At 34.4% G+C, this 60948-nt stretch overlaps 5 protein-coding genes across 7 annotated transcripts; 4 read left to right on the forward strand and 1 right to left on the reverse strand.

Annotated features, from left to right (window-relative positions):
- The first annotated feature begins 10497 nt into the window (after nucleotides 1-10497).
- LOC114282099 (uncharacterized) lies at nucleotides 10498-12158 on the forward strand. Its single transcript, XM_082923259.1, has 2 exons — nucleotides 10498-10927; nucleotides 12121-12158. Exons 1-2 carry the CDS (start codon nucleotides 10498-10500, stop codon nucleotides 12156-12158), a joined length of 468 nt encoding a protein of 155 aa, XP_082779385.1.
- A 1381-nt stretch (nucleotides 12159-13539) lies between these two features.
- Nucleotides 13540-28203, reverse strand: LOC114304429 (uncharacterized). Its single transcript, XM_082924822.1, is given in 5 exon segments — nucleotides 13540-14097; nucleotides 14193-14258; nucleotides 27453-27829; nucleotides 27832-27985; nucleotides 28090-28203. Coding segments are annotated over 5 exon segments (771 nt in total). The 3' UTR covers nucleotides 13540-14037.
- Nucleotides 28204-30304: 2101 nt separating this feature from the next.
- Nucleotides 30305-36468, forward strand: LOC114282112 (D111/G-patch domain-containing protein). 3 transcript variants are annotated; one of them, XR_014366450.1, is made up of 5 exons: nucleotides 30305-30537; nucleotides 30642-31175; nucleotides 31932-32096; nucleotides 33409-33474; nucleotides 33570-34127. XR_014366450.1 is itself a non-coding variant. In XM_082924826.1 (4 exons), exons 1-4 carry the CDS (start codon nucleotides 30406-30408, stop codon nucleotides 33627-33629), a joined length of 792 nt encoding a protein of 263 aa, XP_082780952.1. In that variant the 5' UTR covers nucleotides 30305-30405; the 3' UTR covers nucleotides 33630-34127. The 3 variants fall into 3 exon arrangements, 2 of the variants coding, with proteins under 2 accessions (XP_082780952.1, XP_082780951.1); XM_082924826.1 differs by lacking the exon at nucleotides 31932-32096; XM_082924825.1 differs by lacking the exons at nucleotides 31932-32096; nucleotides 33409-33474; nucleotides 33570-34127 and adding an exon at nucleotides 36329-36468.
- A 1257-nt stretch (nucleotides 36469-37725) lies between these two features.
- On the forward strand, nucleotides 37726-38853 carry LOC145824617 (putative 26S proteasome regulatory subunit p27). The gene is made up of 3 exons (XM_082924827.1): nucleotides 37726-37991; nucleotides 38336-38386; nucleotides 38524-38853. The coding sequence occupies exons 1-3, from the start codon at nucleotides 37726-37728 to the stop codon at nucleotides 38543-38545; spliced, it is 339 nt and encodes a 112-aa protein (XP_082780953.1). The 3' UTR covers nucleotides 38546-38853.
- Nucleotides 38854-57243: 18390 nt separating this feature from the next.
- LOC114311467 (agamous-like MADS-box protein AGL11) lies at nucleotides 57244-58131 on the forward strand. Its single transcript, XM_028257624.2, has one exon. The coding sequence runs from the start codon at nucleotides 57244-57246 to the stop codon at nucleotides 58129-58131; it is 888 nt and encodes a 295-aa protein (XP_028113425.2).
- The last annotated feature ends 2817 nt before the right edge of the window (nucleotides 58132-60948 follow it).

The following is a 60948-nucleotide window of genomic DNA, read 5'->3' on the forward strand; positions in this document are numbered from 1 at the left end:
ACAGAACAAATTTATCAGAAACAAAAACCAATTTAAAACCATTCTTGCTTAACAATGATCCAGACACCAAATTCTTTCGAATTTCTGGAACATGCAAAACATTGTTAAGCGTCAACTCCTTGCCCGAAGTCATTTTAAGCACAATCTTCCCTTGTCCTTCAACTTTTGCAGTAGAGGAGTTTCCCATGAAAAGCTGCTCTTCATCCTTAACTTGTTGATAGGTAGTAAACATTTTCTTATCTGCACACACATGTCGTGTTGCCCCGGTGTCTACCCACCATTCCTTGGAATTTGACCCCATCAGATTTACCTCAGACACAACTGCTGCCAGGTTCATCTCAGTCACTCCATCAGACAAAGTCTCCAATTCAGTTATGTGTGCCTGTTCATACTTTGTCTTTTTGGAATGACCTTGTTGATCTTTGCGATTCCGACAGTCTTTGGCCCGATGTCCTACCTTGTTGCACACAAAGCACTTTCCTTTGAACTTTATAGATCCAATCTTAAAACTCTGACCAACAGTTTGTTTAGAGTTTTGCTTAGGACGCTGTCTCTTTTTCTCTTTTTGTCCATGCTCCAATATGTTAGCCTTGGCTTTGAAAACAAATCCCGGATTTCTTTTCTTTTCTGCCTCGCGGTTATCTTCCTCAATCCGTAACCGAACAATCAAGTCCTCTAACTTCATTTCCTTACGTTTGTGCTTCAGATAGTTCTTGAACTCTTTCCAAGACGGTGGTAGTTTCTCAATAATTGCTGCCACTTGGAAAGATTCGCTCAAACTCATACCCTCTGCATGAATTTCATGTATAATCAGTTGAAGCTCTTGGACTTGACTAATTACGGTCTTCGAGTCCACCATCATGTATTCAAGAAACCGGCCAACTACATATTTCTTTATTCCCGCATCTTCCGTTTTGTACTTCTTGTCCAAGGATTCCCACAATTCTCTAGCCGATTGTAATGGACTATACACGTTATACAATGTGTTGTCCAATCCATTCAAAATATAGTTTCGGCACAAAAAATCAGAATGCTTCCACGCCTCAACTGCAGCAATTGCTTGCCGATCAGTTTCGTCCTCGCTCAAGGCGGGTGCATTCTCTTTGACAAATCTTGCCAAATTCAGAGTTGTAAGATAAAACAGCATTTTTTGCTGCCATCTCTTAAACTCTGTCCCATTAAATTTTTCCGGCTTTTCATTGTGGTTAACCGGGACAGTGGTGGGAAGTGAAGTAACCATAGGAGTAGGAATGATGACAGATGCAGATGTCGGGTTTGTATTCCCAGCACTGTTTACAGTCTCAGTTGCCATTTAAACTTTAACTTTAACTTTCTGATCAAAATAAAATAACAAAAACAAATCTTTTCACAATAAATAAAATATAATTTCTCAATAACTAACTCAAATTAGAGATTAAATTACAAAATCCAAAAAATCAATAGCCAAAAAAAAAAAAGACAAAATAATAGTGATACATGCAGAACACACCACAAATTATAAATATAAAAATAAACTTCTTATGTTTTGTTACACTTAACAAACAAACAGATTCAAGCAATATAGTAATATATGAGATCCTGAAGCACCATAGACCAAAAGTTTAAACACACACTAAAGTGTTTTAATTGGTCAAACCATAAACAAAGTGCACCAAATCAAACAAACAAATAAAGGTGGTCCACTGCAACGTTCCACCAAAGCATTTTTTTTTTTTTTTTAAAACGTTAGGAAAGAAACTGACTCAAACAAACAAGACTAATAAATATGTATATATAACAGACTCCTCAACGTTAACAGAAAATTCAACCCAGAATATATAATTTGTGCAATACTCTAGATCATACAGAAATTACAGCATCAAGTTTTGTATTAAAACAAAACAGAAAAACAGTTTAAAACCACACTGTTTAGAACCAGCAGATTAAAATTCTGTATAGATAAAAAAAAAAAATAATAATAATAAACACATTAACTTTATATTAAACAGCATGGAAAACTATTGCAATAAACAGAACAAACCCAGAATATATAAATATATATATATATATATAAAACAGAAACAGAATTTGCTCTATTAAACACTATGATCACAAAACTGTATAAAATCAGAAAATTAATTTAACCGAAACAGTAAATAGAAGTGAGATATAATTCTGTCTTAAAATTGTTGGAGAATAATTTCGGTAAATTAATTACATGCGAATTTACATGCGAATGAATAAAACAAATAAAAAAAAACTTACAACTTTATAGCAGATTAAACAATGGTATGAAAATGTGATTGAGGCCAGTGTATGGACACTGTGTCTTTAAGACAGAATTACGCCCTCTCCACTGGTGCACGAGATCAATGGGCGTCCTGTCTCCAGGATACAACAATCACCACACACAGAATTTGCACTAACTCTATGTGTACAACGAACCAAAATATGTGCTTTATACTCTCTCAAACTTAAACTCTAAAAATGGAATATGCAAGATGAATAGAGAAGGTAAAGGAAGATCTGGAAAAAATGTTTTCTTTCTTGGATATAAAAAGGATGGAGGACTGCCTTAATATAGGCAATGGAAACCTGTTATGGAAAGACATGTCTGTTCAATTTGAAAATATGCCCATTGTTGTCCGTTGCAATCCATTGCAATTTGAATATAAAATTCAAACTTTCCAGCAACAAACTAACATTAATTCAAACAATTTGGGCCCAAGAAAATAAGTAATGGGCTTGACCCAAACCCAACTTATCTAGGACCTTAAATATATTCTCCAAATTGTTCATAATTTTCCTGTGTAGAAAATGATGCAACACCATTTTGAGAATTTTCACAAACATGTCTAATGTTCATAAACCTTACTTAGAAGTCAATTTTCCATTCACCTATAAATGGTTTTGACTCACTAATTATATAATCTTGTTCACCATATAGAACGAATACATTGCTACTCGAACCCTCAATAAATGACTTGTGGGTCCTATATAATAATTAGCATAAAGTTTCCGAAACATCAGAATTTAAACCATTTTTCCAACAAGTTTTTCATAAGGTACAATATGTTTTGGTTGGAAATTTTTGTATCAATATCAATTGAATCGATTGAAATATTATATTTCAATAATTTTTATATTCTATTTTTTTTTTTTTAGTATTAGAAGATAAATCACAAATATTAAATGTTTTACAATAAAAATCGGTAGGAGAGATATTTCTAGAACATTTACATTCTTTTTTTTTTTAAGGACAAAGCATTTACATTCATCTCTCTTCATTTATTCACAAGGTAGGACTTTATAGATTTTTATAAAATCTTTTAAATTTTCTATGAACCAATCATTTACCCTAAACTAAAAAAGAAACAAAGGGGTGATTTTGGAACCCAAATAAAAGTTGCGTTTTGCAGCATAAAAAACGCAGCCTCAGACAGCTAAAAACGCCTGAACATTATTTGGGAAGTTAGCAAAACACAATGCGTGAAATTACATGAACTACCCTCCATGTTTACAGCTGAGGGCTAGGGAAAATCACCATTTGGGGACATTTTGATTATTTTATTGTGATGTGATATCATAGATAAATATTAACCCCAAAAGTAAAAAAATAATTTTTTACCAACTTCCTAAATCACTTTCCAAAAAAATCAAAAAGTTTAGTTAAAAGCCAAAAATTAACTTTTTACTGTATTCCTAAAATACCGCAAATTAAACCATAATATGCAGTGAATTTCCTTCTCATTCTTAATTTTAAAAGAATTTTTTTATCAATTACCCACAGATAATGAAAATATAATTTGTCACTTTCAAAATACTAAGATGAAGTAGAACTACAAATAACATTAATTTTCAACAGAAATGAACTTTCAAATCATCAAATATTTAGGGAAAAAAATTGATTTGCTTTCTCAAGTAATCTCCAATTGCTTTGTCAACTTTAATGTTAGAAAATGGAAAACATTTATTGCCATGTTGACACCGTAAAGGAAAATCCAAAAATATAATTGTTCAACAAAATAGTTTCTGTGAAGAATAAATAAAAATAAATCGTTAATTTGTTAATTCCCTTTTCATATAAAACAAGTTTTTAGTCAAAATGCTTTTTGTATGTTTTGTTTCAATCATGAATTCATGAACAAAAAAGGAAAAATAAAAGGGAAAATAAGCAAAAAATAAAAGGAAATAGCTAAATTCTTTTCTTTTCTGGGGTAACTAATCAATGAAATGGTTAATTTCATTTTTAATCCTCAAAATATGAGATTTGTATCATGTTGGTTTTCGATGTATAAAAAAAAATTTCAATTCGGTTTCTCAACCAAACTCCGTCAATAGACACTACTAAAATTAAGAGTAAACGTGTAATTTAAGTGACTGAATTGACCCTTATCACATAATTTAGAAAATAAAAGTATAATTTTTAAAGTGAATTTTCACATTTATTCTTAACTTTAACCACATCTATTGATGAAATTAGATTGAGGGATCGAATTGAAGCACTTTTTATATATTATGCACCAAATTGATACAATTTAAAAACTAGAAACCAAAATAATACAAATAACATACTTTAGGGACTAAAAGATATAATTAACTATAACTAAAAAAATAGAGAAACTAATATTAAAAATATATAAATTAAGGGGAAAATGCATAATAATCCCAATCAATATGTTAACTCTTCAATACTTAAATGATAGTGTGATAAAATTATTATATAAAAAGCTTATTTATAGGTATTCCAATAAACTTAACAAAAACAATTAGAATTTTTGGCTGAGCAATTGTGTAGTATTATTTAGTGGTGTGAATGTGACGCCCCAAAATTTTACACTAAGGGCGGTAGCAAGGGAAAGCCACTATTGAGCCCTATGGACAATACAGTAAGATCCCATATCGCTAGAGAAGTCAAATTAGCCTCCCTTCTAAGTCCAGCTTTCTTAGGCAGTAAACTACTTTTTTGACAGATCTTACATGGCATTGATGCAAGGTCTCAAGAGCAACGTAGAAAACTAAGTTGATGAAATAAACATATTATGCATACAATAATAGGAGAATAATTACATATAACCCTAATTATAAGAGTAAATCCCATCAATATTACATTCCAACAAAAGATGAGGTTTCTGAGGGACTGTACAAAACAACAAAAAAGAGTTTAGCTAGTCTAAGATAGCCAGAAGTCTTCAAAGGTCTTTGGTTCTTTTTCTCTTGGCGCAGTATCTTCTTCAGTACCTGGCATGATACGCCATGAGCTTCGAATGCCCAATAAACGCACACACACCCCATCTCTTTTTCCCAGTCCAATACACAATCACAAATATGACAACAAGTAATAAAGCATGATATTCAACTAAACAAGCAAAAGGGTTACAAAGTTAGGTGTTAGTAAACTACAAATCCCCCAAAGAGACTTCATCCTCCCAACCACAAGAATCATATGCGGATTATTGGGTATGCCCCCTCTTTTGCTGCTTTGTTGCAGACCTTACCTCGGATGCCTACCAACGGTTATGTACCCCGTAGCGCCAACCGCAGGGCCTCAAAAGAGACGGTAAAATAAGGCCTTTCCCATTCCCTCCTTACACCAAACCACCTAGGGTCCGAATACAACCACTCCGTTCAAGGGTCCCAAACAACTACTTGCGCAAGACTGTAATTTTTAAAAGGGAACACGGCCCGCCAAATAATTCAATTGGGACATAAATTTATCTCATAATAATACTCATGTGATCGAAACCCCATTAGCCACCGCATTAAGTTTCCGTTTAGATTAATGTTTTAAGTTGGTTAGTACAAGCAAGTAACAAGAATAAACTTGCATAAGTGTAAGCATCATTGAAGGGCTAAAATATAAGATATACAACCATGGCATGTGTGATATCATATTAAGACACATTCATATATATTAACAACCGTATTCATGAACACAATAGCATGAAATACCAATGCCAAATAGAAATTTCAGATTTAGTACCCGTTAAAGATTAAAATCGAAAGGATTGTTTCAGACTTTTTCCAAACTTGACCTTCCTATGGTTCGAAGATAATTTAATCTAATTTCCAGAACATATTTTGGAAATGGGATAGCTTTTATAGATTTTTAGTTATTTAAGAAACACTCCAGCACTGTCCAGACTCGTCGACCGTTACGAAAATTGGATTTCCTTACAAGATGCTCACTCTTTTTCAATGAAACCAATTTTCCTTGAAAACTAAATTCTTAAGGAAGATTTTGGAATAAAAATAAGGTCCAGAAGATTTTTCTACATTTTTCTAGATTTTTTGAAAGTTGGATGTAAAAATAGATTTTCAATGCACAATACTCAAAATAAAAAGATTTGTGAGAAAAGAGATCCATTAAGGGAAATTTTTCATTTCTTTTGTGTGATGAAAATATGCTAAATAATATATATTAAACTTAGAAATCTATCTTGAAGATGTGCCCTTGGAAAGTTTCAGAGATTGGTATGAAAAAGATAGTTTTGTACCGATTAAGGGAAACTACAAGAAGAGTAAAATCATGGCTCAATTCTTTTCATTTTTAGTAAAAGAAAATCACTAAAACACATCTAAAAAAAATGTTTAGATCCCTTAAGAGCATGTATTTGAAAAAGGAGAATAAAAGAGAGGGTTGTGTTGTGGCTTACTTGCTAGGCTAGGCCAAGTTGAACAAGATTGCTCTCCTCTTCCTTCCTCTTTCTCTCAAAACTTTTCTCTTGCTCTCCTTTCCCTCCTCTAGGCCGAATGTAGGTGTGTGTGTGTTGCTTGTGTATGCTATGCTAAGAGGGTGGTTGTATATATAGGCAAATTTGGTGTGAAAAGACACAAAGGCCCACGAGTTGGAATCAGATTGAGAAGTTTGGATTTACTTGGAGTCTAAAGGAATATGGAGTGATTAGGGGGCTTAATTATGTGACTTAGAAAAGATTTAGTTAGCCTCTAGTTGGAATAGAACTAGGTTGGGAACACAATCCCTTGATTTAGGGGTACTTGGTACTTTTGCTTCTAGAATACCATGATTACAAGCCTTGAAAATTGATCCTTCACACTCCCCTAGGTTGGCCGGCCATGGGGAAGGGAAATGAAGAATATTCTATTCAAAATATGTGTACTATGGAGATATTCCCAATATATATATAGATCCACAAATTGATTTGGTGGTACTATAGTATAAAAATTGCATGTACTAGTTTGGGGCAAATCTTGAAATTAATAAAAGAAGTGAGGGCTTGGAATTAAACTCATGTATTGGAACCTTATTTATGTAGAACTAAATTGAATTAGGCTAAGGAACCTAATTCGGCTAGGATATTCCTGTTCCGATAAAAAAAAAAAATACTAACCGGTAAGATTCGAAATAATTTTAAGAAACTAAGGGGCTTTAAGGAAATAATTCAAATGTAAGGGTTTTTAAAGAAAATACATTTTTCAGGGGCTTCACAACCTATCCCCCTTAAAACAAGTTCGTCCCCGAAATTTAACTATATACTGCCTTCGAAAAGTTCGGGGTAGTTTGCCTTCACCCAATCCGGGCGTTCCCAAGTAGATTCTTCAATTCCCTGATGACGCCAAAGCACTTTTACTAAGTGAACCGTCTTGCCTCTAAGGTTCTTCTCCCGACTATCTTGTATCGCTACCGGTCCTTCTTCAAAGGTAACATCTTCGTCAAGACTGATTTCTTCCCAATTAAGGACATGTGACAGGTTGGCGATATATTTCCTCAACATAGATACATGGAAGACGTTGTGTATCCTTACTAACTGCGGGGGTAGGGCTAGTCTGTATGCCAGTTCGCCCACCCTTTCCAATAACTCAAAAGGCCTAATATATCGTGGTAATAGCTTCCCCTTTCTTCCAAATCATGTGATCCCATACCTAGGTTGTACCTTTAGAAACACGTGGTTGCCTACTTCAAACATCAGTGGCCTCCTCCTCCTATCCGCATAATTCTTTTGATGGTCTTGAGCGGTTTTTAACCGTTATTGGATAAGTTTGACTTTCTCAGTAGTTTCTAGAACAAGTTCGGGTCCTATCAGATTTGCGTCACCCACTTTAGTCCAACAAATCAGTGATCTATAAGGTCATCCATATAATGCTTCAAAAGGCGCCATACCGATGCTAGCTTGAAAACTGTTGTTGTAGGAGAATTCAATTAGGAGTAGGTGTCGTTCCCAACTTCCTTGAAAATCCATTACACAAGCTCGCAACATATCTTCGAGTGTTTGGATGGTGCGTTCTGACTTCCCATCTGTCTGTGGATGAAAGGCGGTACTGAAACATAACTCAGTACCTAGGGCTTCCTGCAGACTTCCGCAAAAACGAGAGGTGAACCATGGATCACGATCGGATACGATGAATACCAGAATTCCATGTAATCGAATAATTTCTCCAATATAGAGTTTACTTAGAGATTCTAAGGTGTCGGTTACCTTGTATGGTAAGAAATGTGCTAACTTGGTAAGGCAGTCCACTATTACCCATATGGCATCACGCTCTTTTGGTGTCTTAGGCAATCCAGTCACAAAGTCCATTGTCACGTGCTCCCATTTCCATTCAACAATAGGCAGAGGTTGTAACATACCTCCTGGTTTCTGATGCTTTGCCTTCACTTGTTGGCACATTAGATATCTTGCTACGAATCTTGCCACGTCCATTTTCATTCCCCTCCACCAATACTGCCTTTTTAGATCTTGATACATCTTGTTTCCCCCCAGATGTACCGCAAATATAGAGTGACAACATTCCTTAAGTACTTTCTCCCTCAGTAACTCGTCATTTGGCACAAATAATTTACCTTGATACCTCACGCTCCCATCGGAGTGAATCCCCCAAGCTAGCATAGATTTTCCTGACTCCAGGCGTCCTTTAATGTAGATTACTTCTTGGTCGTGCCTCTGGGCCTCCATAACTTCACTTATTAACTTCGGCATCACTTTTTGGGTTCCGAGGTAAGCCTTTGTATCTTGAGATTCTACTTGGATTCTAAATTCATTGAATGTCTTAACCATATCCCATTCCTTAACGAAAATTTTGGCTATCAATCCTCTGCTCTTGCGACTTAGAGCGTCTGCTACTACATTGGCTTTATCGGGATGATATGAGAGAGTGAACTGGAAATCCTCAAGATACTCTATCCATCGTCTCTATCTCAAGTTAAGGTCCTTTTGTGTAAATAGATACTTCAAACTCTTGTGATCTGTGAAAATCTTAAATTGTTCCTCACATAGGTAATGTCGCCATTGCTTTAGGGCAACAACTACGGCCACTAATTCCAAGTCATGTGTTGGGTAGTTACGCTCATGTGGTTTCAACTGCCTGGATCCATACGCGACCACCTTTCCATTTTGCATGAGCACACAACCTAACCCTTCCTTAGACGCATCACAATACACAGTGTACCCCACTTCTCGTTCCTGGATGGTCAAAATTGGTGCACTAGTTAATCTCTTCTTTAGCTCTTGGAAGGATTTTTCGCAAGCTTTGTCCCAACTCATACTTTACTCCTTTTTACATCAAACAAGTCATTGGTCTAGCTAGTTTGGGGAAATCTTGGATGAACCTTCGGTAGTAACCAGCCAATCCTAAGAAACTGCGGATTTCTGATACGATTTTCGGTTGTCTCTAATCTAAGATTGCTTCCACCTTGGTTAGATCCACCGTAATCCCATTCTCAGACACTACATGCCCTAAGAAATTCACTTCATTCAACCAGAACTCACATTTGCTTGCCTTGGCATATAACTGATTGTCCCTAAGAACTTGAAGGACAATCCTTAAATGTTGCTCATGCTCTTCTTCAGACCTTGAATATACTAGGATGTCATCAATGAACACTACTACAAACTGGTCAAGATATGGTGTAAATTGACTTGATAAATTATTAATTAAAACAGGTTTCTAATACCATTAAAAACTGTTAATTGACTTGATAATTTATTACAACTGTCTATATACAAATGAACTGTGTATAAACAAAGATATGTATATATTAGGGTTTTGGAACCCTAGCTTTGGTCAAAAAGTGGGTTTCATTTGACATATTTCAATGTATAATATATTTTTTTTTCTGGGGTTTCAAGAGGGAATTTGAAGTTTAAATTCTTTGGAAATAGCGGTTTGATGTGATTTTAAGGGTTTCACTGAGTTCTAGAAATAGTGAAAAGTGTAATATGTGCTGATTTTGAGGGTTGAAATCTTTTGTTGGGGAGCTCTGAGATTGAGGTGGATGAATGGTGGTGAGTTTTGGGTTCTTTTGTGTGTGCTTCTGGGTTAGTGGTTGTTTAATTTGGTAATTTGAGATCCAAAAAGCTCAAAATCTATATTGGTAGCTCTAAGAAGAAGATGGGTTTTGAATTATTGTTAGGGTTTCGTTATGTTTATTGAACATTTGAATGAATTAAACCTGAAGTCTGGTGGATGTGGAAGATTTGGGGAACTTTGACAGAGATTTGTGTAGAACTGAAGGGGTTTCTTTAGATGTCAGGAGCTCTGAGAGTAAGATCATCGAACATGGCTGATTCGGAGGCCAGACCGATCTTTGGACCTGCGGGTAACAAGGTACAGAGGTTGGGAAGTGCACAAAAACCCATGATGAAGACACTGAGAAATGAAGAGAATTCGCTGGAGGAGGTTTTGACATTAGCAGAAGAGAGTAATGGTCTTCCATCACATTCAGTTAGTATTCTGTCGGCACTTAGTAGGCAAGAGCATTTACTGCATTCTAATTTATCACTCAATGCTTCGTGTTTGTCTGATGCATTTTCGGATTCGTTTCATAGTCATGCATCAACTGGTAGGATATATAGGAGAAATAGTATGCCTGTCCGTAGGAAGCAATTGGCCATGAAGTTAAAAATTAGTGTATCTGATGCCATTTCAGAGGCTCTACCTGGCAGCTTACAACCCAAGAAAAGGTGTGCATGGGTGACACCAAATACTGGTAAGTTCTTTTTGGTTTGATTCGTTGAAAGTATGTGTACTGCATTTTATGTTTGATTTCTCATGACGAAATTATCAATACTAGTAATTTTCTGGTTAGGCATATTCTGACACATGAAAGAAGCTGCTCTTAGTTGGCTAGCAACATGGCTTAGTTTCATGTTGCTATTTAATATATTAAAATGAAGGTACTTGGCCAATCTGTTGAATTATGGTGTAGGACTTCATCGAATTTGTTTTTGAGAATTAAGCCACATTGGGCAACACTTTGCATAATATGTGCCATGGTGTTATTAAGATCTTCATGGAACGTATGTTTTGTTTAATGTAGGCTTGGTTTGGGTCAACATGAGCCTAGAACCGTAACTAATATTGAATCTAATCTTTTGTGATATGTGATGAGTATGTCTCTGACATTCTATGTTGTTAGTCTTGTCTGAAGAAAGTAGATTTCATTTATTTTAATTTATGTCTTATTGAATAGTTGTAGTTTTCTTTTTGATACTTTACGAAAAAGCATTATTTGCCATTGTAGTATTGAAAACTACTCGGTAAAACTGTAGCTGGTATGCCTTCTGTTTAGAATTCTTAGCCTGTTGCTCTATGGCTGATGTATTGGTTGAGTTCTCTGTATGCATCATGATCGATGGTATATTTGCAAATAAATGTGTGATTTAATTTCATCTTATTTGTCTACTTCATATTGAAAGTGCAAAGTTCTAATTTTGAACTTTTTGGTTAAGAAGTTTGAATTCATGCAACTTTTGTGTTTTTTACTTCCATTGTTTTGAAGGTAAGCAATCTAAAGGCAATATATTATTTTTATTCACGCATTACACCATATCCCATGGAAATTTCCATTATGTGGCAATGGAGGAAATCATTTTTTTTTCTATTAGTAGCATTTTGTTGGATACTATTTTATCATCTCTCAAAATTTTCACTGTCATTTGTCTTTACCAGACCTCAATTTATCCTACTTTAAGAGTTTCAGATGCATTTGGTTGTTCTTAAAATGTTCTTTCTGTCTGTCTTGTTTTATTGACTACATTTTACAGGTCTTTATTTTGAATGCTCCTTATTTGGCTTCTAGAGCATATCACACATTTGTATTTTAAAATTGCCTTTTAGGTTTTGGAACCTCAGAATCACGTTGGAATCATACAATTTGACAAAAATTGGTGTGTCTTGTAGGGAAAAAGCTGGTAGCATCACGTTGTTCTGCATCATGAGGTTGCCCACTGTTTGCAAGTCTGTCAACTTGTTCGCCATGTCCATCAGTTCCTCATCTCTTCTCAGGCACCTTTCCTTGCATACCTGGAGATCGCCTTCGTGATTGTACTCATCTTGACTACCCTTCTTATTCCCATTTTAGCCCCTGGCAACATTGTTTGTCTCAGGGTCGACCTCTTGTACTTTATCATTATTGTTCCCAGTATTAGGACCCATGTGTTCCTCTTCCTCACTGTAAATGTCAATCTTCGATCCTCACTTCCTGTTTGTTGTTGGCTATCTATTCTATACTAAGTTCCCATAGACGGCGCCAAATTGTGGGTGTTGATTTCCGACCACACAACCAAATAGGAAACTTAGCTGGTGAGCACGCAGCAGAATAGATTAAGCCAACCATCTGCTAACAAGAATATGAGAATATTGTGGCGGTTCTTCCACTCGGAGGCACTCTGATGATCAAGTCAATTAACTTATCTCTCAAAGATATCAAACAAGTACTAAATTCACTGAAAAATAAAGCGTACCTTAGACCCACAATAGTGCCTTACTTTTATAGCTAGCAGTGTCCTAGTCCCCTAGAAGTCTCACTTCATAGGACTCAAGCACAATGCTCATCTCGAACTCTGAGTTACATAGGAATAAACTCCTCGAGCTTTATCCTTATTCGGACTAAGAGTCTCCTCTTATCTAGGACTCTTGTACCTTACCCAAGTATCTTGGATTCCGACATTACCGCATCGAATATCGGCAACGTCGCAATCATCTTGACAAACATGACCCGCCCACATGGCACCTCGGCCGACATCTCAAAGGCACCATGGTCACGTAGCGTCATTCTCAAAATACTTCCCCACATATATAATGCAAATTAATTTTACGTAATATTTTTCATAAATATAACTACTAATTTGTAACAAAATTCTAATTTTAAATTTCTCTCATTTTTATTTTGATATTTCATTAGAGATTTAAAAAAAAATATATATATATATATATATATATATTAACTATAGCGAAACAGAACAATTTCAAAAATGAATTATAAATTCAAAATTTAATCTGTGATTAGCGGATTAAACGGTGCAAATCAATGTGATTTTAATGGATTAGACAATATTTTACACAATTCTACCAAGACTAGGACTGGCAAATGGCTCCCCAGTCTTTTGAAATTAAAACAAAACAAAACAAAACAAAACAAAAATGAAGGATCCCCTTAAATAAGAGAGACATAAGCCCAAAACCAGGCTAAGTCACGCCTTCTCCCACATGTCTACTTGCACCATCAATCTTTGATTTTAATAGTAATGACACGATAGTGAAAAAAATGCTACAATCATTCCACACATTAATCTCCATCATCCATTCCCATTGAGGAATTACAAAATTAACACTGCATATATTAATAGGGAATCTGTTAAACATAGTATAATACCAGTTCATGAATTTCTAAGTTCTTTCAAGTCAAACACCAAGATAAGTCCATGTTCGCCAAAGTTTTTAACACAAGGCACTGTCATTAAACATGCAAGGAGGTCCTTTTCATGTACATAAATTGCTCGTGTTGTGAGGGGAGCCCAGCAGACACTGTCCTCTCCTCTAAAGCTTGGTTTGAACCGAAAAATGCATATATATGGTGTTTTTTTCCTCCTTTACATCAACTGAATTGATGATCACTTTGATGTCTGAAAGCTTGGTTTGGTTGCCTTCCGCTTTTGAGCACTCTCAGAAAGAGACTATCAGATCAGTTAAAAATCACCCACTTGAAATAACAACCTTCCATCGAGGACAAATCGATCCATACCTAACTTGGGCAAAGTAGCATCTTCTTCTGGAAGTTGTGTAGTGGAACAAATTCGTGTTATTAGGAACAATCTTTCAATGGTCATCTTCATTTGTTCCTGGGCAGTTGGATAAGAGTGCTTCCATTGATTCATACTGAGAAATGGAAGAGAAACTATTATCAATACAAGAAATATGGCAACCTTTGCAAAGATGATTTTGTGGTAGAGAACATTATTGTCACTACTTGCTTGACATCCACAGAAGAGGCAGTGCTGATATTTTTCTCTCAGCTTTATCAATATAACTTGCAAATCCTGCATTAGTATATGGTTTGATCAACATCCACCAGAAATGTACAGGGAATAAGCTTAAGAATCAAAAGCAAACAATGACGAGAAAGATAAAGACGCAGTGCACTGCTGTCATACTGTTAGCGCATAAATTCCTACTTTTGCTCGCCTGTAATAACCCGACCTCCGATTAATGCTAAGCCATGATTATTTATGCCTAACAGTAGTTTAGAAGGAATCCGAAATTAAATTGTATATGTATTGCATTATCTTTGTATTTTTATCTGTTTGCCATCAAATGATATGTCCGTGTTTTATGTTTTAAACTGCAAATTGAAGGCCTTATCAGCGGCCGAATCCGAAACTAATTAGTGTTTTGTGTTAGTTAGAATTAATGTGATTTTCTGGTAAATTTAGTCGAAATTTGATTTCATATGATTAAATTGGATTAAATAAGCTAAATTACATTAGTTGGACTTATCTACCATTTTGCCCTTGAGTGGGCCACTTTCTCATACATTGCTTAGAGTTGATTCATACACATTTTCAGCCTTCTTCCTTAGACTCAAACCGTGAGAGAGAGAAAGTGAGGTAGGAATTTGAGTTCAACAAGAGATTTGGCTTGGAACTTAGGAGAATTGAAGAGGCTTTGCAAATTTGAGCTCCTAGACTTGGAATTCAAGGTTTAAGGTAGGAGATTTTCCTTTCAATTGTGCATTTAAGTTTAATTCTTACATGGTTCATGGAAGATTAGAGTTTAAAGTCTAGAATTGGTTTAAAATGTTGAATTGGGTAATAATCCATGCATGCATGTTCATATCATCACATTTTGAAGTGTTTTCATGGAAATTCTTGCATACAAGACCATATTCTAGTTATAGTCCATGAGTTCATCCTGATTTTGAGTTTAATCTTGCATTTGGTTATATTTTTGGAGCATTGAATTCAATTGAACACTTGCATGTCATGTTCTTTAATAATTCTTGGAAGTTTGTTTGAAATTGTGTTTAATTGACTCACCTTTGGGTTTGATTTTACAAAATTGATCTTTGAAACATCTTATACTATGAGTTTACAAGTGTTTCCAGAAAATGGGCCCAAGAGGTCGAGTTTTGAGGTGTTGAATGCTTGGTTTGAGCTTGGGAGGCAAATCTGGAAATTTCAGAATTTGGTTTCCTCGCTCGAGCGAAGGATTCCACGCTCGAGTGACCATTGTTTGTTCAGAGCTCCGCTCGAGCGAAGGAATGGTAGCTCGAGCGTAAATTGCAAACTCTCAGGTTTTTGGTGCACGCAGACGCACGCTCGAGCGACGAAACCTACGCTTGAGCGAAGAGCTGTGTCTCACACTCAAGCGAGCATCGAGCGGGCATCGAGCGTAAAATTTCAACAACCAATACTTTTGCATTTTTACAGACCACTCGAGCAAAAGAGTCTACGCTCGAGTGACCCCTCTGTTTTGACAAGCTCGCTCGAGCGAAGAAAGCTACGCTCGAGCGAGACCCCTGTTTTCAACAAGTTTTGAAAAATGTTTTCCAAGACATCTTTGCATCCTCATTCCATCCTAGGCATTCCTAGGCCATGTTTAAGACTCCATAGTGAGGATTTAACGTTAGAAACACACTAAGAACCAACGACGTAAGTTTTGTGCAATTAGAATGTGTGTTTAAAGTGTGTGTCCGTTATATGTTATGTAGGTCACGTGCCGCGTATCGTGTGATCAATCTGCTCCGTCTGTCTGTTTCAAGGCCAACTGTGAGTAATAATTTAGTAAAGTTATGTTCAAACTATACCTACTTTCTGTGTGATAAAACAAGATCTGTTTTCCGAAATGATATGTTCTGTACAATTTCTGATTGTTCAATTTCTGATATGTATTCGTGACATCCTTAGCATCTGTAGACGTCCCCGAACGTCCCGGGAGGGAATCCCGTTTTGTTCATTGGGCTCACTACAGCTCGGACTCAAATGTCACGGTTCTTAATTTGATCTCACAATGTCCAATGTGAGATTGATAAATCACCAAAGAGTCCAAATCCGGCAAATCGTTTTGAAAAATTAATTTTTAGAAAGAAGTGCCAAACATGGACTGTTTGCCAGACATAGAGTCGCCACCTAAATATTTTATTTTGGGGGAATTTAGGAAATCCTAACTCGTGCCTAAGGCCACGTGTCCGTCATCACCAAAGTTGTCTCGGCTCGGGAACTTGGGTACGATTAGGGAAGGTCACTTCGTGAGCACCCTCGCTCGCCCGATCAAAGATCGGCCTCTACTAACCATGATATCGAGTTTTGAAAACATTATGTGCTCTTATTCCGGTTTATTAGCCTAGAATTACTATGTGATGCGCACAACATACAAGCATAGACTGAATCACCTAAGTTAAAACAAAACATCTCATGTTTGTTTTTGAAAGCGGTTTGCTACTCGCAAGTAGGCTAAAATGCGGATTTTTCCACCCTGAAGTTGGCTTAGAAAATATGGTGATTTGTCACTCTCAAGTGGGCTTAAAACTCTCAATCAATGAATCTGTTCCAATTCAAACAATCCAACCTTCACCCACAGGTATTCAGGCAGTTATATCACATAAGCACATAGCCTCATGGTAAGCATGCTATCATGGCAGTCACTCACACACATACAAGGATGCTAAAGCATAAACACTTACCGAGTACTCCGAGCCAAAGAAAGAAACTAATTAGAAATCATGCATGAATCCTAACTATGCTGAAATGCCTAATGCAACACATACAAAAATACAACTAAGATAGGCTCGGCTATTCTAAAATGGTATATGAAATGCAACAACTGATACACGTATTCAACTTAGAATTGAAATACAATGCAGTTAGCATGATGCGCTGAGCCCAATGCATGCAAAACAGATGAATGGATGCAAACATACGAGCATAAGGATGCTAATTTAAACGTGCCCTAAAACTAACCATCATAAGCTGGTAAATAAAAGGGAGAAAGACGTGGGGTTGGAAGACATACATCACACACACACACACACACTTATTACAACATTGCCCTCCTCGGAGGGTCCGAATAAATAATACATAACCGAATGATTAACGAATTACAGCTAATTATTACACAACCCTAATTAATTAACAAATTAACTAAAATAAATAAGCTAGCATGCAAAACATATGAAATGGACTGCCTCAGCTCAGTCTTGAATGATAAGGAATGCATGTATGCTCAAGTCGCCTTGCCAGAAAATCCATCGCAATGTCCCGATTTTGCCTCTGTTTGCAACTGGTCCCAAAACACTGTATAAAACTCCAGAAGGCTGAAAACTCCACCATGCTGTAGGGATACTACCGACCAGTTTTTGCTGCTGGTTTCCGATTTGCTACAACAGAGAGCAAGAAAGGGGCATGGCAGAGTATTTTCAACATATGTATGCACGACCACTCTTCCCGTCATTGCATAAGCTCTAAGGAGTGTAGTCCTCGATCCTCGTGCCACCAATCACACATTGCAATGCATGATGGCCGAGGAGTCGGATTGCACGACTCAATATAAAATGAATGCACATATAAACACAACAAGGCCTAAACTCCATCATGGGTAATCCGAAGTGTTGGCAACCAGGAATCGAGGCACGTTTCATCAGTTGGAGTACGAAATGTCCCTCGTTTCCCGTGTTTGGACTAAACCCTATTCCAAACACAATGCAATACACATGGCATGCATGAATGCAACTCTAACATGCAACCTAAACATAATGCCACTAAATGATGCAAAGATGCAAATGATGATATGCAAACATGCTACTAGCGTACACAATGCTATGAAATAATCAATGGCATACTCAATGCATATGAAAGCTATATGTCACACGCAATGCATATATGGAGACTAACTATGAAATGATCAAGGCATACACAATGCAATGGTCAATCATGTAACAACATGGACTAAATGGCATATAGAATGCAAGATGGACTTAGACTAAAATGAATGGGCCTCAGCCACACTCAAATTAGTGGCCAAACATGATGAAATTAGGCAACAAAAACAGATGCAAATATGCACAAATGCAAGGGACCAAAACTAAGGCACCAAATACAACTCTACCAAAGCATGGCAAGGGATGAAATATGGCATACAATCACACATTTTCCAGCTCTGAAATGATATGCAAGATGGTCCCAAATCATGTAAACACCTCACACAATGCATGCTAGATGACCCGGATACCGAAACTAGTGAAGTGCATTACACTAGAGGTACACAAAGCAATGCTCAAATGACCCAACCAGCCCCAAACAGTCCCTATGAAGGTCCAAGACAGTGGGAAAATGGTCTAAAATGATGGCTCAAAATGCATAGAAATGAAGCTCATGCAATGGTCCATAAATAAGGTATTCATGCACAATTCTCAAACATGTTTAAAGAATGGAAAACATGGGAATATGGCACAAGTATAGGCTCTGAAATGACATGCTCAATGGCCCCAAAACATGCAAACACCTCAGTATAAGCATGTAATAGGCTTTAAAACTCAAGGCTAGGCAAGGGTATTACACTACAACCATGCATAGAAAGCATCATTCGACCATGAGGCATAAAAACAGAGCTAAGGTAGTCCAAAATATATACAAAATCAATTTAAGGCATGGCCAAAAAGTGCTAGAATCAAAGACCAAAATAGTATGCAATACAAGCTAGTGAAGAGGGTTTATACTAAAAGTATATGAAGCATTCAAGAGGTCACTAAACCAGTAAAATTTAGAGGTATGAAATGCCAAATAAAGCCCAAAAACTCATTGAAACATGGTGAATGCATGCAAGAATGACATGCTCCTTTAATAGGCTATGAAGAGGGTTATTCTACACATGTAAGATGGACACCCAAAATGGAAAAATGGGCTCTGGACAGAGCCTATGCAGGTCCTAAAACCCACCAAAAATGGCCTGAAACATGGCTTGGAAGCATGCAAATAAGGGCTCCTTTGTTAGGCCAAATGTGCTAGGAATCAAAACAAGGAGAGAGAGGGTCACCCCTCTCTGATTTTGGTTCTCAAAAATACATAATAACCACTAAAAATCCTCTATATTTCAGTTGTCAAAAGGGAAAACAAAACTCAAAACAAAGGCCTTAATGCATGGCTCAAAACAAGGTGAAATGAAGCATGCGAGGGGGTAGACGACCCCTAACAGAAAAATGGTCTTAAACAAACATGTTAAGGACCTCAAAATAAGATTTTTTTTAGTTTATGACAAACCCAAATATGCTTGCAAGTATAGCTAAAACAAGGATCAAAACAATGCTAAAAAGAGGGAACTAGTGTGTTACCCTTGTAGCTCAGCGAGGCCAGCAACCTCTGGACCAAAAAACTCAGCCTTTAACCTCTGCAAATGACCTCCAAGAAGCTTAGGTTGGTGTTGGAGGTGTTAGGCTAAGGGTTAAACAAGGCCCTTTTTGATCTTGGATGTAGAGATATAGAGAGAGAGGTATATATGCCTTAGACCTAAAATTCTGAACCTTTACCAATGAGGGAGAGGGTCACTCTTATAGCCAAAGGGGTCCAAATCTTCTCAAAGAAGCTAAAAAACAAGCTTGAAGATCCTCCATACACGTGTATGAAGGATCCATTCTGTGCCTTCCAGCTGGCACAATTGGCAACAACTCACAGAGACAGAACTGAGGGAGGCAGGCCGACCAGTTCAGGTGGTCGGCCGACCACTCCCCCTGGTCGGTCGACTAGTTCAAAAGGTTCAAGTAAGTGAATGGTGGTCGGCCATTCCAATTGGTAGTCTCCCAATTGAATGCAAGCTAGTGGTGTGGTAGGAGACCAGCAATTGTGGCCCAAAAGTGAGGGAGACCAGTTACATGTCAAGAAAATCGGCCGGCGGGGGAAAAGTGGTCTCCAAGGAGAAAAGGTGGTCTCCCACCCTTGTACCACCTTCCAAACAATGAAAATAGGGTCCATGCCAAAAATGAACCAAGACGGATGCAAAACGAGGGTTCGGGGGCCAAAACGCGTAGCCGGGTGCCCCGAAAACTAACTGTTAAGCATCGAAAGTGGTGTGCGACCACGAAGGTGGTCTCCCAGGCCACAGTGTCCCTCTAGAGAGAGGAAACAAGGTGTGTGCCAAAAACCGGAGCAAACGGAGAAAGTTAAGTTGTCCCGAACCGAGGCGCACGGCCGATGGCTCTGAAAATTGAAAACTGGTCTCTAAACGGGAACAGTGGTCTACGACCACGAAAAGTAACCAACGGCCACTGAGAGATGGCCTACAAGACCTCTCCCTCCTTTCGAGAAGAGAAAACAAGACCTGGTTCGCAAACCGAGGCAAAGCACAAAAGGGTCCCGAGGTTTGGGGGTAAGGCTCTCAGCCAAAACTCCGAAACCTCAGAATGAGCACAACATGCACCATCACCGAGCGCTCAATCGATGACGTCTGAGTCTTAAGGTCGGTCAAAAATGGGGTGTCTACAGCATCATGTGATATCTGTTAGCTGTTACCCGGTATCAGAGGTTCCTTTATGGAACTTATTTCTGTCTGCACTCTGTTACCCGTACCGGAGGCCCTGTCACGGGGGTTCAGCTTCTGTTCTGTTCTGTTACCCGGATCCGGAGGTTCCTTTATGGAACTAGTTATTCGTAACCCTACATGTATACGTTCTGTTATGTTCTGTTATGTTAATGCTAATGGATGTATCACGTAAGCTTAATCATGACTTATGATTTCTGTCTGTATATGATCTAGACAAACTATAATTTTGATATGAACTGAATTATGATTTCTGAATCTGTACGAACTCATTCATTGAAACCCTTTACTCTATTATTATTCACTGGGCTTTCGCTCACAATTTATATTATGTATGTAGGTGAGCCGACACATGACCAGGGCCAGAGTTGACGGCCTTCTGTTTTGTTTTTGTCAGCCAACTGTTGTGCCTCCCGACGAGGTTCCGAACGAAGCCAAAAGCCATGGCTGTTTTTGTTTTCATGCTAATCCTTGTGTTTGCTCTGTACAGTCAGGTCTTGGGAAGTACAATCTGTAAATATTGTGTATCTGGATTGGCATGTTTATGTATATATAAATAAATAAGTTTTGAAATGTTCTATCCCATGTACGTTATCACAGCTCATTGGACCTTGTCTATTTTGTATTATTGCTTCCGCAGCCCCTTATTATTTGCTAATCTGTTCAGAGGCTTTTGGTAATCCACGGATTACTGGCCGGTTACGGTGCTAAGCCTATAGGGACGGGTTTGGGTCATGACATCGCCACAATCAGTTTGTAATTCACTTAACTTGGTAGCATAAGTAGGTCTGTCTTGGTTTGCATACAGATTAAGCTAGCTTTCACCCAGTTCAATATGCAAACTAGTGCATATAATGAATAGACAGCTAAAAAAAAGAAAGAGTTACAAAAATGAAAATTACATGGAAAGGGAGGGGAGGATATCGCTCAAATTATTAAGTCCATTAAAGGGGTAACCTAGTGCACGAAGCCCCCCTTGAAGCAGGGTTTGGGGAGGACAAGGTGTATGCAGTCTTACCCCTATTTCTAGAGAGAGTGTTGCCGGGACTCAAACTTGCACCACAGGACCGCTAACGGCAAGCCTTGCCATTAGGCGCCAACCCACCCTTTAGTTTGCTATTAAGAAAACGCTGCAACTTGAAGATGCCAGCTAGCTCATCAAGTCCTACTTTCAATTTGGTTGAAATTTGAAGGGTCTTCATAGCAAAGGGAGGCTAACATTGGTCATTTAGAGCCACAATCATTGGACCAATGGAGAGAAATGAGAAAAAAGAGCCCCAAAAAACAAAAAAGAGGCAGCCATCACAAAATATCCTTTTGCCTACCTAAGAAAACATGAGACATTTGCAGAACAAAACCGTATGTTTATAACGGTCTTATTGAAAAACAGGAATTAAAGTCAAGAATTATACCTCCAATTCAAATTTCATCGTATTTAAAATTGGGGTGTGATGCGATGCTATTAATTGGATGACACAAAAATTGGAATAAACAGTTGGGAAAAAAAAATCTTGGTTCGTCAAGAGATATACACTTTAACCCAAAAATAAAATAAAATATGTAAGAACCCTACTAGTTCAGAAACCGAACATGAGGGGACAATATTTGTGTTATTGTAGAGAAAATGGGAACCTGTAGGAGGAGGGCCACTTTAGAATCACACTTGAATATCCTCATCAACTAAACTGGAGGTTTTGTAAAGAATCAAGCGTGGGCACTGGATCAAATTGATAGAACTAGGTTCTGGATTAAATATCTGGACAAAGCATTAAGTGTCAGGTCAAACCCTAAATCTGTTAGCAATAACTTTTATAAAGCTCTCAAGCATTCATTCATTGAAGTGATATTCTGCTTTGCTTTGTACCCAAGCACAAAAATAAAATAAAGACAAATCAAGAGAGAGAGAGAGAGAGAGCCCTAGGACAGGAAGTGTTGTTGAGAACCCAGACTACCTTGTGTGTTGAGGGCATAGAGAGAAGCAATGTGTAGATGTCCCCGAACGCCCCGGAAGGATGAGTCCCGTTCTGTTCATTTGTGGGTTCACTACAGTTCAGGACTCTCAAATTGTCACGGTTCTTAATCTGAACCAAAGAGTCCAAATCCGGCAAATCGTTTTGAGAAAAATAGATTTTTAGAAAAGAAGTGCCCAAACATGGACTGCTTTGCTAGATACAGAGTCGCCACCTAAATATTTTATTTTGGGAAATTTAGGAAACCCTGACTCAATGCCAAAGGCCACGTGTCCGTCATCACCAAAGTTGCCTCGGCTCAGGAACTTAGGTACGATTGGGGAAGGTCAGCTATGAGCACCCCCTCTCGCCCGATCAAAGATCGGCCTCTACTAACCGTGATATCTTGTTTTGAAAGCATTATGTGTTCCTATTCCGGTTATTAGCCTAGAAATACTATGTTATGCGCACAGCAAACAAGTATAGACCAGATCGCCTAATTTGGAACAAAGCATCGCATATCCGTATGTTTGGAAAATGTTTTGAAATTTGCTACTCGCGAGTAGGTTAAAACACGGATTTTGATGAGTTGTTCCAACTCAAGCAATCCAACCTTCACCCACAGGCATTCAGGCAGTTCATATCACATAAGCATCTAGCCACATGGTAAGCATGCTGTCATGTTAACATTCACACTCGTGCGAGATGCTAAAGCGCAAAATACTTACAGGGTATTCCAAGCCAAAACAAAGAACTCATTAGCAATCAATGTATGATCCAAGTCCATGTTAAGTGCCTAATTCAACGCATACAGAATGCAATTAGGATAGGCCCGACTAATCTTAGGATGTTATGTGAAATGCAACCATTTGATGCATATATTCAAGTTTAGATTTGAAATACTATGCAGTTAGTATGATGCGCCGAGCCCGATGCATGATGCACGCATGCATAGCATAAGGATACTAAATTAAATATGTCCTAGTACTAACCATCAAAGCAGGTAAGTAAAAGGGAGAAAGAAGTGGGGGTTGGAAGACATGCACACACGCACCCACACTTATTACAAATTTGCCCTCGCTCGGAGGGACCAAAAGAATAATACAATTAATTAACCTACAAGCTAATTAAATATTACAGACCACCTAATTAATTAACAAATCAATTAAGTAAAGAAAGTGATAAAAGTCCTCGGGAAGAGGGTCCAATGCATACGCGCTCTGTTTCGCTCGGGAGTCCATTGCCATGTACAAGTTACCTCTGTTTTTCCTGCTCTACTCCTCTGAGAACGGCATAATTCCCAAGGAACACTCTCTGGACATTGGGGAACACCACCGGCCATAAGGAATGGTCACCGGCCATGGGGAATGATCACCGGTCACTGGTTAAGATCTCGGCCATCCATACTTGGTCGGTCGACACTAAAGATGGCCAGCCGGCCAAAGCTTCCTACAGAATCCTGTTTTGACAGCAGCAGAGGGCAAAACAAGGCATGGCAATGCATTCCAAGCCAATGTGTGCACCTTATGACTCAAAGGGACATGCTTCTTGGTTCTCAGACCACCAATCGCGCATTTCAATGTGTGATGGCCCAAGGGACTAAGTGTGCACTTTGATTTCAAATGTCATGCAATGCACATAAACAAACAAATGGAGCTCAACCTCTATCACAAGCAATTCAAGAAGCAAGGCATGCATGCCAATGCAACGCAGTCCTAAGCATGTGAGCCTAAGTATGCAATATGGGCATACAAGCAAGTAATGTATGTTAGACACACAACCTAGGCAAACAGGCATGCAAGGCATGAAGCAATGTAACCAACAAGTATGTAAGACACAATGTGGGTGTTCAAACATGCAAGCAAGCATGTGACTTCATTCAATCATGCAACAACACACAAGGTGAGCATGCAACAACATGCAAACAATGGACTTAAACTGATTTGGGCAGCTCTATACTAAGTCCAAAACAGTGGCCAACATGCTCAAGAATGAAGGCAAAATGACATGTAAACATGCATGCACACAAGGACCAACACTTAAGCATTAAAGAGAAATTCTCAAGCACACTTAAGAGGATGCAAACATGGGAAAATGGCACGCATTATAAGCTCTGAAAATCATGTCATGAAAGGTGCCAATCCAACTCAATAAGACAAGCTAAGCATGCAACAAATGGTCCAAGTACTCAAGGCAAGCCAAGGAGACTTAAACCAAGGTCAAGTCAACCAAGCCTCACAAGGCTAAGGGGACTTAGAACAGGTCCAATGCAGACCTGAACGAAGCTAAGGATGTACCTAGATGGCATCTAGGTGGTCTAAATATGCAAGCATACAAAGAGGCACATTCATGGAGCATAAGGCAACAACCTTTTAACACATTGAAGGAGCATCAAACACGAGCATATAGGTATGTTATAAGGACTGAAATAACATGATAAATGGTTCCAAACCACTAAAATAATGCAAATAATGCATGCTCATGGTCCATGCACTTAAGGCTCACAAGCCAAGAATGCAAAGAGGCTATACTAAGCATGCCATGGTCGACCAAAGCAACCAAAAACAGAACTTCAACATGTTAAAACAAGCATAAAAGCTTCACAAAGCTAAGCTTAAATCATGCTAGAACAAGGGTCTAAACCTAAAGCATGTTAAGGCAAAAATGTGGCATTACAAGACATGTATGCAAGGCATGTAAGGTGTGTCCAAACCAACATGAAACAGAGGTAATACATGGCAAAATACTACCAAATAACAGTTAATGCATGGTCAACATGAACCTAAACTAGGTGCTCACACATAAGGCAAAAATGGACCTTTTCAAGGACAACAAGGAGAGGGGCTGGCCCTCTCCTTATTAGGACCTTAAGGCACCATCCTCACCACTGAAATCCCTGAAGATTTCAGTGGTGAGGAGGCCCAAACAAAGTGGTCCCGGAGCTCATCAAAATAGCACAAAAATAGAGCCAAACAAGGCCTAAGAGGGGTCAAATAACCCCAAACAACAAAACACTCTTAAACAACTATTTAGAGCAAGCGAAAACAAGACTTTTATATGTTATAAGCTAAGCTCGAAAACAGGTGTAAGGTAGTCAAAAAAGCTATGCAAAAATGAAAAATAAAGGGTAAGAACACTCACCCTTGAAGAACACTTCCAAGGTCACAAGACCAGACCTCTTCTTGGATCAAAACTAGCTTAAAAAGTTCAAGATCAACCCTCTAATGCCTCAGCAACTAAGGAAAGGTGTAATGGTAGGTGTTTGTGTGCAATAGTAAGAACAAACACACACTAATACACCAAAAGGATGAAGAGATATAGAGATAGAGTATATGTAAACCCTAATCCTAAAACTCAGAGCTCTGGAGCTTTTTTTGTCAACCCTAATGGAGGGAGAAGAGGCTCCTTCTTATAGAGCTCACTCTTGCAAAGCTTCTCAAGTAAGCTAGTCAAGAGGGAGATCCCTCCATACACGTGTATGGAGGGGAGCAAAGTGGGTGCCAGCTATCACAGCTGGCACAAAAATATTTGAAAAAGCAGATGAACAGTGATCGGCCAGCCAAAAATGCAATTTGACCAAAATAGATGGCCGGTCGACCATCTAGAGTGCCAGTCGGCCAAACATTTGGCCGATGGCAACAAAACATAGCCGGTGGCCTCAAGCCATGGCCGGTGGAGTGTGGGGATGGCCAACAAGCCATTCCCTGCCCCTCAAAGGTAAAACACAAGTGTTTGGTGCAAAACTAAGCACAAAACAGTCGAGTCGAGAGATCCTGAGACAGGGCACGTGGCCGAGACCTTCGGGAACTCAAGACGAACACGAACATGGATGATCACCGAGTGTTCAAGCGGTGACGTCCAAGTCTTGAGGACGGTCAAAAATGGGGTGTCTACACAATGCAATACCACTGAAAACTGCAATTCCTGACCTTCACCAGAAATTGAAGGTTGTTTGTTGTAGCCTACCTAATTCTAGACTTCTAGTTCCATGGAGTTCTTGCACAATGAAAAGCAAAGAAGTACGAACACTTCTAAGATCGTGGTGTGTCCGTGTCAAACTCCACCACTGGTAGGACACATGTCCAAACACATCCTATCATTTTAAATTTTTTTTACACCCGAACAAACTTTGGATACTTAGGGAAGACGTGTTCATCACTTAGACACACATGAAACATATTACAAATTTAAACAAAATAACTTTAGCTCAAATGATAAAAATACTATGTAGTATTATATCTATTAATCCCCTTCCTTTAAATTTTAAACTTTAAAACTAGTGTTGTGTTTGTATTTTTCATTATCTTTAAATGAAATATTCATATATATGACATATAATAAAGGAAAAAATTAATCGATGTTAACCCATTGTGATTTGGCCTCAGGGCCTGTTTGATTGGTTGGAGTAATAGTGATAGGATTAATAATCCATGGGATTAACCATTGGATTGGCTGTCCAACTCAATTTGTAGAATAAATATGTGTGGGATTATGAATGCCTACCTCTGTATGGTATTGAATATCTCACGATTTTGTGGGATTAGAAGTCCTACGTATTACTAAGCCTGTCATTATTTATGTCATAACTACCAAAGCGCATTGGAGATTGGAACTTGATTACCAGTTCATGTTCAATATGCACAATTTAAATCAAAACATATTTATTTTGACTATATGTATAGTAGTAACAAAATTAGCTAAAGTACACACAAATAAAACACAATCATGTATATATGTGAGAAACAAATATGGTCGTACCTCTTCGGTTATTATCTCCTCTTCCTCCTCTTCATTTTCGGCATCCTCTTCATCCTTGTCAGCCTCTATCACCGCCTCCTTATTCTCCAACTGCTCCAATGCTGCCTTCGCCTTGTGATAATTCACCACAATCCTCTGGCTCCGCCATTGCTCTTTGTGGCAGCACCCAAAATCCTCCATCAACTCCTCCTTCTTCCCCTTCTCCCATTCCATCCTCTCCTCTTCCCTCTTCCTCTTCTCCTTTCTCGAGTCCTCCCGACCAATCCCAGCTCGAGTCCGCCAAATCTCAAGCCCCACGGGCTCTGCAAGACCAGAACCCTCCTTCCCCAACGTGGACCCTAGTGTGTAACCCATCTGTTTCAACAACTTGAAACCATGTTGGATTGGGGAATCGCTGATTCTAAGCTTGCTAGGGTATTTCGGTCCTCTTCTTCTTGCCTATTTTCTCTCTTGAGTTTTCGTTGTTCTTGCTAGTTTAGGGTTTTGGGTTTCTTGTCTGAAGGTTGGGAAATTTGGGTATTATTGGCAGAGACCTGAACGTAATTATTGTTATTGTTGTTCAGAACGTATGTATCTATATCTATTATGAAGATATATCTATATCTATATACATATACATATGAAACTTGGAACTAACCTTTACCGAAGATTTTGAGGGGGCAGTGGTTTCGGGAGGAAGGAACTAAGAGAGGTCGCCCATGTAATCTTCTTCTTCTTCGTCAGATGGTTGTTTGTTTGTTGTTTCTACCATTGGTGAGAGAGAGAGCTTGGGAGAGAGACTCTAGCCTGTTCTTATTTATTTTTTATTTTTGTTTGTAGTTTGTATTTTTGTCAAATTCTTCCAGACTTAGTTTTTATTTTATTTATTTTATTTTTATTTGTCTTTTAGTGAGCTTGGTTTGATTGATGTGGCATTAGCCACATCATGCGGGGTCATTCTGTGGGTTTTAAAAGTGTGGGGCTGAAACATTTTTCTTGTTTAAATTTTTAAATCAACTTCTTGCTCATTAATTTGGACAATCATTTTAAATTAAGCTTAGCAAAGCTGAAATAAAAATAAAATAAAATAAAATAAAATATTAATGACTGAAATGATGAATTTAATAATTAAAATTAAAAATAATAATTAATTTCATTTTTATCCCTTAAATTATTACTGATTTTATATTTCAACTCTAAATTATTGATTTTTCTATTTAATCTCTAAAGTTTCTTTTTTCTATTCATGGTAAAAAGTTTTACAACTTAATTGTGGGGTATATTTTATTTAAATAATAAAAAATGAGTATTTTATTGTAAGACATAGATTGCAATTTTTTTTTTTTTTTTGGAGGGGTAATAAATTAGGCTTCATGATCTATTAATTTATGTAATCATTTTTATTTGGCTAATATGAATATGAATTAAAAACTTGGATAAATTACACTGATACCCCTAAGATTTCTATTTAATACAAATTCTTCCTCACATTTGAAAAATTACATTCTCCTCCCTAAAATTTGTAATCTCATTACAAATTACTCCACAGATTGCTGATTTCATGCTCTAAATTTTTCTAAATGACCATTTTATCATTTTTCGTATCATTTCTTTTACGCATCATCATGATTACATTCTACAACTTTCCATCATTAAATTTTACTTAAACATAGTCTTATTGAGTGATAATATACAAATATAAATTTTATATAGAATTTTCAAACACAATGATATAGTTTAATAGTGACCTTTCACTTTAAAACAAAACAACTATAACATGATTTATATTTACAACAATATCACTATCACTACATTTTTATGATTTTTTTGTATAAATTTTTATATATAAAAATAAATTTTCATTTTTATTCACTACATTTTTATGATTTTTTTTTGTATAAATTTTTATATATAAAAATAAATTTTCATTTTTATTTCCACCATTATATCTAGATTAGATCAATTTAATCTAGATATATTCAAAAAGTATAAAACTTGTACAAAACATTTTTCAAAAAATCGATTGAATACAATAAAATAAGATAATGAATTGAATTTTTGTTTTTTTATATTTTTTGTATTTGGTGAATTTAAAAAAAAATTATAAAATATTATACTTCTTAAGTATATCTAGATTAGATGTATTTAAAAAATAAAAAATTAATCAAAATATTAAAAAAAATCAATAAAAATAAAAAAATAAGAAAAACTTAATTTTTTGTGTGAGTTAAATTAAAAAATATGATTATTATTTCTTTTGAAATGACATGAATACAATATCTATATTATTTTATGTGTATAAATGTTGATGGGCAAATAAGTCATTTTAATCTGATAAGAGAGTGGTGTAATTTTTCAAATGTAAGAGAGAATCTATATTAAATAAAAACCTCAAGGGGTCAGTGTAATTTATCCTAAAAACTTTAAGGATAAATACTCCATCCGTCCCAAAATATTAGTCCCTTATTCCATTTTTCATTGTCCTAAAATATTAGTCCCTCTTCTAAAATCAAGTACAAAAATAATATAAATTTTCTATTTTGCCCTTCTTTTAAATTAATAAATAATATAAAAAGTACAATTATGACATTGATATTCTCAAAAAATGTGCTATCAAAAGGGTCATTTTGAAAAATCAACTTTTTTCAAATGCAATAATTGTACTATTAAAAAAATTTGAATTCCCCAAAAGGGACCGTTATTTTGGGACGGGGGAGTAGATAAAATTGAAAGTTTAAGAGTAAAATAAAAAAAAAAATGAGAATAGTATAAGAGATAAAAGTGAAATTAATAATAATAAAATAAAAAAAAAGTTAAAGGGCAAAAAAAAGTGAAATTATTTTTTTATTTTATTTTTAGTAGATTGATAGTGAATTAAACCTTAAAAAATAAAAAATAAATAAATAAAGGAGGAGGCGAGGAGGAGGAGGAAAGCAAGAACAGACTAGAGTCTCTCTCCCAAGCTCTCTCACCAATGGCAGAAACAACAAACAAACAACCGTCTGACGAAGAAGAAGAAGAAGAAGAAGAAGAAGAAGATTACATGGGCGACCTCTCTCAGTTCCTTCCTCCCGAAACCACCGCCCCCTCAAAATCTTCGGTAAAGGTTAGTTCCAAGTTTCATATGTATATGTATATAGATATAGATATATCTTCACAATAGATATAGATACATACGTTCTGAACAACAATAACAATAATTACGTTCAGGTCTCTGCCAACAATACCCAAATTTCCCAACCTTCAGTCAAGAAACCCAAAACCCTAAACTGGCAAGAACAACGAAAACTCAAGAGAGAAAATAGGCAAGAACAAGAGGACCGAAATACCCTAGCAAGCTTAGAATCAGCGATTCCCCAATCCAACATTGGTTTCAAGTTGTTGAAACAGATGGGTTACACACCAGGGTCCACGCTGGGGAAGGAGGGTTCTGGTCTTGCGGAGCCCGTGGGGCTTGAGATTCGGCGGACTCGAGCTGGGATTGGTCGGGAGGACTCGAGAAAGGAGAAGAGGAAGAGGGAAGAGGAGAGGATGGAATGGGAGAGGGGGAAGGAGGAGGCGTTGATGGAGGATTTTGGGTGCCGCCACAAAGAGCAATGGCGGAGCCGGAGGATTGTGGTGAATTATCACAAGGCGAAGGCGGCATTGGAGCAGTTGGAGAATAAGGAGGTGGTGGCAAAGGCTGACAAGGACGAAGAGGATGCCGAAAATGAAGAGGAGGAAGAGGAGATAATAACCGAAGAGGTACGACCATATTTGTTTCTCACATATATACATGATTGTGTTTTATTTGTGTGTACTTTAGCTAATTTTGCTGCTTCTATACATATAGTCAAAATAAATATGTTTTGATTTAAATTGTGCATATTGAACATGAATTGGTAATCAAGTTCCAATCTCCAATGCGCTTTGGTAGTTATTACATAAATGATGGTGGGCTTAGTAATACGTAGGACTTCTAATCCCACAAAATCGTGAGATATTCAATACCATACGGATGTAGACATTCATAATCTCACACATATTTATTCTACTAATTGAGTTGGACAGTCAATCCAATGGTTAATCCCATATTAATCCTATCACTATTACTCCAACCATTCAAACAAGCCCCGAGGCCAAATCACAATGGGTTAACATTGATTAATTTTTTCCTTTATTATATGTCATATATATGAATATTTCATTTAAAGATAATGAAAAATATAAACACAACACTAGTTTTAAAGTTTAAAATTTAAAGGAAGGGGATTAATTGATATAACTTTACATAGTATTTTTATCATTTGAGCTAAAGTTATTTTGTTTAAATTTGTGATATGTTTCATGTGTGTCTAAGTGATGGGCACGTCTTCCCTAAGTATCCAAAGTTTGTTCAGGTGTAAAAAAATTTAAAAATGATAGGATATGTTTGGACATGTGTCCTACCAGTGGCGGTGTTTGACACGGACACACCACGATCTTAGAAGTGTTTGTACTTCTTTGCTTTTCATTGTGCAGGAACTCCATGGAACTAGAAGTCTAGAATTAGGTAGGCTACAACAAGCAACCTTCAATTTCGAGTGAAGGTCAGGAATTGCATTTTTCATTGGTATTGCATTGCGTCTCTCCATGTTGTCAACACACAAGGCAATCTGGGTTCTCAACGACACTTCCTCTCCTAGGGCTCTCTCTCTCTCTCTCTTGATTTGTCTTTATTTTATTTTTGTGCTTGGGTACGAAGCAAAGCAGAATATCACTTCAATGAATGAATGCTTGAGAGCTTTATGAAAGTTATTGCTAGCAGATTTAGGGTTTGACCTGACACTTAATGCTTTGCCCAGATATTTAATCCAGAACCTAGTTCTATCAATTTGATCCAGTACCCATGCTTCATTCTTTTACAAAACCTCCAGTTTAGTTGATGAGGATATTCAAGTGTGATTCTAAAGTGGCCCTCCTCCTACAGGTTCCCCTTTTCTCTACAATAACACAAATATTGCCTCCGCATGTTCGGTTTCTGAACTAGTAGGATTCTTACATATTTTATTTTATTTTTGGGTTAAAGTGTATATCTCTTGACGAACCAAGATTTTTTTTTCCCAACTGTTTATTCCAATTTTTGTGCCATCCAATTAATAGCATCGCATCACACCCTAGTTTTAAATACGATGCAATTGGAATTGGAGGTATAATTCTTGGCTTTAATTCCTGTTCTGCAATAAGACCGTTATAAAGATATGGTTTTGTTCTGCAAATGTCTCATGTTTTCTTAGGCAGGCAAAAGGATATTTTGTGATGGCTGCCTCTTTTTTTTTTTGGGTTCTTTTTTCTTCTTTCTCTCCCTTGGTCCAATGATTGTGGCTCTAAATGACCAATGTTAGCCTCCCCTTGCTATGAAGACCCTTCAAATTTCAACCAAATTGAAAGTAGGACTTGATAAGCTAGCTGGCATCTTCAAGTTGCAGCGTTTTCTTAATAGCAAACTAAAGGGCGGGTTGGCGCCCAATGGTAAGGCTTACTGTTAGCGGCCCTGTGGTGCAAGTTCGAGTCCCGACAACACTCTCTCTAGAAATAGGGGTAAGACTGCATACACCTTGTCCTCCCCAAACCCTGCTTTAGTGGGGGCTTCGTGCACTGGGTTACCCCTTTAATGGACTTAATAATTTGGGCGATATCCTCCCCTCCCTTTCCATGTAATTTTCATTTTTGTAACTCTTTCCTTTTTTAGCTGTCTATTCATTATGTGCACCAGTTTGCATATTGAACTGGGTGAAAGCTAGCTTAATTTGTATGCAAACCAAGACAGACCTACTTATGCTACCAAGTTAAGTGAATTACAAACTGATTGAGGCGAGCAAAAGTAGGAATTTATGCGCTAACAGTATGACAACAGTGCACTGCGTCTTTATCTTTCTCGTCATTGTTTGCTTTTGATTCTTAAGCTCATTACCTGTACATTTCTGGTGGATGTTGATCAAACCATATACTAATGCAGGATTTGCAAGATATATTGATAAAGCTGAGAGAGGAATATCAATACTGCCTCTTCTGTGGATGTCAAGTAAGTAGTGACAATAATGCTCTCTACCACAAAATCATCTTTGCAAAGGTTGCCATATTTCTTGTACTGATGATAGTTTCTCTTCCATTTCTCAGTATGAATCGATGGAAGCACTCTTATCCAACTGCCCAGGAACAAATGAAGATGACCATTGAAAGATTGTTCCTAATAACACGAATTTGTTCCACTACACAACTTCCAGAAGAAGATGCTACTTTGCCCAAGTTAGGTATGGATCGATTTGTCCTCGATGGAATGTTGTTATTTCGAGTGGGTGATTTTTAACTGATCTGATAGTCTCTTTTTGAGAGTGCTCAAAAGCGGAAGGCAACCAAACCAAGCTTTCAAATATCAAAGTGATCATCAGTTCAGTTGATGTAAAGGAGGAAAAAAACACCATACATATGCATTTTTCGGTGCAAACCAAGCTTTACAGGGGAGGATAGTGTTTGCTGGGCTCCCCTCACAACACGAGCAATTTTTGTACATGAAAAGGACCTCCTTGCATGTTTAATGACAGGGCCTTGTGTTAAAAACTTTGGCAAACATGGACTTATCTTGGTTTTTGACTTGAAAGAACTTAGAAATTTATGAATTGGTATTATACTATGTTTAAAGATTCCCTATTAATATATGCAGTGTTAATTTTGTAATTCCTCAGTGGGGATGGATGATGGAGATTAATGTGTGGAATGATTGTAGCATTGTTTTCACTATTGTGTCATTACTATTAAAATCAAAGATTGATGGTGCAAGTAGACATGTGGGAGAAGGCGTGACTTAGCCTGGTTTTGGGCTTATGTCTCTCCTATTTAAAGGGATCATTCATTTTTGTTTTGTTTTGTGTGTGTGTGTTTTTTTTTTTTTTTTAATTTCAAAATACTGGGGAGCCATTTGCCAATCCTAGTCTTGGTAGAATTGTGTAAAATATTGTCTAATCCGTTAAAATCACATTGATTTGCACCGTTTAATCCGCTAATCACAGATTAAATTTTGAATTTATAATTTGTTTTTGAAATTGTTCTATTTCGCTATAGTTAATATATATATATATATATATATTTTAAATCTCTAATGAAATATCAAAATAAAAATGAGAGAAATTTAAAATTGGAATTTTGTTACAAATTAGTAGTTATATATATGAAAAATATTATGTAAAATTAATTTGTATTATATATGTGGGGAAGTATTTTGAGAATGACACTACGTGACCATGGTGCCTCTGAGATGTCGGCCGAGGTGCCATGTGGGCGGGTCATGTTTGCCGAGATGATTGCAACGTTGCCGATATTCGATGCGGTAATGCCGGAATCCGAGATACTTGGGTAAGGTACAAGAGTCCTAGATAAGAGGAGACTCTTAGTCCGAATAAGGATAAAGCTCGAGGAGTTTATTCCTATGTAACTCAGAGTTCGAGATGAGCATTGTGCTTGAATCCTATGAAGTGAGACTTCTAGGGGACTAGGACACTGCTAGCTATAAAAGTAAGACACCATTGTGAGTCTAAGGTACGCTTTATTTTTCAGTGAATTCAGTACTTGTTTGATATCTTTGAGATATAAGTTAATTGACTTGATTATTGGAGTGCCTCCGGGTGGAAAAACCGCTACGATATTCTCATATTCTTGTTAGCAGATGGTTGGCTTAATCTATTCTGCCGCGTGCTCTCCAGCTAAATTTCCTATTTGGTTGTGTGGTCGGAAATCAACACCCACAATTTGACGCCGTCTATGGGAACTTAGTATAGAATAGATAGCCAACAACGAACAGGAAGTGAGGATCGGAGATTGACCTTTACAGTGAGGAAGAGGAACACATGGGTCCTAATACTGGGAACAATAATGAAAAAGTACAAGAGGTTGACCCCGAGACAAACAATGTTGCCAGGGGTTGAAATGGGAATAAGAAGGGTAGTCAAGATGAGTACTATCACAAAGGCAATCTCTAGGTATGAAAGGATAGGTGCTTGAGAAGAGATGAGGAACTGAAGGACATGGCGAACAAGTTGACACTTGCAAATAGTGGTCAACTTCATGATGCAGAACAACGTGGTGCTACCAGCTTTTTCCCTACAAGACACCTTTTTAATACTATTTTATGATTCCAACGTGATGCTACTCAGTAAATTCCCAACGTAATTGAAGCATGCGAGGGAAATAGATAAAATTTTAGTTTATATTTCATTCACATTTCCCTCATCTAACCTTTTACTTTGCCTTCTCAAATCCTTACCTAAATCCATTATCCAAACACAGCCTTAATGACACTGCATAAAATTGGCTTGATAGATTTTATATTTATTTCCTTGAAATGGTGGGAACAGATCCCATAATATAGCTGGTCTGATTAGTTTGATTAAGACTATATGAGTTTTGATTTATTTGTTTGAAAATAATTGCGAGATTGTTATCCATGTTTACACCACATATTCCAACTCTCTAAAGTTACTAAAGTTCAACCAGACTTGGAGTTTAAAATAAAATTTGCCTAGAATATCATGATGAGCCATGATGTCCTTTCCATTATGGACCACTTCTGTTTTTGTCATTGTTGAAAAGTTTATTTTTAATGATCACCTGATTGGGTAGATTAGGTGGAAAGTAGTTGAATCATGGTACGGACCATTATACAATTGTCACGATTTGTTTAGGACAAAATTTAGATGGTCTGACCTCTATAATCCTACAATTTCATTAATGATTTATGGTAACCTAAATAGTCTTCTTGTTGATTATGTCAGCTAAACAACTTCTTGCCAAAGAAGTTAAACAAATGCCATAATGTCACACTTCATACTCTTATTATGATTATTATGCTACGACTAACTTTTTGCAGGTTCTATTGATGCCAGGTCATAGATGAATTCAGGTCATTCAACAAATATATCTGGAGCTTTGTGAACTACAAGCCTATAATTAGCAGATTCCGTTACCCTCGCCAGATTCCCGTTAGCTGCAATGAATCTTACCATGAAGTTGGTTGAGTTCATTTGTAACCTTCTATTGCTTTAGATGCAGTTCATGTTTACAACTGCAAGTCATATTTATGTGAAGTGTTTTTTACCCCTTCCCTAATCTGTTGATAGATTAAGTTGTAGATAGCCAACTGGTTTGAGGTAATTGTCACTTGGTGCTAGGCTGTCAAGATTACCTTGCGATTGAATATGGATAAGCCTTGATTGCCCTACAAACTCTTAAGTACCTTCCATCTTGCTACCATCCAACACAAACGCATGCGTGAGCGCGCGCGCACACACAGAGTGCATCAGTAGTCCCCTCATCTTCACTGAAAATATTTGTGACCGGCCCATAGGAGCCACATCATCTCCCATTACGGGGTCTTCACTCTCCACATCTTAAACCCTCAGGAGTGCCTTGATATATTAAGTAATTCGTTAGGGTTATTTGCCTAGCCTAAGCACGGGTTTATCAACCACCAAATGTGGTAGATCGGTGCACTAGTGCGCTCGATGCCTAACTGCAGCCCTAAACAAGAAGTTACTGAGTCAAAATATGGGGAGCGGCCTGAGCATCGCTGAGTGACCTAGCGATCCTCACCCTCACCCTTGCTATCGCCCATGCCTAGTCGGCGGCGGAGCCAAGCCACCCTCGCCCTTAACCATGCTCACTTGGTGAGCCATGGTTCAAGACCATATAGCTTGGCTAGGATGAGCTCTTGCCTAGCCATAGCCATAGCCATAGCCATAGCCATAGCCATAGCCACCCTTGTTTGGTAGCAAAATGGTTCAGCTCTTAGCTTCTCCATGTTTTTCGTATTGGACACTTAGCACTTCGACAAGGGTGTGAGATATGTGTTTGATACTTTTCATCTGGCACTTCTTGTATATTTGTATTTAACACTATCATTATATATGTTGTTGTATAATTGCTATAAAATGAGTAAAATGCCTTTGTGATAACATTATTTTATATCCCATAGTAGATTAAAAATATAAAAAAATGAGTATCCTTAAATTTGAAGTTTGAAGGGTTCGATCTCTAGATACGCACTTGAAACCAATACTCGAGTCCATATAACATAGCCTACAACGTCCTAGCTAGGACTTCTATATAACACCATCTCTATTGCCATTATTTTGACATCCTAGGCTCTGGGAGCAGGGCCTAGGTATAGTTTACAACTATTGCTTTTCAATGAATAAGTTCCTTCTATAGCAACAATTTGATATTTGAAATGAGTGGAATGGTATAATGTTCTTGAGTCAAGTTTTGAAATACTATCAGTGCCATGGATGTTGATGCAACTGTCAACATACCATTTGCATTGGTTGACGAGATAGCTGAGGCTTCTCCAGCACCTGAAGATGGCTTACAACTTGGAGACCAAATTGTGAAATTTGGGAATGTGGAATCTGGTGATGATTTGTTGCCAAAGCTTGCTTCTGAAGCTCTGTCCAATCAAGACCGTGAAATACCTGTAGTGGTTTTGAGGCAAGGTGCACTTATCAACTTAACAGTCACACCTAGCGCGTGGCAGGGCCGTGGCTTGCTGGGGTATGTTTGTCATTCCACTTTTGCAGTGCTTCCTTTTTTGTTTAGATTATCCATTAAGCCTTTTATACTGTCATTTCTAGCTGCATTTTGTGTGAAAATATTAGTATTTGCTGGTTGATTCTCACAATTATCACTCATATGTTCTCTTTAACATTTCTGTTGTGAGATATAAGATACATTTTGTCCTAGCAGATACTATTATTCCAAAATCTAGCTCCCTTATCCCTTCCAAATTTGAGAAAAGGCACTTGCAAGATGAGTATATTTTGATGAGAATGTTATTGTGAAAAATTACTTCTGTTGCAGCCTCTAAAGGTTGACTCTTTTAATGTTTGTTGGAATAGATGGTTTCTGCCCATGAGGAGCAAGCTCAATGGGGGATGTTCAAACAAATTGTAGGCTAAAGATTCTTATAATTATTTTCTACATTATTAATCCTTAAGTTTAGGTCAAAGCAACCTTATGTGGAACAGTTGACAGAACAGAGATTTTACTGTCAATTTAACTGTCAATTTATGTGAATTATTTGCAGATGTCATTTCCGAATCCTATGATCATTTACATGGTGCTTTGATGAATAGTGATGCTTCGGTTAGGCCAGCCAGAAGACAATGCCCCAGTAGATGTGTTCTGAACATTCACTCTGCTCTTTGCCAGTCCATAGGGGTAAAAGGATGGTTACTGTCTTTTAAACTCCTTCACATATTTGGATTTTATATGTAGCATCTGTGTGAAACTTCCATTTTGCTTCATTCCTTTGTGGATTCTCAAATCCTCTTTAGTGCTTGTGGACATATCTGAAGGAAGATGTATGGATCTATTTTAATTTACTAAGCATATTTTTGTTTGAACTTTCAAGAAAGGTTGAGGGGCTCACGAGGCTCACCACATGTCCATTTCGGTGATTTGAAACATTTCATTTTGTAGGGCTCGTCGTGTATATCGTCTATGAAAAAAATTAAATCGATTTGATGATCGTAATCTTTTTATTTTATTATATTTGTTTATGAAAAGAATGTTTGATCTATTTTAAAAACATATTTGTCTATTTTTTCAGAGACTTGAGCAATAAAATAAAAACAGGTTATAATTATTAGATTATTTGAATTATTTTTTATAGACATGCATTGAGGGGACCAAGTAGATCAAGAAATGAGGGACCAAGGGATCCTGCTGTGGTGTGCTGGTGTGATATTTTCTTGAGTTTTTTTTTTATTTTTTTTTTTGATAATCTAAACCGTTTATGTTGTAAGATTTGTTGAGTAGATAATTTATGTAAAAAATCAAATTGATTGAACATTTATAGCTTTGTAATAAGAGCACATTTGTTTTCAAAAAATAAATGATTAACATAATCTTGATATTTTTTTTAAAACAATTAGAATCTGATTATAGGATTGCAGATGTATGATTAATTTGATCTTTTATATGAATAATATACTTTTAGATTATGGAAAAGAATTTGAAAAAAGTCTACTAGGACACAACAGCAGGATCCCCTAATCCAAAAATAAGAGGGCATGGTTTAAATCAGAAACAAAGTTGGAAAATTTGTTACTTTTGTATTGGTAAGATTTTAGTCCATTTGTTAGGTTTGGAAAATGTTTCCATCTTTATTAAATAAAAAATATTTTTTTTCTAAATTAGCTCATGTTGGGTTGATTGTGAATTTATTTATTTTATTGCATCAAACATCAGAAAATAGTGAAAGTATTTTCAGTGTTAATATTCCCTTTGCATTTTATGTTTTAGGGTTGTATCAACAAAATTGGTTGTACTTTCCAGCAACCATGCAACTACTAATTTATAACTAATGTTTTCACTTGCATGAATTTTATTTGATAAATGTACACCATACAATTTGACAAAAAAATTTAAAATGTGTACAAAAAAAACATGTGTAGGATCAGAAGTGAGAGAATTTGACTTGTGTCACATGATCATCAACAACTCATAGTTGACACACATATGTGTTATATTGGTCTTGTTTAGTGAAACTTCTTTTATGACTTAGGGGTCTTTTGGGAAGCATCAAAAAAGTTAATTTTTAGTTTTTTATTTATTTTGGGTCATATCATCTCTCATCATTTTTACTAAAAAGTAAAAAAAGATAAAATAGACTAAAAAAGTAAAAAATTCAACTTTTTACCAACTATCCAAAACACTCTTTATTTAGTTTTAGGAATCTTTTAGTGTATATTTCAATTATCGGATTGACTTAAAATTTTTTGTTAATGGCCCTGATAATCATTGGTAAATAAGTAGATACTTTAAGATGTTATTGGACTTGTTTAATGTAAGTTCAATTTTTTATTAAAATTTATTGAAATTATTTTACTTAATAAGCATAAATTGTATCAAATAGTCTAGCACAGACTTTTAAAATATTTTTTTTTGAGAAATTACAACAACAAAAAAAAAAAACCGTGGTTTAACACTTGTAACAAAATAAGCCCTCAATTTTTAATTTTATCAATTTAAATCTTAAATTTTTTATTTTATTTTCAATCTAAACCATCTGCCTATTTCCATTAAGTAAAATTGATGAAAAAAATATATTTTAGTCATTAAACTTAATAAATCAAATGAAAAAAAATTTGAATTTAAGTTAACAAAATTAAAAACTCAAGATTTATTTTGTTGCAAGGGTCAAACTTCAGAGTTTTCTTAAAAAAATTAATTTTCTCTAATGCTTTTGTAAGCCTCCGTTTGGGAAGTGGATTGGCTTTTTGGCTTTTTTTGCTATTTTAGCCCGGGCTAAAAAGCTTGGTTTGGGAAGGGCTTTTTGGTTTTTGGCTTTTTTGACTTTTTTTGTGAGAGAAAAGTGTAATGATTATGGGTTGGATGTGATGTTTTGTTTGTTGTGGCTAAAATAGCCTGTTTTGTCTTTTATGGCTATTTTAGCCCCAACCCAACTTGCCAAACACCACCCTCTAATAAGTTACACTGAATAGCTTCAATTGTTGATTTGGTACTCTTGATCAACAAAAAATTATAGCACACATTAAGTGAGTTATTCTTTATTTCTTGGCTACATAATAAAAGTGAGTTATTATGTTTCACCCAAATTCTTTTTTCGAGGGAATTATAAAATTTAAAAAAAAAAAAAAAAAAAAAAACTCTAAGGTTTGAACCTTTTAAAAAAATAAATTATGAATTTTTAATTTATCAATTTAAATCCTAAACTTTTGATTTATTTAAACTATTTGTATATTTTCGTTAAATAGAATCAATAGAATACTGGATATTTTAGTTATAAAACTCAATGAAAATGATACTTAGACATTTTATGTATGCTTATGTTGAGCTTAATAACTAAAATACTATTTTTTCGTCAATTTTACTTAATCAAAATAGATAAATAATTTAAATTAAAATCTTGAGTATTATAGAAAAGATGAAATCGTAAAGGGAACTACTCGCTAATTTCTTTTACTCATAAAAGGTAACTTTTTAAACTTCTCATATATATATATATATATATATCTGTTTTTCTAAATTCTAAAATAGTCAAAAAATTATGAAACAATTCTTTAATTTTATTTTTAGCAAGTTTTAAATTTTTTTTTCTATTTTGAGTTAATTTTAAAAATTTTTAAGCCTGTAGACAATTTTACAAATTAAAAAAAGTAATTGTTTTCTTTTTTTGAGAAAAAGAAGTCTACTAAATGGAAAAAAGACAAATTTTAGGCCTCTTAACTAAAAAAAGATCACATTAAACTAGTAATGTGTACCAATATTAACCTTTTAGTTGACAATTCGTGAATAAAAATTGACTTATAATTTATACTTAACATCTTAAATATTATACAATGCTTAAAATAATCTTAATTTTTTTTTTAAAAAAAAAAAACTTATTTTCTTTTAACGTCCCACTCGGCAACAACTGTGATAGCCATTCAAATATTATAAAATGCTTAAAATATTTTTTTTTAAAGAAAAATTTGTTTTCTTCTAGCCAACTGCACAACAACCATGGTAGCCAAAATGTAGGTAGCCATGATAGCTGACGTGGGTAGAAGAAATGAGGAAAATAAAAAGCAAAATAGAAGATTTTTTCATTTATATAATGATTTTTTAAAGGAAATTTAATATTAGTATAAATTGATAATTTATTGTGACAAAGTGTATTATTTTTTAGATGAGAGAATTAAAGTGATACTTAATGTGTAATTTACCTACAAAAAAAATAAAAAGTAAAAAAAATGAGCATGTGTCCGGATATATCAATAAGGTAATTTTTTTTAAAAAAAAGTAGGATACAAGTATAGATAAATACGTTTGTAAAAAAAATATTTATTTTTAATTTAGAATAATTTAAAAATTAGTTGACTAGTTTAGTTGGTTAAGATCCAATCTACAATTCACATTCAATGTCAAAACTAAGGCATAAATACGTTAGAATAGATGAAGTGGGATATCATTGATCACAATTAAATGTCATTATATTAAATAATTTACAAATCAAAACTTAATTTTAAAATCATGTTAAGTATTTAAAAAAAAAAATCAATGGAATTAGATTCACCTTTATATAAAATAATACTATGCGGATTGATGTACAACTTTATGATAAAAATTAAGTGGAAATTTTTTTAACAAATGTTTTATATACTCGATACCTATGTAAAAATATCATACAAAATATTAATATCCAGTATTATGTAGTAGGAGTGTGACATGTTTATCGAAATATTCATATTTAGTAGGTTTATATATATAATCTTACACTTATGCTTCGGTTGATTCATTAAAAGATTGAGTTGAGTGAAATAATCATTTCTTGATCTTCATGAAATTAATTAATCCCTAACACAACCTTACAGGTAATGGAGTCGAACTGTAACACAACTAACTTGCTTGGAAAGTTAGAAAACAATTTTCAACATCCACCTCATGAAGCATAGGGATGGCAATTTGAAACCGGCCCGATGAACTCGACCCCCTGACCCCGAATTGAGCGGGTTTTTCCCGAAAAATACCCCCGACAGGATGGGGATGGTATTTAAAAATCAATCCCCAAACAGATTCGGGACGGGGACGGGGATAAGTATCCCAGCCCCGTCCCCGGCCCGGCCCCGGCCCCGTCCCCGATCCCAGGCCCGGTTTATCCCCGATGTTAAATTATCATTTTACCCTTATATACATATATATATATATATAAACCAAACCAGGTCTCAGATCTCATCTCTCTCTACTCCATCCCCGTCTCTCATCTCTCTCTACCTCACTGGCTTCTCTCTCTCTCTCTCTCTCTCAGACCCACCACCACCGCCGTCCAGCTCGCACCACCACCACCACCGCGTCTCTCATCCACTCTCTCTCTTCTCGACGTCGCCGACCACCACCGCCGTCTAGCTCGCACCACCACCACCACCTCCGCGTCTCTTATTCACTCCCTCTCTTCTCGACGTCGCCGTCCAGCTCACCGATCAGATCTTTTTTTTTTTTTTTCAGATCTGTCTCAGATCTGTTTCACAATTTTTTTTTTTTGTTTTTAGATCTGTTTCAGATTTGTCTCGAATGATGATGTTGTTGTTGTTGTTACTGATGATGAATTGTTGTATTTTCTGATTTTTTTTTTTTTTAAGTCGGGGAATGTTTGGGGTCGAGGAAACCCAATCCCCGTTGTGGGTAGTGGTGAAAGCAGTGATAGGTTCCCCATCAGGGATCGGGGCCGAGGCCGGGGGAAATTCGACCATCGGGGATTGGGGACGGGGAGTGTAATCCCCGGTCCCGCCCCGTTGCCATTCCTAATGAAGCATATATGGGGACTGTTTTCTTGGTGAGAATACCTCATTTTAAAATTAAAAGCTAAAAAAAGACTATATATATTGAATGATATATGCATATCAACAATTTTATGATTAGAAATAGCTCAGTTGTTTTACAAAGTCGACTTTGGAACTTTTATATTAATTGTGACAGTCTGGACACTCTCATATATATATATATATATATATATATAATAAAATGATAAATTATAAATACACCATTTAAAATTTACTTAAAATACGAATTACTTCTGTGGTTTGAAAAATTACAAATATCTCCCTGTCATAATTTTTTATTTAATAGAATTAATTGAAAAGGTGAAATTTCTAACTGTTCACTTATACAATAATACAATTATCTGAATTATTAATTGAAATAAAATTTTAACATTATTAAAAACTGTTAATTAACTTAATGATTTATTAACAAAAGGACCTATTTGTTATGAAATTAGAAACCTTAGGGAGCATAATGTAATTTCTAAAACCACATGGATAATTTGTAATTTAAATAAATCTCAAGGGGGGTGTTTGTAATTTACCATTAATGAAATAGGAGTATTTTTGAATCATTAATATATTTTTGTCCTATTAGGATATTTAGACGAGTTAGATCTGTTAAAACTATAGAATAACAACTGAGACATATTTTCTAAAAATGGTGAATTACACTTACACCTCTTAAGGTTTGGATTTAATATATATTACCCACTGACATTTTAGAAATTATACTAACCCTCTATCATATATTTAGACGAAATGAAGACACTGAACTCATGTACTCTCTTTTTTCTTATTTTGTTTTACTTTTTTTTTTATCTTTTTCCCCTTTCATTTCCTTTTTTTTTTACATTTTTTTTAATGTAATTTCTTTTATTTTTCTACTAAGAGTTATTACTTTTTATATAAGCAGATGGTTTGCGAAATGAGACTATTAACCATAGGGGTGGGAATGTAATTTTTAGAATGTCAAGAGGTGAGATATATTTAATTGGACCAAACCTCAGGATTGTTAAAGTAATTTACCCTTCTAAAAAATATCTTATGCTTATATTTTTTGCTTTCTCTCTACTCTCTCTTACTTTTCCTATTTTACTTACTCTCTCTTATTTTTTTCTTTTCTCACCCACCCTCACATGATCCCATCTTCCTTTCTCCCTCTTTTTATTTATTTATATTTTTCGTTCTTTTTTATTTTTCTCCCTATTTGTTTTTATTTTTCTTCCTCATTTTGTTCACTTATTTTTATTTCCACCATACATTCAGGCATATACACTAGTTTATATATAATATATAAATAAAGGGCAAATTACACTAAAGGTCTCATGGTTTGGGGACTTTTTAATTATGATACATTTGACTATGAATTTTGAATCTTGTTCCAAATAAGGACAATTGAATATATCATTACTCAATTTCAAGGGCAAAATTATCAATTTGATAAAATATAAACTAATTTGACAAAAATAAATGTCAAAAAATTATTGAATTTTAAAAATTATTTCTACCCACCAAAGATAAAATCATGCAAAATTAATAAATCTTTTACACATTTATTTATTTATTTTACCAAATTAAATTTTATTATGTGTTTGGATGATGATCATGGAATGGTTGGTTGTTTTTATTTTCATTAAATTAGTTTTTATTTTTTCAAAAGTCAAATATGATGACAACTTTGATATCATTATTACACCAATCCATTCAATCAAAAAAGTCAAAACTAAAAATATTTCATATATTAAATACATCGATTACACATTAAAAGCCTAGCAATCATCTGTTACATGACCATTATCCAAACACATAATAAAAACTAATTTCCTAAAATAAATAAATAAATGTGTAAAAGATATATCAATTTTACATAATTTTATCTTTAGTGGGTAAAAATAATTTTTAAGAATTCAAAAATATTTTTTTGACATTTATTTTTGTCAAATTAGTTTATATTTTATCAAATTGACTACTCTACCCTTAAAATTAAGCAATGATATCTTCAATTGTCCTTATTTGGAACAAGATTCAAAATTCAAGATCAAATGTTTCACAGTTGAAAAATCAGGAATTAAAGTGACAAGAGTTCCAAACTATAAGGACTGTCAGTGTAATTTGCCCTAAAATAAATTATACTTTTAATCTCTACAATTTATTTCTATTGTTTTAATTTGAATAATTTAATTCTTATATATTAAATTTAGTTGCAATTTGTTTCTTCCTTCTGAATTATCCGTCTATTCTACATATATATTTCAAGAGGCTGACAATTGTTATAAAATTATTAATTTTAAAAGTCAGTTTAAACGGTAGTGTCATATTGAAACTAAACTTATTGAGAATAAATTATTTAAATTAAAATAATAAGATTAAAGTAAAATTTGAGTTAATATATAAGGATTAAAAGTATAATATTCTCTAATATATATAGGTTTTGTTTGGGAAGAATTATTTGGATTAAAATAGTTAATAAAGACAAATAGACTAAAATAGTTAATAAACAAAAATGTCATATATAATCTATAATCATTTCACTTTTTTTTTCACAACCATCAAATCAATTATATAAAAAAAAAATCTATTTTTTTCAAATATAATTTTTTTAGTTAAATAAAAATAATTCAAAAATTAAAAATAACTAAAATAACCAACTTTTCAAACCAAACTATAATATCCGTAACAAGTATATTGGGTATTCAAGTAAGCTAGTGGATGATGATTTTTTAAGAGCCAATTGGAGAAGTTGACAGAACTGGGTCCTCGTTTGGCAATTTCACTTGTTAGCTGAAAAGCTAAAAAATCACTAAAAAAAATCAAAAAGCCAATAACCTATACTAAAAAGTCAAAAATTTGATTTTCTCTCTACTTTTTGTACATCTTTTCGTAAAAAATCAAAAAATTATCCTAAATATACTAATTTTTTTTATATCATGTTTTAATCAAAAAAACAAAAAAATTACTAAAAAAAATCTTCCCAAACGAGGCCTTAGAGCATCTCCAATGGATTGCTAAAACAGTTGCCAAAGCCATAATATAGCAGTTTGGGCAAAAATGGTTTCTCCAATGGCATGCTATAGCAAGCAGCTGCCAAATCATGTACCAAATTTGACAGCTACTTTGGCAGTTGCCAATAGGGATGGCAATTTCAACCCGGCCCGACGGGAACTCGACCCCCTGACCCCGATTTAACCGATTTTTCCTCGAAAAATATCCCCAACGGGGCGGGGATGATATTCAAAAATCAATCCTTGATTAGTTTCGAGCCAGGGACGGGGATAAGTGTCCCAGCCCCGTACCCGTCCCCGTTTGTCCCCGAAGTGAAATTATTATTTTACCCTTCTATATATATATATATTAAACCCAGACCCTCATCTCAGTGAATGATCTCACTTATCTCTCTCTCTCTCTTCTCTTTTTTACTCTCGCATCTCTCTTCCTCCGTCGCTGCAGTCACAGTCGTTTGCCGATCGTCCACTCTTGTTCGTCAATCGTCCACTCTCGCTCGTCAATCGTCCACTCTCATTCGTCGCAGTCATCGTCGTTCGCCTCTGTCATTCGTCGCATTCGCCATCACCTCCGTCGTCCTTTCTCTTTCTCTCTCTGTGACACAGATACATAGATCTTGGATCTGTTTGTATGTATGTATACATGCATGTGTGTGTGTGTGTTCATTTTTGTGTATGTGTGTGTGTCCATCTCAGATCTGTGTATATATGTGTATCCATCTCAAATCTATGTATAGATGTATATCCATCTCAAATCTATGTATAGATGTATATCTGTCCATTTTTTTATTTTATTTTTGGTAGTGGATCTATTGACATGTTGAAAATGAAACAATTGGGGATGATGATGATGTTGTTGTTGATGGCGTAGTTGAAACAAATTTGGACCGGGAATTTTCGGGGGCAGGGACGGGGATGGTGATAGTTTCCCCGTTGGGGATCGAGGTCGGGGACAGGGAGATTTTCACAATTAGGGATCAGGGACAGGGAGTGTGATCCTCGGCACCGCCTTGCCCCGTTGCCATTCCTAGTTGCCAAATCTGCCAAGCCATCCAAAAATAATTAAAAAATTAAAAGATAACTAAAATAGTCAACTTTTTAAATTAGGCTATAATATTCGTCACAAGTGTAATGGGTATTCAAGTAAGCTAGTGGATGATGATTTTTTAAGAGCAAATTGGAGAAGTCGGCAGAACTGGGTTTGTTGTTTGACTTTGGTGCTTCTTCTTTTATAATTTGTGTCCTTTTTGTACACTGAAAGGTGCTTAATACTAGCCAATCGATTTAGGTTTAAAAAATGCTTTTAATCATAAATACAGTTTTAGGATTAGTGTTTCACAGAAGATATATGTGATGTTAGATTTGTATCTTTAAGACCATCTCTAATAGTTTATTAATTTTTTTATTAAATTTAAATTTGAAAAAAAAAATTATTTTTTTTGTTCCAATGGTTTCATCAGATTAGTATCAAATCGAGAATACCAAAATATTTTACCAAATTGAGGACACTTAGGAGCTTTTTATCAAATTATTGTTCACAGCCGTTAGATTTTCACTACTTGATGTCCCCCAGATGACCACCTCTAAGTAAAAATTTGTGAAAAAATTACATTGGCCGGACATCCGCGCTAATCGACCGGTGTTTTGATGAAAACTTAAACTCCTCCGTTGGAACACTTGATATCAAATTGAGTTTTTACTTAATTTTTTACTCAAATTTGATGGGAAAAAATGAACTGTTAGAGATGTCCTAACAAGCAGAGCCAGCCCTAGGCATAGGCCCACCAGGCCATGGCCTAGGGCCCCTCAAAATACATGTAAAAAAGAGCCCCTCCTATCATATTTAGTGTAATATATTAGATATGTTTTAACTCCCAAAAAAATTAAAGAATACCCAAATTAACTTAAAAATAAATTGACCCATTAAAAAATTAAAAGGCCCATTTAAAATTAAAAGGGCCCATTATCTCTTCCTATATAATTCCTAACCCTAACTCTTAATTTAATTTCTCCAAAAATTTGAGAATAGCGGCACAACAGAGCACTAACGATTTTCTCAAGAATTCAGAGCAACACAACCTAGGTAAGCCTTTTTTTTTTCTATTCAATTAATTAAATATTTGTCTTGTCTTTTGCTCAATTGCTATTATAATATTAATAGTTATACAAATCTGTATCATCAAGAAGCATTAATCTTTTGCTATCTATGCTAAATTTTTCGTTGAATGAAAAAAAAAATGTGAAGAGCCTCGAAGGATCTAGTGATATTTATTAGTTGATTATCTACTTTAAATCTCGAAATCTCAAGGTCGGGCTTGCTAACAAGGTTCACCAATCTATGATCAGAATACTTATACTTTATTAGAAGATTAATGATTTGAATTTCTTAACTTATTTCGATATGACACTGTTGTCATAAAATTAAAAAAATATCCATCTCAAAATAACCTATTTCACTTGATCCAATCCGCAAATCAACTGTGACTGTCAAGTATATTTCAACACGAGCTTATCGGGACTGGCTTGAAGCATATGCTACTACATATTGACTCTTTTGTTAGATGTGTATGAAGAACTTGTGGGTGGTCTTTTTCTACATTGATTTGCATACAAAAAGCCTTTTTATGATTTTTAAGGTAATTCCATCATGTGGTTCCTTTTCAAGTCCATCCTTTATTGTCCTTCTATTTTATCGCGATGAGGCATTGAACATAGGATGATACACAAAAGAAAGAGTATTCCGTGCCTTCCACGACAATTTCCTCGTAAAATGTGTTTTCATTTTTTGGAAACTTTTATTTTGAAAAGAAGGAAAGAAAGAAAATCTTAAATTAGAATCAAATTGAACTTTAGCTAATATATGATGCGCTTGGTGGTTGGCGTGGATTTAGGTTCCATTTAGAAATTGATTATTTTAGTTAATTTTTTGATATTTTATAAAAAAGATATGTAAAAAAATAAAAAAAACAATGTGACAATTTATAGCTATTTTTTGACTAAAAATCATGATTTCCAAACAGGACTTTAGTTATGCTTTTTGTGCACTATCTTTAATGGGGACATAAATATTTTGAGAGCATTATTAAAACTCAAAATAATACAAGTTTAAGAGAGAGGTTGGGGGCTCGAGCTTATGTAGAAGCACTGAACATTTGAACATTTAGGGTTACAAGAAACACTAGTAAAATTGAGATCGTTCGAAATTTTAATTTTTAGTAAGGTAGCGTTTGGTAAAGTTTTTTAAATATGATTTGAGAATAGAGTTGTATTTTGACTTTGTAAGTTTTGAAATTATGATTTGAGTGTAAAAATTTGTTTGGCTATGAGTTTTGAAAAGAATTTTGAATTGAGTTTTGGAGAGAGTTTTAAATCTGTGAAATTAAAAAGTTATTTGATTCAAAAATTTACAACTCATAACCAAACACAACCAAAATTCTATTCAAAACTCATATAAAAATTAAAAAAATCCTGAAATTTTTTTTTGTTTGCAATATAAAAACGAGTGCCAAAAAAAAAAAAAAAAAAAAAAAACAACACCGAACACTGTTCTGGTCAATCAGCTGGACGTTCGGGGGACATCCAAGAGGACGATCGGGTTAGCCAATTTTTTTCGCCGGGAAAGGAGTTTTTAAAAGTGGGCGTGGAATTATAATTTAAAAACTCAAAACAAATATCACATTCAAATCAATGGGTAAAAATATGTTTGGAACACATAACCAAACAAATGTTTTGGTTGGAAAATTTTGTACCAATATCGATTGAATTGATCGAAATATTATATTTCAATAATTTTTATATTCTATTTTTTTTAGTGTTAAAAGATAAATCACAAATATTACACGTTTTATAATAAAAATCAGGAGGAGAGATATTTTAGAACATTTACATTCATCTCTCTCCATTTATTCACATGGTAGGACTTTATAGATTTTTATAAAATGTTTTAAATTTTCTGTGAATACATTTACCCTAAACTAAAAAAAGAAAGAAAGGGGTGATTTGGAAACCTAAATAAAAGTTGCGTTTTCCAACTTTTAAAACGCAGCCTGAGACAGTTAAAAACATCAGAATATTATTTGAGAAGTTAGCAAAATGTAAGGTGTGAAATTACATAAACTACCCTCCATGTTTACAAGTTGTGGGCTAGGGCAAATCACCATTTGGGGATATTTTAGTCATTTTATTGTGATGTGATATCATAAACAAATATTAATTCAAAAAGTAAAAAAGTAACTTTTTGGCTGACTTCCTAAATCACTTTCCAAAAAAGTCAAAAAAAATTTAGTTAAAAGTCAAAAGTCAACTTTTAATCATTTTTTCAAGATATCCTAAATTAAACCATAATATGCAGTCAATTAACAAAATTGAAGGATTGGACTGAATCCTAAATTTTCTTTCAACCCAACCATCTCCCATAACTTACACCCCTACTAACAAACTACCTAAGAGAGAAAAAAAAAAAAATAAAGTGAAAAAATAAAAAATAAAATTATGAAAATATAAAAAATAGTAATCAAACACAAGGTTTTACGTAGTCATATATTTATCCAATAAATATAGAAACAGTTTGGCTGTTCAATTCTTCCTCTAGGTAGCAATCCTTCTCATTTTTAATTTTAAAAGAAATTTTTTATTAATTACCCAATGATAATAAAAATATAATTTGTCACTCTCAAAATATTAAGATGAAGTAGAACTACAAATAACATTAAATTTTTCAACAGAAATGAACTTTCAAATCATCAAATATTTAGGGGAAAAATTGATTTGCTTTCTCAAGTAATCTCCATTGCTTTGTCAACTTTAATGTTAGAAAATGGAAAACATTTATTGCCATGTTGACACCATAAAGGAAAATCCAAAAATATAATTGTTCAACAAAATAGTTTATTTTAAGAATAAATAATAAAAAAAAAATTGTTAATTTGTTAATTCCCTTTTCATGTAAAACAAGTTTTTAGTCAAAATGCTTCTTGTATGTTTTGTTTCAATCATGAACTCATGAAAAAGAAAAAGAAAAAGAAGAGAAAAAATAAGCAAAAAAAAAAAAAAAAAAAAGCTAAATTATTTTCTTTTGTGGGAAACTAATCAATGAGATGTTTAATTTCATTTTAAATCCTCAAAGTATGAGATTTGTATCATGTTGGTTTTCCATGTATAAAAAAAAAATTCAATTCGGTTTCTCAACCAAATTCCGTCAATAGACACCATTAAAATTAAGAGTAAATGCGTAATTTAAGGGTGTGTTTGTTTGGATGGATCGGATAATGGAAGATTGGAATCCATCGGACTGTTAGTCTTGGGATATATTGTTCTCGGACTATTTGGTTGGACTGAATTTGTATCCTATATTTGTTTAGTCATGGGATTAGATATCTGGATTGGACTATTATATTGAATCTTATGTTTGTTTGGAATATTATGGAGAAGGATAAATGCTCAAATGACCATTTTATCATTTTCAATTATTTACTAAGTAATAGTTATATTAAACATATTTTTAATATTTTAATTATTTTTAGCTAGATTAAATAAAATTTATAGAAAAAAAAATGAACCGTTAGAGATGTCCTAACAAGCAGGGCCGGCCTTGGACATAGGCCCACTAGTCCATGGCTTAGGACCCCTCAAAATACACCTAAAAAGGGGGCCCTCTCCTATTATAGTTTAGTGAATATATTAGGTATGTTTTAAGTCCAAAAAAAATTAAAGAAGGCTAAAATTAACTTAGAGTAAATTGACCCATTAAAAAAATTAAAAGGCCCATTTAAAATTAAAAGGCCCATTGTCTCTTCCTACCTAATTCCTAAACCCTAACTATTAATTCAATTTCCCCAAAAATTTGGGAGAAGTGGCACAACAGAGAACTAACAAATTTCTCAAGAATTTAGAGCAGCACAACACAGGTAGATCTTTTTCTATTTAATTAATTAAATATTTGTTTTGTCTTTTGCTCAATTGCTATTATAATATTGCTATTCATACAAATCTATATTATCAAAAAGAATTAATCTTTTGCTATCTGTGCTAAATTTTTCGTTGAATGAAAAAAAATATGTGAAGGGTCTCGAATGATCTAATGATATTTATTAGTTGATTATTGACTTTGAGTCTCGAAAATCTCAAGTCCAAGCCTGCTAACAAGGTTCACCAATCTATGATTAGAATCATTATACTTTATTAGAAGATTAATTATTTGAATTTCTTAACTTATTTTGATATGACATTTTTGTTATAAAATTAAAAAAATATCCATCTCAAAATAACCTATTTCACCTAATCCAATCCGCAAATCAATTGTGACTGTCAAGTACAAGTACTTAAAAGGGGTGGCTTGAAGCATAGGCCGGTAAAGCTGTCGTTTTGAACTCTCAAATTTTGTTTAAAAAATAAGGCCTCCACTTCAGTTCAACCCCTTATCTTAAGTTCATTTTATGCATAAAAGTTTTCGTTTGAGTATATATTATTTCAGTAAATTTTTTTATTTTTTGATTAAAATATGAGGTAAAAAAATTAATATGTTTAGAATAATTTTTTAAATTTTTATAAAAAGATGTGCAAAAAATAAAAAAAAAGAAAATATTTGACTTTTTAGTATAAATTGTTAGCTTTTTAATTTTTTTAGTGATTTTTTCATTTTTAAACTAAAATATTGAATTACCAAATGAGACCTAATTCTCAATAAGATAAAAACCCCTATCCTAATTCAAAATCTTAATACCTTTAGTTTACTTTTAATAAGATTTAAAAATGATTGAATGGAGTCTAAAATCAAAGATTAATTTAAAAGGTTACTAACGGGTGGCACACGCGCTACGTATGTAATTTAAATCGGTAAGAATCAAAATAAATAATAAAGAAATTAAAATATGTATGTTGTCCAAGTGATAAGAATATTTGTAATGAAATCTAAGATTTTAGGTTCAAACCTTGTTTTTCCCTTTGTGTAACTATATATATATTAAATATAGAAAAACTTGCCACGTGGCATGAGATGAGAAGGTTTTGACACCAAATTCAGCCTTCACTTAATAATAGTACTAGCAGGTGGCACACGCGATGCGTATGTTATTTAGATAACGAAGAATAAAAACAAATAATGAAGAAATTAATATCATAATATGTAAATCACTTAAATGATAAGTGTATTTTTAATGAAATCCAATATGTTGGGTTTAAACCTTACTTGCGTTATATTATAATAATTTTTTATTTTAGCATATAAAAATCTGTCACCTGACATGGAGATTGTAGTATAATAATTTTTTATTTTAACAAATAAAAATCTACACGTGAAATGAGAAGTGTAGTATAATAATTTTTTACTTTAATATATAAAAATTTGCCACATACCATGAGGTGAAGTTTTGGAGGCGTGGACACAATGTTCATTGGGTCCTATAAAATTCAATGTGGAGAGTTTTAGTTCAAAATGATTCAAGTCTTCATAATTGTATGTATTGTTCCGCTTTTACCACGTCTTATTAAAAAATAATTGATCAGAAAAACGTAATCGATATTTTATTAAGAATGAATAAAATGGAAATAAAATATAATATTTAGGAGATTTGAAGTTTTTTTTGTTTTTTAAACAAATTATCAAAGTAAGATTTAGTTGTCTACAAGAACTCAATGATAATCTTGAAAGAAAAAGGAGTACCTTTTCCTTAGTAATTTTGTACTAATGTTTAATGATGTTCTGTTGCAAATGATTCAATTATTTTTGTGCCATTTAGATTTTGTTTGGAAATTTTATTCTTATTGTAAACTGAATTTTGTTAAACAATGAGGCAATTATTTTATCTTTTTAAGTTTTATAATTTTTTTTTTCATATCTTATATAAATAAAAAAAAGTAATGTGCATTGCTACTTTTACCTGTGATTTAATTTTTGTATGTATAAAAATATATTGAGGGCTCCATGTCTATGATTTCTCATTCACTTAGCACGCCAAAATACTCAGCCATCCATGAAAAATGGGTAAAATCCTTTATACTGTGTTTAGTTAGGAGATTTGGGAAGAAATTTAAAAAGAGAAAGAGAAAAGGTAGGTGAAATACAGCGTTAGTAGTAGTTGAACTCTGACTTCAAGCTATTGCCTTTTATCTAACATATTTTTATCATTTACTTAAGAGAAAAACATAAAACAAACTTTTTTTTTTTTCTCTCTTAAAAAACGAGAGTGAATATTTTTGAAATTTTTTAAATTTGTAATACCAGAATCTCGTGTACCGAGTTGTCTCTCCCTTGAAGAATTATATTTAAGTATTTAACATTTACCAATTGTAATAAATTGAAATCAAATTCTCATATGGTTATCTGAAATTTTTAGGTCACCAAACATAGCAAATTAAGACAAGGGGCCTCATTAGTAGATTTCAGTACTTACCCACTCCACATGGATGAGAGTGTAATAATAAGCCTAACCTACCCTCACAATTAAGGAAAAAGTGTTTGTAGGACATGTTAGATTGGGTTAGCACTAGAATAGCTGCCCCACACATATCACAGCCCTCTTCTATTTCCAAAATGTTCATTTGCTCACCTTCATACTCTCCTAATGCTCCAAGTTTGTAATCATACATGATTCAACTCTCTTTCTCCATTGTTTCAATTTTTGGATTAAGGTCCCCTCGTGGCATAATTGGAATGTAAATCTCCATTTCAAAGTGTGAAATTATTACATATTATTAAAATTTAAAAAATCTTTCACTATTTTTGAATAATAAAGAGAAATCTATATCGTGTACCCTGAAAATGTGTATATTGTAAAAAAAAAATATGAATTTTTGTAATGAAAGTTATGAATGTTTGTAGCATGTGTTATGATATTTTGTGGTAAAATTATGATTAATAAATTTATGATGTCCACCCTATAGTTGTGAATGGTAAAGTCATAACACTTTGTAAATTATGACTTTTGTGGTGATAGAATTATGACATTTTGTGATTTATGTTACGAATTTTTTTGAAAAAGTTATAAAGTGCATACCATATATGCAGGCACGGCCCTGAGATTTAATGAACTAATAAATATCACTAGATCATTAGGGACCTTTCACATATTGTTTTTATTCAACCAAAATTTTTTTTGAAGATAAAGAGTAAAAGATTTGTGTCAAAAGAGTTAGGGTTAAGAATTAGATAGGGAGAGAAAGTGGGCCATTTTAATTTTGAATGGGTCTTTTAATTTTTCAATGAGTCAATTTATTTTAAGTTAGTTTGGGCCTTCTTTAATTTTTTTGGACTTGAAATATGCCTAATATATTATACTAAATTATAATAGGAGGGGGCCCTGGGCCTATGGCCAGGGCCGGCCTTGTATATAGGCAAATTTAATAATTGTCATAAGATATTGTTTGGTATCAAAATGGGTGAAAAATATCTTTAAGACAATCTTTTAAAGAAGTTGAAAAGTGTAAATTTAGTGTAGAATATATTTTAAATTTAATAAAAAGTGTTTCCTATTTTATTTTTCCTGTTTCTTAGTGACACTGATTTTTTTTTCACTGACTTGCCATTAACTTTGATGATTTCCTCTTACAATTGCTTCTCAAAACAACTCAGAAAAGAATTAAGGTGGGTTGTGTTTCGTATCTTTCATTGCCATTACATTTATAGAGATGGAAATATTGGCCTTATTTGGTAGGGCTTATTAGTAGCTTATTTCAGCTTCTAGCTTAATTTAAGCTATTTGATGTGTTTGGTTTAGCTTAACAATACAGCTTATAGTTTTTTGTAAGTTAAAAATCAACTTATTTTTTGAGTGGGGGAGGAGAAGCTTAATTTATAAGTCAAAAATCAACTTATGTTCACAGTTATAAGTTATAAGCTGTTAAGGTATAAGTTATAATTACTTTACCATAACTCTACCAAACGAGGCCATTATTAAGATTAACTTGCCATAGCTACTTACCCTAAAAAAAAGCTTGACATACCTAGTAATCAAGAATATATGATTAGACGTAATGTGTTTTGGTAACTAGATCAAAATTTTCAAATAATTGAAAAGGTATGATGAATATTTGAAAACTTTCTATGACAATTAATAATTAATGGTAACTTTCCAATTTTTCAAATATTCATCCTACGTTTTTCGGGTGACCACAGATTTTCCCCTCTATATAAAAGTAATGACAATCTTAATTCTTTTGTGAGTTGTTTTCAAAGAAAGAGACAGGTTTCTCTCTCATATCATATATATACATATAAGGTATACATGTATTCATAGGTGTTAATATGCATACATTTTCTTAAAAATAGAGGCATGAAAACACTACGAAGTCTCCATGTCATAAACTTTATAGTACATTCTAAATAATTTGAATTTCATTTATGTTTTGTATTACATATCATGTTGTATTCATTTTTTTTTTTTTAAATTTTTGAATTTTTTTGTTTGTTTATGTGTTTTTGCTATGAAGAACTCATGATAAGTATATATGAATTTGCAGATGGGTAGAGCTAAACAAAACATGGAACTCATACGCAACGACAAGACTCGATATGTGACCTTTCAAAAGAGAAAGAAGGGGTTGAAGAAGAAGACTTACGAATTGAAAACCCTCTGTGATGTTGAAGTGTGTTGGATTATTTATGGTCCTAAGATCAATGACCGTCCTACAGATGATCAAGCAGAAATCTGGCCCCCAAATCCTGACGTAATTCAGCACTTGATCGACACCTACAAAAACCTATCTAGTGAAGATCGCACGAGAAGAACCCTTGGTTTGTCCAACTTTTTTGAGGAAAGGAATCAAAAGATTGAAGACACGCTTGTGAAACTACGAAAGAAAAATGATGAGGCTAGGTACTCTACATGGGATGATCGATACAATGGTTTGTCGAAAGAACAACTCAGAGAATTTGAAAGTGTTTTGGAGGGAAAGCTTCAAGATGTGAAGGCTAGGGTTGCATTCATGAAGGGTATTGATCAGAAATTGTCAGTAGCATGTATCGATGACAATTCTCACACTCAAACCATCCAAAACCAATCTTATTTCATGCATGGAGGCATGTTTGGGACAGAAGTTGACAACGACATTGCTAATTTACAGTACTATTTCAATCATGCTCAGGTTTATGCAAATTCCAAGGCGAATCCAATGATGATGACGACGATGATGCCAAGGAACAATAATCAGTATTACAATAAACTTGGCGGCGTGTCTAGCAGTAACTTTATGTGCAATCCACTAGATAGGCCAATTTATTATGATCCGATGATGTTGGAGAATGCTATTGTTAACAATCCTTTGCCACCTGTGGGCTATTGCAATCCGAGCATACAGACAACGTCGCTGTCATCTAGTGTGCATGCTTCTCAGTTGGACAAGTACTATAAGCCGGGGAATTTCAAATGAAGAACCAGAAATGCATTTAGTTATTCTAATGTGGTAGTATAATTTGATTAGTTTTGGAAATAGAAGTACCCAGTATTTTTCTTTATTTGTTTTTAGGGTCCTGATCGATTGATTTTAACTATTTATATAGATTTATGAACTTAATAACTTCCAATTAACATTCATTTTTATACAAAAAAATGCAAATGGATAAATTTTGTTGGACTCTGGATGTGGAAAAAAAAAGAAGAAAGAAAGTTGATTGCATAACAATGAGATCAAAGTACACTAAAATTCAAGTTGCTTTCATTCACTTCAATAATTTAGTGTCATACTATTGATCAAATGACTTTGGAAGAGAGCTTTGGTTCAGTAACTTTGAAGTAGATCAAAAGATGTTAACAATAGACCATAGTCACTCAACAGCACTGTTTGGCGCACCTTGTAGGCGTACTTTTTTTTTTTGCAAAGCTTATGCTGTGAGAATGTTTAGTGCAATTTACTTATAACTTACCAATAAAAATAGTTTAAATAAATTGTAAAGAATTAATTATTTAAAAAATTGAGAGAAAAGTACTTCCTTTAACTTTCGCCTTTTTATTATAAACTTTTAGCTAGTAACAGGCCTGGCCTTGAGATTTTCGGAACCCAAAGCCAATAATGAACTAATAAATATCACTAGATCATTTGGGACCTTTTACATTTTTTTTTATTCGATCAAAAAAATTTTTGAAGGTAAAGAACAAAAAATTTGTGTCAAAAGAGTTAGGGTTAGGAATTAGATAGGGTGGGAGAGTGGGTCGTTTTTAATTTTGAATAAGCTTTTTAATTTTTCAATGAGTCAATTTATTTTAAATTAGTTTGGGCATTCTTTAAATTTTTTTAGACTTAAAATATACCTAATATACTACACTAAACTATAATAGTAGGGGACCTCTTTTTTAGGTGTATTTTGAGGGGTCCTAAGTCATGACCTGGTAGGTCTATGCCCAGGGCCGGCCCTGCATATATACAATCATTTGGAAGTATGTATTGTAGCATTTTACTTTAACAAAAGATATGTTAATATATCTGTTTATAACTATAGAATATGTAATGAACTTCTCCATTTTATTCATATAGTAGAGACGATTTTGTTCATTTTTAAGTTTGAATATGAAGTACATGATGCGTATCTTTTTTTATATTATGATATCATGAATTTGAAGTTACAATCAAAATTGAGTGAGTACACGTTACATTATTATTTGAAGGAGTACACATTATACATATGTACTACATATTGAACCTTTTGTTAGATGTGTATGAAGAGCTTGTGTGTGGTCTTTTTCTACATTGATTTATATACAAAAAGCCTTCTATGATTTTTAAGGTAATGACATGTGAAATATTGTCACATTAGACTCCACGGGCAATTCCATCATGTGAAATATTGTCACATTAGACTCTAGGGGCAATTCCATCATGTGATTGCCTTCCCTGTCCATCTTTTATTGTCCTTTTATCTTATCACAATGAGGTGTTGAACATAGGATGATACACAAAAGAAAGAGTATTCCGTGCCTTCCACAACTATTACCTCGTAAAATGTGTTTTCATATTTTGGAAACTTATTTTGAAAAGAAAGAAAGAAAGAAAATCTTAAATTAGAACTAAATGGCTTAATCATTTGTAACTTTAGCTCATGTATGATGCACTTGATGGCTCGTATGGATTTAACTCGTTTTCAGAAATTAATTATTTTAATTATTTTTTTGATTTTTTATAAAAAAATGTGTAGAAAAATAAGAAAAGTGATGTGACAATTTATAATGACTTTTTGATTAAAAATCATAGTTCCCAAACGAGACTTTAGTTATGCTATTTGTGCGCTATCTTTAATGGGGACATAAAATATTTTGGGAGCATTGTTAAAACTCAAAATAATATAAGTTTCAGAGAGAGGTTGGGGGTTTGAGCTTATGTAGAAGTATTGAACATTTGAACATCCACTACAAGAAAACTGGGCATATGAGACTGAACTATTTGCGACGGCACACTTGCCGTCTCAAAAAGTCACTTTTTGAGACGGCAGAAAATGCCGTCTCAAAAAAGCAGAGTATTTGCGACGGCACCATTTGCCGTCTCAAAAAAGCAGAGCATTTGCGACGGCACTATTTGCCGTCTCAAAAAATGAGAGTATTAGCGACGGTATTTTCTGCCGTCGCAAATACTCTCATTTTTTGAGACAGCAAATAGTGCCGTCGCAAATGCTCTGCTTTTTTGAGACGGCAAATGGTGCCGTCGCAAATACTCTGCTTTTTTGAGACGGCATTTTCTGTCGTCACAAAAAGTGGCTTTCGTGTTTTTTTTTTAGTGAATATTTTTAAAATTTTAAATATTTTTTTTAGATGTACCTTACTTAGATGTATCTAAAAAATAAAAAATTTATGAAAAAATATTTTTAAAAATTAATAAATACATAAAAATACAAAAAAAAAATGTATTGAATTATGATGTTTTTTTTTGTATTTTTGGTATTTAGTGAATTTTTAAAAGATTTTGGTGATTGTGGTTTTGAGATAGCTTCATATATATACAGTCACAAAATGATTTGAATAAATTCAACGGTATTTTTCTGTCGCAAAAAAAATTAAAAAAAACAATGTCGTCTTCTTTTCATTCATTTTTTCATTTTCCTGTCTCTCTGTCTCTCTGTCTCTATCTCTCTCTCTTCTCTTTATCTCTTTTCATTCATTTCTCTCTATCTCTATCTCTATCTCTTTCTATGTTTGCCTGTTTCTCTCTCTCTCTCATTTTCTCTCTGTGTCTCTCGCCTATCTCTCTTCTCTCTATCTC

Source organism: Camellia sinensis, chromosome 4 (assembly GCF_055761805.1).
Source record: "Camellia sinensis isolate YWXY chromosome 4, ASM5576180v1, whole genome shotgun sequence".
In the NCBI taxonomy this organism is placed as follows: domain Eukaryota; kingdom Viridiplantae; phylum Streptophyta; class Magnoliopsida; order Ericales; family Theaceae; genus Camellia; species Camellia sinensis.

Bases quoted from the DNA above. Each gene is read 5' to 3' on its own strand.
- LOC114282099 (XM_082923259.1), top strand. From the start codon at position 10,498: ATGGCTGATTCGGAGGCCAGACCGATCTTTGGACCTGCGGGTAACAAG. The intron at 10,928-12,120 runs GTAAGTTCTTTT...TGTGTCTTGTAG, and splicing joins ATGGGTGACACCAAATACTG to GGAAAAAGCTGGTAGCATCA.
- LOC114311467 (XM_028257624.2), top strand. From the start codon at position 57,244: ATGGAACTCATACGCAACGACAAGACTCGATATGTGACCTTTCAAAAG.
- LOC145824617 (XM_082924827.1), top strand. From the start codon at position 37,726: ATGGATGTTGATGCAACTGTCAACATACCATTTGCATTGGTTGACGAG. The intron at 37,992-38,335 runs GTATGTTTGTCA...TTGTTGGAATAG, and splicing joins CAGGGCCGTGGCTTGCTGGG to ATGGTTTCTGCCCATGAGGA. The intron at 38,387-38,523 runs GTAGGCTAAAGA...AATTATTTGCAG, and splicing joins GGGGGATGTTCAAACAAATT to ATGTCATTTCCGAATCCTAT.
- LOC114282112 (XM_082924825.1), top strand. From the start codon at position 30,406: ATGGCAGAAACAACAAACAAACAACCGTCTGACGAAGAAGAAGAAGAA. The intron at 30,538-30,641 runs GTTAGTTCCAAG...AATTACGTTCAG, and splicing joins CCTCAAAATCTTCGGTAAAG to GTCTCTGCCAACAATACCCA. The intron at 31,176-36,328 runs GTACGACCATAT...TATTGATGCCAG, and splicing joins AGGAGATAATAACCGAAGAG to GTCATAGATGAATTCAGGTC.